The sequence below is a fragment of the Salvelinus namaycush genome, unplaced genomic scaffold, assembly GCF_016432855.1.
Source record: "Salvelinus namaycush isolate Seneca unplaced genomic scaffold, SaNama_1.0 Scaffold151, whole genome shotgun sequence".
NCBI classification, from domain to species: Eukaryota; Metazoa; Chordata; class Actinopteri; order Salmoniformes; family Salmonidae; genus Salvelinus; species Salvelinus namaycush.
In genome coordinates, this window is record NW_024058242.1 from 257,765 (window position 1) to 329,853 (window position 72,089).

Consider the following 72,089-nt stretch of genomic DNA (forward strand, 5'->3'; position numbering starts at 1 on the left):
GTCACCCTGAAACCCCTGTCACCCTATAACCCCTGTCACCCTGTAACCCCTGTCACCCTGAAACCCCTGTCACCCTGGAGCACCTGTCACCCTGAAACTCCTCTCACCCCGAAACCCCTGTCACCCTGTAACTCCTGTCACCCTGTAACTCCTGTCACCCTGAAACTCCTGTCACCCTGAAACTCCTCTCACCCTGTAACTCCTGTCACCCTGTAACTCCTGTCACCCTGAAACCCCTGTCACCCTGGAGCTCCTGTCACCCTGGAACTCCTGTCACCCTGGAACTCCTGTCACCCTGGAACTCCTGTCACTCTAGAGCTCCTGTCACCCTGAAACCCCTGTCACCCTGAAACCCCTGTCACCCTGGAACTCCTGTCACCCTGGAACTCCTGTCACCCTGGAACTCCTGTCACCCTGGAACTCCTGTCACCCTGGAGCTCCTGTCACCCTGGAGCTCCTGTCACCCTGGAACTCCTGTCATCCTGAAACCCCTGTCACCCTGTAACTCCTGTCACCCTGTAACTCCTGTCACCCTGAAACTCCTGTCACCCTGAAACTCCTGTCACCCTGAAACTCCTCTCACCCTGTAACTCCTGTCACCCTGTAACTCCTGTCACCCTGAAACCCCTGTCACCCTGGAACTCCTGTCACCCTGTAACTCCTGTCACCCTGAAACTCCTGTCACGCTGAAACTCCTCTCACCCTGTAACTCCTGTCACCCTGTAACTCCTGTCACCCTGAAACCCCTGTCACCCTGGAGCTCCTGTCACCCTGGAACTCCTGTCACCCTGGAACTCCTGTCACTCTAGAGCTCCTGTCACCCTGAAACCCCTGTCACCCTGAAACCCCTGTCACCCTGGAACTCCTGTCACCCTGGAACTCCTGTCACCCTGGAACTCCTGTCACCCTGAAACCCCTGTCACCCTGAAACCCCTGTCACCCTGAAACCCCTGTCACCCTGGAGCTCCTGTCACCCTGAAACTCCTCTCACCCTGTAACTCCTGTCACCCTGTAACTCCTGTCACCCTGAAACCCCTGTCACCCTGGAGCTCCTGTCACCCTGGAACTCCTGTCACCCTGAAACTCCCATCACTGCTGGTTTTCTGATTAAACAAAATTACTACCACTCTGGGAAAGTAAAAAGGTTCCCGGCACCTCAGCTTTTATGAAATCCTTAGCATTCTTTCTGAGATGGCATTGATTCACCTCAGTCAGCTCCTTTTGTGTTTCTGCCTGGTATGGAAGACGAGCAAAGGAAGCTTCCTGCACTTAAAATGCGTGGCTGACACTGGCATTGACTTTGTCTGTGTCTTTCAGGAGCGTCTCTCTGTGTGAACAAAGACTCTTGGGAACATCGAGACACACAGACACAAGACATGACTAACCATCCCTGACAAAAGAATTGGTGTGTGTCCGTGTGTGTTCGTGGGTGAGAGTTAGTGTGTGTGTGTGTGTGTGTGCACTGACAACCTGCACTGACATCACTGACATCCTGAAATGGTCCACCCACACAGACAGTGTGGTGAAGAAGGCACAACAGCACCTCCTCAAACTCAGGAGGCTGAAGAAATTCGTCTTGGGTCCCCGAGCCACGGCCTGTTCACCCCGCTAACATCTACAAGGCGGAGACAGTACAGGTGCATCAAAGCTGGGACCGAGAGACTGAGAAACAGCTATCTACAGGAAATTAGACTGTTAAGCTGCAACCTGGTCTCAGAGAATTTCGTATCATTTGGTATATGTAAACCGGAGACATACTTTTAGTATGATATGTTACGTTTCGTATTAATTAGTGGATGTCCATCATCCATTTCTTATATTACGAAATACAAAAATACAATTCGTATGATTTGTCCCGAATTTCAATTTACACAATATGTAATTTTTTTTGCAAAAGGTATGATATGTTGCAAATTCCAGTTTGTTTTGGCTAATGTTAGCTAGGTGGCTAATACTAACTAGCCCCTAGCTGGCTAACGTTAACTTGGCAGGGGCTAGGGGTTAAGGTTTAAAAAATATATGTATATAGTTAACCTTTATTTAACTAGGCAAGTCAGTTAAGAACAAATTCTTATTTACAACAACAGCCTAAGAACAGGGGGTAAACTGCCTTGTTCAGGGGCAGAATAACAGATTTTTACCTTGTCAGAGTGGATTCAATCTAGCAACCTTTCTGGTTTCTGGCCCAACGCTCGAACAACTAGGCTACCTGGTTAGGGGAAGGGTTAGCTAAAAGGGTTAAGGTTAGGGTTAGCTAACATGGTAAGTAGTTGCATACTAGCTAAAAAGTAGTTTAAAGGTTGCTATTTAGCTAAAATGCTGAAGAGATTGGAATGCGAAACCTTTGGGTTGCTAGACGTTTTAGTTATACACCCGACCAGCCACCCTTTGATTGTTTTTGCCTTAAGTAACCTTCTGTCTTATGTAACCATACCAAACGTAACATTTCATACTAATTTGAGTGTCCCGGATTTACATATAATACAGTAGGTTACGTCTAGTCTATGAGATCAGGCGTAAATAGTCACCACTAGCCAGCCTCCGCCCAGTACCCTGCCCTGAACTCAGTCACTGTTACTAGCGATACCAGCTGGTACTCTGCCCTGCACCTTAGAGACTGCTGCCCTGTACATATATTAATTGAACACTGGTCACTAATCATGTTAACATACTGTTTTACCCACTTCATATGTACACTGCTCAAAAAAATAAAGGGAACACTTAAACAACACAATGTAACTCCAAGTCAATCACACTTCTGTGAAATCAAACTGTCCACTTAGGAAGCAACACTGATTGACAATAAATTTCACATGCTGTTGTGCAAATGGAATAGACAAAAGGTGGAAATTATAGGCAATTAGCAAGACACCCCCAATAAAGGAGTGGTTCTGCAGGTGGTGACCACAGACCACTTCTCAGTTCCTATGCTTCCTGGCTGATGTTTTGGTCACTTTTGAATGCTGGCGGTGCTTTCACTCTAGTGGTAGCATGAGACGGAGTCTACAACCCACACAAGTGGCTCAGGTAGTGCAGCTCATCCAGGATGGCACATCAATGCGAGCTGTGGCAAGAAGGTTTGCTGTGTCTGTTAGCGTAGTGTCCAGAGCATGGAGGCGCTACCAGGAGATAGGCCAGTACATCAGGAGACGTGGAGGAGGCCGTAGGAGGGCAACAACGCAGCAGCAGGACCGCTACCTCCGCCTTTGTGCAAGGAGGAGCACTGCCAGAGCCCTGCAAAATGACCTCCAGCAGGCCACAAATGTGCATGTGTCTGCTCAAACGGTCAGAAACAGACTCCATGAGGGTGGTATGAGGGCCCGACGTCCACAGGTGGGGGTTGTGCTTACAGCCCAACACAAATATTTTATATTTGAGATTCTTCAAAGTAGCCACCCTTTGCCTTGATGACAGCTTTGCACTCATTGCACTCAAATGCATTCCAGGTGACTACCCCAGCTTCATGAGGTAGTCACCTGGAATGCATTTCAATTAGTGTGCCTTGTTGAAAGTGAAACAGTGGAATTTCTTTCCTTCTTAATGCATTTGAGCCAATCAGTTGTGTTGTGACAAGGTAGGGGTGGTATACAGAAGATTGGTAAAATACCAAGTCCGTATTATGGCAAGAACAGCTCAAATAAGCAAAGAGAAACAACAGTCCATCATTACTTTAAGACATGGTCAGTCAATCTGGAACATTTCAAGAACTTTGAAAGTTTCTTCAAGAACAGTTGCAAAAACCATCAAACGCGATGATGATACTGGCTCTCATGAGGACCGCCACAGGAAAGGAAGACCCAGAGTTACCTCTGCTGCAGAGGATACGTTTTTTATAGTTAACTGCACCTCAGATTGCAGCCCAAATAAATGCTTCACATAGTTCAAGTAACAGACACATCTCAACATCAACTGTTCAGAGGAGGCTGCATGAATCAGGCTTTCATGGTCAAATTCCTGCAAAGAAACCACTACTAAAGGACACCAATAATAAGAAGAGACTTGCTTGGTCCAAGAAAAACGAGCAATGGACATTAGACTGGTGGAAATCTGTCCTTTGGTCTGATGAGTCCAAATTAGAGATTTTTGGTTCCAACCACCGTGTCTTTGTGAGACGCGGAGTAGGTGAACCGATGATCTCTGCATGTGTGGTTCCCACCGTGAAGCATAGAGGAGGTGTGATGGTGTGGGGATGCTTTGATGGTGACACCTTTGGTGATTTATTTAGAATTCATGACACACTTAACCAGCATGGCTACCACAGCATTCTGCATCAATACGCCATCCTATCTGGTTTGCGCTTAGTGAGACTATAATTTGTTTTTCAACAGGAAAATGACCCAACACACCTCCAGGCTGTGTGAGAGCTATTTGACCAAGAAGGAGCGTGATCGAGTACTGCATCAGATGACCTTGCCTCCATAACCACCCGACCTCAACCCAATTGAGATGCTTTGCGATGAGTTGGACCTCAGAGTGAAGGAAAAGCAGCCAACAAGTGCTCAGCATATGTGGGAACTCCTTCAAGACTGTTGGAAAATAATTCCATGTGAAGCTGGTTGAAAGAATGCCAAGACTGCACAAATCTGTCATCAAGGCAAAGGGTGGCTACTTTGAAGAATCTCAAATATAAAATATATTTAGATTTGTTTAACACTTTTTTGGTTACTACGTGATTCCATTTGTGTTATTTCATAGTTTGGATGTCTTCACTACTGTTCTACAATATATAAAATAGTAAAAATAAACAAAAACTCTTGAATCAGTAGGTGTGTCCAAACTTTTGACTGGTACTGTATATTCATATTCCGGACTCTGACATTTCTCGTTCTAATATTTCTTAATATCTTAATTTTTATTTGGGGGATTTGTGTGTATTGTTTTGTATTTTTAGTTATTACTGTGCTGTTGGAGCTAGGAACATCAGTTAGAAGCATTACGCTGCACCTGGGATAACATCTGCAAAATATGTGTACGCCACCAATAACATTGTATTTTATTTTATTTGATGAGTGCGTTCATGTGTCTTTCAAATAAAGACACAGACATAAACGGAAAATTCCATTCCAACTATAAAAGGCATTTAACACTCAAGTGGAAAAAAGTCTCCACTCATTAAAACTCAAATGATTCCTATAGGGAGTCAATTCAGAGAGAGGAATGACTCCCGTTTTGGTAAGCACACAATGATTCCTCTAGGAAGCCAACTCAGAGAGAGGAATGACACCCGTTTTGGTAAGCACACAATGATTCCTACATATTGTTTTTACCCCCAAGCCATAAGACTTCTGAACAGGTAACCAATGGTTACCCGAAATATTTACATTGTGTGCCCCCCCCCCCCCCAACCCCTCTTTTTACGCTGCTGCTACTCTCTGTTTATCTTATATGCATAGTCACTTTAACCATACATCCATGTACATACTACCTCAATTGGCCCGACCAACCAGTGCTCCCGCACATTGGCTAACTGGGCTATCTGCATTGTGTCCCACCTCCCGCCAACCCCTCCTTTTACGCGACTGCTACTCTCTGTTCATCATATATGCATAGTCACTTTAAACATACCTACATGTACATACTACCTCAATAAGCCTGACTAACCGGTGTCTGTATATAGCCTTGCTACTCTTATTTTCAAATGTATTTTTACTGTTTTATTTCTTTACTTACCTACATACACACACACACACACACACACACACACACACACACACACACACACACACACACACACACACACACACACACACACCTTTCTTTTCGCACTATTGGTTAGAGCCTGTAAGTAAGCATTTCACTGTAAGGTCTACACCTGTTGTATTCGGCACACGTGACAGATAAACTTTGATTTGATTTGATTTTGATTTGATTTGATTTGAAGCCAACTCAGAAAGAGGAATGACTCCCGTTTTGGTAAGCACACAATGATTCCTCTAGGAAGCCAACTCAGAGAGAGGAATGACTCCCGTTTTGGTAAGCACACAATGATTCCTCTAAGAAGTCAACTCAGAGAGAGGAATGACTCCCGTTTTGGTAAGCACACAATGATTCCTCTAAGAAGTCAACTCAGAGAGAGGAATGACTCCCGTTTTGGTAAGCACACAATGTGAACAACCTCAGATACTGACATCATTCTGGACTTTTCCCTCCATTGATTAGCAGGACCTCTGAGCAGCAGATGCCTTCTCCCTTTGACATTGTAGTAGAGTCATTACGTCCAGACTCTGATGCGTTCAATCCAATCAGTGAAATGTCTCTCAGTCCCACTCAGACCAAATATGTCCCATCTCTGCTCAAATGTCATTTGAAATTAGAGGCCATTTCCCCTTTCACTTTATCTAGCTCGTCAGAGGAGGGAAGTTTTAGAGAAGGAGTTTGACCTCAGATGTTCTAGTTTTAGAGGAGTTTTACCTCAGATGTCCTAGTTTTAGAGGAGTGGTTTTACCTCAGATGTCCTAGTTTTAGAGGAGTGGTTTTACCTCAGATGTCCTAGTTTTAGAGGAGTGGTTTTACCTCAGATGTCCTAGTTTTAGAGGAGTTTTACCTCAGATGTCCTAGTTTTAGAGGAGGAGTTTTACCTCAGATGTCCTAGTTTTAGAGATGAGTTTTACCTCAGATGTCCTAGTTTTAGAGATGAGTTTTACCTCAGATGTCCTAGTTTTAGAGGAGTGGTTTTACCTCAGATGTCCTAGTTTTAGAGGAGGAGTTTTACCTCAGATGTTCTAGTTTTAGAGGAGTTTTACCTGAGATGTCCTAGTTTTAGAGGAGTGGTTTTACCTCAGATGTCCTAGTTTTAGAGGAGTGGTTTTACCTCAGATGTCCTAGTTTTAGAGGAGGAGTTTTACCTCAGATGTTCTAGTTTTAGAGGAGTGGTTTTACCTCAGATGTCCTAGTTTTAGAGGAGGGGTTTTACCTCAGATGTCCTAGTTTTAGAGGAGTTTTACCTCAGATGTCCTAGTTTTAGAGGAGTGGTTTTACCTCAGATGTCCTAGTTTTAGAGGAGTGGTTTTACCTCAGATGTCCTAGTTTTAGAGGAGTGGTTTTACCTCAGATGTCCTAGTTTTAGAGGAGTGGTTTTACCTCAGATGTCCTAGTTTTAGAGGAGTGGTTTTACCTCAGATGTCCTAGTTTTAGAGGAGTGGTTTTACCTCAGATGTCCTAGTTTTAGAGGAGTGGCTTTACCTCAGATGTCCTAGTTTTAGAGGAGTGGTTTTACCTGAGATGTCCTAGTTTTAGAGGAGTGGTTTTACCTGAGATGTCCTAGTTTTAGAGGAGTGGTTTTACCTCAGATGTCCTAGTTTTAGAGGAGTGGTTTTACCTCAGATGTCCTAGTTTTAGAGGAGTGGTTTTACCTCAGATGTCCTAGTTTTAGAGGAGTGGTTTTACCTCAGATGTCCTCGTTTTAGAGGAGTGGTTTTTACCTGAGATGTCCTAGTTTTAGAGGAGTTTTACCTCAGATGTCCTAGTTTTAAAGGAGGGGTTTTACCTCAGATATCCTAGTTTTTTCTGTCGTTCAGGGTCTTGATATTACAGGAGTGTGGAAATTGCTGGGTAGTTTTCAAACCAGGGGAACAATGATGTGGCCTGTTGTACTGAAAGAGGCTATATTACCGCATATTCTCCCTCTGGCATCACATTTTAAAATATTCTCATCCCCCTCTAATCCCAATGGCCATATATCACCCCTTGAATTAATAAATGTTCACATTAAAATTCAGCTTTCTGGCTCAGGCTGCCATATGGCTTTATGAACTGGTTTAAGGTTCAAACATGTTAATGTCATGCCTTGGCTTTGATCAGAGAGAGAGAGAGAGAGAGAGAGAGAGAGAGAGAGAGAGAGAGAGAGAGAGAGAGAGAGAGAGAGAGAGAGAGAGAGAGAGAGAGAGAGAGAGAGAGAGAGAGAGAGAGAGAGAGAGAGAGAGAGAGAGAGAGAGAGAGAGAGAGAGAGAGAGAGAGAGAGAGAGAGAGAGAGAGAGAGAGAGAGAGAGAGAGAGAGAGAGAGAGAGAGAGAGAGAGAGAGAGAGAGAGAGAGAGAGAGAGAGAGAGAGAGAGAGAGAGAGAGAGAGAGAGAGAGAGAGAGAGAGACTGTACTGACTCCAGCTAGCGTTCCGTTGCTTGGCAGTCGCCCCACTTGGAGGTGCGCGGTGCAATCAATACTACTGCTATGAAAATTCATGTTATCTGGCCTGTCAGCGGGTATGCAATATGCTAATGCCCAGAAATAAATAAATATGCTTTGGTAATGCGATGCATATGTGCACGGTAAATAACAGCATGGAGGTCCTGTGCTGCAGCTGACATCAGCCTGTTTGCTTTTCACTGTCCATGTATATTTCTAGGTGTTGTGGGTGGAGAGTTTCATATTAATTGGCAGGTAAGGCACGACCCCATCACTTAGGAGTGAATGGAAGAGGTGATCTCTGAATGTTTACAATATGGAAGCGTATGGACTGTAATGGAGTCATTCGTTGTCCAATGCCTCTGGAACCACATAACATCCACACATAAGTAGGAGTTATGAGGAAGAAACATTTACAATAAACAAAATATGCATTGTTGTAAAACTACATAATTTGTAAAGAGTACTGTATTTATTTCTGATGTTACTGTAATTTGTACCGTACTCCAATCATGTAATATGCATCTGCTTCTATCGCCATCCTCATCTGAATACTGAGACAATTAGGATGAATCTGTTTGGTGATATACAGACATACTCACTTGCATGTGACGGAAAAGCCATTTGTGATGTTCAGAGAAACCATAACTTTGCTTGACACCACCCCTGTTTATTAAAGCAATCATCTCCTTCGACAAGTGATTGATGTCCCGGGGGAAATCAAAAGTAATCAATACCGTTACAGAGGGCTGTGTCCTCTCCATCACACTGTGTCCCCACTGTCACAACAGTTGCTGGGGACCAAAAAGTACAGTGCGTGTGCTCTTGTCCATGCAACATTACCCACCCATTGTGTGTGTGGTGTGTGTGTGCACGTGTGTGAGTGTGCACGTGTGCACACAGTTTTAGATTTCACTGGGCTCTAATGTGTGTGTCTTCTGTCATCTCTAGAGCTGTGCAGTCAGAGAGTGATTGTTCTGTAATGAGAGGGAATGTCAGAGCTGCGCAGTCAGAGAGTGATTGTTCTGTAATGAGAGGGGATGTTTGAGGGTGCGAGATGATTGGCTGTCCCAGAGGACATTCTGAAGGTCTGATAACTTTCCATAATTGGCTGTCACAGAGGATATTCTGAAGGCCTGATCTCTCTGGGTGATTGGCTGTCACAGAGGATATTCTGAAGGCCTGATCTCTCTGGGTGATTGGCTGTCACAGAGGATATTCTGAAGGCCTGATCTCTCTGGGTGATTGGATGTCCCAGAGGATATTCTGAAGGCGTGATCTCTCTGGGTGATTGGCTGTCACAGAGGATATTCTGAAGATCTCTCTGGGTGATTGGATGTCACAGAGGATATTCTGAAAGCCTGATCTCTATGGGTGATTGGCTGTCACAAAGGATATTGTGAAGGCTTGAACTCTCTGGGTGATTGGCTGTCACAGAGTATATCCTGATGCCCTGATCTCTATGGGTGATTGGCTGTCACAAAGGATATTGTGAAGGCTTGAACTCTCTGGGTGATTGGCTGTCACAGAGGATATTCTGAAGGCCTGATCTCTCTGGGTGATTGTCTGTCACAGAGTATTTTCTGAAGGCCTGAGCTCTGGGTGATTGGATGTCACAGAGGATATTCTGAAAGCCTGATCTCTATGGGTGATTGGCTGTCACAGAGGATATTCTGATGCTCTGATCTCTATGGGTGATTGGCTGTCACAAAGGATATTGTTAAGGCTTGAACTCTCTGGTTGATTGGCTGTCACAGAGTATATCCTGATGCCCTGATCTCTATGGGTGATTGGCTGTCACAAAGGATATTGTGAAGGCTTGAACTCTCTGGGTGATTGGCTGTCACAGAGGATTTTCTGAAGGCCTGAGCTCTCTGGGTGATTGGCTGTCACAGAGTATTTTCTGAAGGCCTGAGCTCTGGGTGATTGCCTGTCACATGGATATTGTGCTGTCCTGATATCTCTGTACTCTACAGGCTCACCACCAAGTCAGCCAGAGTAGACCTTCCTGCGACAACTTCAACAGAACCCATCACACAACATACTGTATGTTACTTCACATCACCAGGACCATTAGATCAGGCCTGGGCAAAGGCCGACCTAGGGCCCACGCCCTGATTCAGGGTATGCGGCCCACGCCCTGATTCAATATCATGCTTAGATCTCATAAAGAATTTGCGATAGTAAACAATAGTAATAATGGATTTGCTATTCAAATTAAAAGCCCAATGAATACTCGCCTTTGTGTAATGACTTAAGTCCCCCATGTTGAGGGACATTTATTTTGAAGGCACATATAAATAACAACTGCACGAGGACAGACAATGACTGACAGGTTGACACACGTCACAATTACAAATATTAGCTAGCTAGAAATTGCGCAAAAATCGTTTTTCAAAACATTTCTAAGAAAAGGAAAGTAGACAATGAATGTAGGGTGATCCAGCAAGAGTGGACAAAGCTGTGTGCTTAGTTGCAAAGAGAGCATTGCTGTCTTGAAAGACTACAACTTGTCCTGACACTTCCAGACAAAGTATGCAGAGAAAAATAGGAATATGTCTTCTGAGCAGAGGGCAAGTGCATAGAAAGAGTTGCTTTCTCAGTTGCAAAAACAGCAAGGACTTTTCGGAAAACTGCATTCAGCAAATTATGGAATTGCGAGAGCTAGCTATGTACTGTCCCACAAAATTGCTAAATATAGCAAGCCATTCGCTGAGGGCAAATCCATTAAAGAATGTTTAATTGACTCTGCAGCAATACATTTCCCGACAAGAAAGAGCTATTTGAAAATGTTTCACTGTCAAGACGAACAGTGATACGGCGTGTTGAGGACATCGCAGAGAATATGGAACAACAGTTGAAAGACAAGGTAAAGGATTTCACCTATTTCTCCTTGGCCCTGGATGAGAGCAGTGAGGCACGTGACAAGGTGCAGTTGTTGATATTCTTACAAGGCATAACCCCAGACTTTGAAATTACAGAGGAGCTTGCTTCTGTGCAGTCAATGAAGAGCACAACCTCAGGGAAATAATTATTGGAGGTTAATAAGTGTGTTGCAAAGTTGGGACTGAGTTTTGGAAAGTTATCCAGTGTGACCACTGATGGGTGTCCAAACTTGACAGGAAAAAACGTTGACCTTTTGAAAAGAAGCTGAGCTGAACCCAGATCGGAAAATAATTGTCCTGCATTGCATTATTCATCAGGAGGTAAATGTGTTCTGAAAATGAGCCATGTTGTAGATACTGTCACTAAAATGGAAAACTTCATAAGAGCAAAATGTTTAAACCACAGGCAGTTTGTCTCGCTGTTGGAAGAGACAGGGCCATTCATGCAGATCTCCCTGAGTTTGGGGAAGATGCTTAAAAGTGTGTGGGACCTGAAGTTGGAGATTGCTGAGTTTGGGGAAGATGCTTAAAAGTGTGTGGGACCTGAAGTTGGAGATTGCTGAGTTTGGGGAAGATGCTTAAAAGTGTGTGGGACCTGAAGTTGGAGATTGCTGAGTTTGGGGAAGATGCTTAAAAGTGTGTGGGACCTGAAGTTGGAGATTGCTGAGTTTGGGGAAGATGCTTAAAAGTGTGTGGGACCTGAAGTTGGAGATTGCTGAGTTTTTGCAAATGAAAGGAAAATATGTGGATTTCCCTCAACTGTAAGATAAAGATTGGTTGGCTGATTTTGCCTTCACCGTGGACATCATGGCCCTCATGAATGAACTGAATTCCAAACTCCAAGGGAAGTGCCTTTTGGCACATCAGATGTACAGCCTTGTCAATGCCTTCAAGGGAAAATTACTCCTCCTGACCCGCCAAGTGGCTCAATTCAACAGCATCCTCCCGGATACCCTAGAACTACTCCAATTCGCATACCGTCCCAAAAGATCCACAGATGACGCAATCTCAATCACACTCCACACTGCCCTTTCCCACCTGGACAAAAGGAACACCTATGTGAGCATGCTGTTCATTGACTACAGCTCAGCGTTCGACACCATAGTGCCCACGAAGCTCATCACTAAGCTAAGGACCCTGGGACTAAACACCTCCCTCTGCAATTGGATCCTGGACTTCCTGACGGGCCGCCCCCAGGTGGTAAGGGTAGGCAACAACACGTCTGCTATGCTGATCCTCAACACTGGGGCCCCTCAGGGGTGTGTACTTAGTCCCCTCCTGTACTCCCTGTTCACCCACGACTGCGTGGCCAAACACGACTCCAACACCATCATTAAGTTTGCTGATGACACAACAGTGGTAGGCCTGATCACCGACAACGATGAGACAGCCTATACTGGTAATGTGATGCCAGGACAACAACCTCTCCATCAATGTGAGCAAGACAACGGAGCTGATCATGAACTACAGGAAAAGGCGAGCCGAACAGGCCCCCATTAACATTGCCGGAGCTGTAGTGGAGCGGGTCAAGAGTTTCAAGTTCCTTGGTGTCCACAATGACATGCTGTTGGTTTCCTCTCCCTTCACCTTTAACGTTCCCACTGACCTGCAACTTGAGCTTATTGATCTTCAGTCTGATGCAGTGATTGGAGAACTATTCAAAACAATGTCACTGACGAGGTTCTATGCATCTCTCGATGAACAAAACTTTCAAAAGATTAGGAGTCATGCTCAGAAGACGTTCGTACATTTCATTGATGAAATATAACAAGTCAAGGCACAGATCATCTCTTACTGACTCTCACCTCTCAGCAATCCTGCTCATAGCGACGTCAGAAACTATACCTGACTTCAGCGCTCTAGTCAATGTCCATCAGAGACTTCACTCCACACACTGATTGAGTATTTTAAATGTAATGTTGAGCTCTCTATCTTTCTTGTGTTTTTGTGCATACCCGTTAACAAGAGTTCTGTCCGTGTTGTTGAATGCACAGTGTACTTTTCCTTCCGTGTAGTTCATTGCATGTTTAATATTGAAAATACCTACCAAAAGGAGAACATGGATGTGGTTTATTTCTGTGCATGTTAAAAAAGTAAAAAAAGGTAGCATATCTGGACGTGATTAACAGTAGATATATCTGTCAACACAGTGACAGTCATGGGGCGGCAGGTAGCCTAGTGGTTAGAGTGTTGGACTAGTAACTGAAAGGTTACAAGATAGAATCCCCGAGCTAACAAGGTAAAAAATCTGTTGTTCTGCCCCTGAACAAGGCAGCTAACCCACTGTTCCTAGGCTGTCATTGAAAATAAGAATTTGTTCTTAATTAACTGACTTGCCTAGTTAAATAAAGGTGAAAAAAATATATATAAATATATGCACATGATGTATATTCTTGTATTATGATTCAGGCCTAGAATGGCAAAAATATATTTTAATATGGCCCTCCCATGGAAAATAATTGCCCAGGCCTGCATTAGAGTCGAGAGCAACCATTTTAGAAGTAAACATCTGTGGACTAATGTGCTTTTAACATTATAATTTCCCCAGAGATCTGATACAAAGAGACATTCTTGACGTTTGAAAATGTAGTTTCAGTCTGTGTGTGTGTGTGTGTGTGTGTGTGTGTGTGTGTGTGTGTGTGTGTGTGTGTGTGTGTGTGTGTGTGTGTGTGTGTGTGTGTGTGTGTGTGTGTGTGTGTGTGTGTGTGTGTGTGTCAGTGGCGGTCAGTGCAGTTTGAGATGAGGTAGGATGATTTTTTTTTCATGAGCCTTATTTCTATTACAGTATATTGGATGAGTCTCATTCATATTCCATTCAACCAGTTCACTGTAACATTGATAGGTTTAGACTACTACATGATACTCAATTTCTTCCTATACCCATCATGAGGTTGCTACAACCCAGCCTATGAATGAAAGTTTACAACAGGTCGAGAGAAAAGCTTAAGGTGACAGACAGTGACACATTCAATACACTGTTGCCTGTAATCATTAGCCTAACAGATGCAAACAGGAGTTTCTTTTGGACAAATCCAGGTATGCTTATTCCCGTTTTGTTTCGTTTGCTTCTGTTTAAGAAACATTTTACAACAGAATCAGCGGAATGAATACACCCATGATCACACGTTCACTTTCATAACAGCCACGTTGTATTCCTTCTCGCCTTTTCCCTTCTCTTCTGGACTTCAATGCACAACACATTAGCTGTATGTGACCAGGCGAAAAAACCTTTCCAAGCCAAACCATATCATAACCTGTACACACAGCCTACATCGTTGTCCCCATATTAGCTAAACCAACAACATAGTCAACATAGCTAATAGAACTAACACATTAGTAAAACCGCTACAATCATACAGTAACGTTCCAGTGTACAGTCAGTAGGCAGTTTAGCACTAACACCGGCGGGCCCCAGGGCAATAAATTAGTAAAACCAAAAGCTTACCTTGACTCTGAAGAGTTCCAGTGTTGTGTTGGATAGTCATAGCCAGCTAGCTAACATAGCATCCCTCTGTTTGAGCCGGGTGTTTCAGTAGGTTAAACTAGCTAGCTAGCTGCTTTTGCTAGCTAAGTAGCTAAGTGAAAGTGAAACCCCCCCTGAAATATAGCAATCTCTCGCTCTCTCTTTCTCTCACTCTATCTAGCTATCTCTCTCATACTTCTCCTTCATTTTTGAAGAAATCAATTATTGTCTTTCTCTCTCTTTCAGTCAACTACTCATCACATTTTATGCACTGAAGTGCTAGCTAGCTGTAGGTAATGCTTTCAGTACTAGATTAATTCTCTGATTGGCTGGACAACATGTCAGTTCATGCTGCAAGAGCTCTGATAGGTTGGAGGATGTCCTCCGGAAGTTGTAATAATGTCTGTGTAAGTCTATGGAAGGAGGAGGGAACCATGAGCCTCCAAGTTTTTGTATTGAAGTCAATGTACCCAGAGGAGGACGGAAGCTAGCTCTCCTCTGGTTACACCTGTTGACGCTAATGAAGACCTTCATTGCAAAATAGTGAATTATAATCAATTATTTGGTGACGTGAATATATTTAGTATAGATTTATGTAAAAAGGATGACTTTTTAAATGTTTCACTATTTTTATTAAATTCACTGAGCATGATCCTCCCCTTTCTCCCCTGAGGAGCCTCCACTGCTATCAGGTAGAAACTCTGTATCAAAGCTCAACAAGACAGACAGGGCTTGTTATTTCTTTCTTCCTCACTGGTGTTTTTATGGCTTGTAGAAAACTAAAAGGTAGTGCAACACCGCCACCAACTGGACGGGGTGGAAAAAATTAAATATCACCATTGAAAATACCAAGTATGGGTAGCTGTAGTGGTGTAAAGTACTTGAGTAAAAAATACTTGAAAGTACTACTTAAGTAGTTGGGATAATTTTTATAATGTTTTACTCTTTTATTTTTATGAAATTCACTGAGGATGATGGTCCTCCTCTTCCTCTGAGGAGCCTCCACTGGTGTGTGTGTGTGTGTGTGTGTGTGTGTGTGTGTGTGTGTGTGTGTGTGTGTGTGTGTGTGTGTGTGTGTGTGTGTGTGTGTGTGTGTGTGTGTGTGTGTGTGTGTGTGTGTGTGTGTGTGTGTGTGGGTGGGTGCAAGCATCTGTGTGTGTTTGTGTACACTCAAGTTTTTTATTTCACCTTTATTTAACTAAGTTGACGTGAGAGTTGATCACCATTCTAACATTGTGGTCTAACATCACATCCACTCCCTCCTAGTCAAACAGCAGTACCATGATACTAGGCTAGCGTATGATTTAGAGAGTTAACTGGCAGTATGAAGTACGCTATTTGTCCCACTACTCAAAGTACCGCTAGACGAAAACAAAGTCAAATGAATCAACATGCAGCCACATCTCCAGGGGGAAATTAGACAGGGGCCAGCTCGGATGGCAGCTAGCCAACCAACGTCTGCCGAAGGACAACCGGTAGCATTTTCACAAATACTCATCATTCATTGACCGTAAACCCCAATCAAAGTGAATTAGGCACCTCCATCCACCCAGCACACATGCAAACAAATAAAAACATGATTGCGTGGCAAAATAGAGGTCCACATTCCATATTTGTTTCCCCAGGATTTATTCAGAGCACAAACACAGATGTGCATCCGAATCATCCACTTTTACCTGAACTTTAGTCACAGCCACTACACGGCTACCACCTGGTTACTCTACCATGTTCTTTAGAGGTTGCTGACCTGTGTACATAGTCATGGAACACTGATCAATTAATAATGGAACACTGGTCACTTTAATAATGTTTACATACAAAGATTTATGATCAAGGGTTGAAATTACCTGCATGTCCACCAATGTTATTTACATGTTGAAATGTCCTTGTGGTCTGTCTTACAGAGGGAAAAACCTTAGAAGCCTTAAGACACGGATCAGTGAGCACCGCAGCAATATACAGACAGGTGAGACAAAAATAATCCGGTTGCTGCTCATTTTGTACAAGCTGGACAACCTATTAGTTGTCTGAGATACATTGGAATAGAAATGGACAAGATGTCATGCAGGGGAGGTGACAATGAGAGGAAACTTCTTCAAAGGGAATCTTTCTGGATCCACAGGCACAACACATTGTCTGTTCTTGGCCTTAACTAGGAGTTTGACTTCAAACCGTTATTATAGTTTAACAGTAAAACTTTTTTTTTGTATATCCTACTTGAATATTGAATATGTGTATATTATGTATATTACTGTAAATATTGATCACATTCTCTATGTGTGATCATTTATTTTGATACATTGAATGTTACATATTGTGAAACTATGTTATACATTTTTCTTACCTAATGTTTCAGGAAGTGATGTCACTGAGTAACACCCTTATATATAGGACCTTCCACCCCCACCTGGGATATAGATGCCTGATGAACATCCTAAGGGTCGAAACGTTGTAAATAAATATCCCCTGGGAGCATGAGCTGCAGTGTGTGGCATTCTTCTTCCTGTTTTACATGCTGTTTTACCCATTTCATATGTTTATACTGTATTCTAGTGAAGGCCGTCCTGTTTTACATGCTGTTTTACCCATTTCATATGTTTATACTGTATTCTAGTGAAGGCCATCCTGTTTTACATGCTGTTTTACCCATTTCATATGTATATACTGTATTCTAGTGAAGGCCATCCTGTTTTACATGCTGTTTTACCCATTTCATATGTTTATACTGTATTCTAGTGAAGGCCGTCCTGTTTTACATACTGTTTTACCCATTTCATATGTTTATACTGTATTCTAGTGAAGGCTATCCTGTTTTACATGCTGTTTTACCCATTTCATATGTTTATACTGTATTCTAGTGAAGGCCATCCTGTTTTACATGCTGTTTTACCCATTTCATATGTTTATACTGTATTCTAGTGAAGGCCATCCTGTTTACATGCTGTTTTACCCATTTCATATGTTTATACTGTATTCTAGTGGCTATCCTGTTTTACATGCTGTTTTACCCATTTCATATGTTTATACTGTATTCTAGTGAAAGCCATCCTGTTTTACCCATTTCATATGTATATACTGTATTCTAGTGAAGGCCGTCCTGTTTTACATGCTGTTTTACCCATTTCATATGTTTATACTGTATTCTAGTGAAGGCCATCCTGTTCTACATGCTGTTTTACCCATTTCATATGTTTATACTGTATTCTAGTGAAGGCCGTCCTGTTTTACATGCTGTTTTACCCATTTCATATGTTTATACTGTATTCTAGTGAAGGCCGTCCTGTTTTACATGCTGTTTTACCCATTTCATATGTTTATACTGTATTCTAGTGAAGGCCATCCTGTTTTACATGCTGTTTTACCCATTTCATATGTTTATACTGTATTCTAGTGAAGGCCGTCCTGTTTTACATGCTGTTTTACCCATTTCATATGTTTATACTGTATTCTAGTGAAGGCCGTCCTGTTTACATGCTGTTTTACCCATTTCATATGTATATACTGTATTCTAGTGAAGGCCGTCCTGTTTTACATGCTGTTTTACCCATTTCATATGTTTATACTGTATTCTAGTGAAGGCCATCCTGTTTTACATGCTGTTTTACCCATTTCATATGTTTATACTGTATTCTAGTGAAGGCCGTCCTGTTTACATGCTGTTTTACCCATTTCATATGTATATACTGTATTCTAGTGAAGGCCGTCCTGTTTTACATGCTGTTTTACCCATTTCATATGTTTATACTGTATTCTAGTGAAGGCCGTCCTGTTTTACATGCTGTTCTACCCATTTCATATGTTTATACTGTATTCTAGTGAAGGCCATCCTGTTTTACATGCTGTTTTACCCATTTCATATGTTTATACTGTATTCTAGTGGCCATCCTGTTTTACATGCTGTTTTACCCATTTCATATGTTTATACTGTATTCTAGTGAAGGCCGTCCTGTTTTACATGCTGTTTTACCCATTTCATATGTATATACTGTATTCTAGTGAAGGCCATCCTGTTTTACATGCTGTTTTACCCATTTCATATGTATATACTGTATTCTAGTGAAGGCCGTCCTGTTTTACATGCTGTTTTACCCATTTCATATGTATATACTGTATTCTAGTGAAGGCCATCCTGTTTTACATGCTGTTTTACCCATTTCATATGTTTATACTGTATTCTAGTGAAGGCCATCCTGTTTTACATGCTGTTTTACCCATTTCATATGTTTATACTGTATTCTAGTGAAGGCCGTCCTGTTTTACATGCTGTTCTACCCATTTCATATGTTTATACTGTATTCTAGTGAAGGCCATCCTGTTTTACATGCTGTTTTACCCATTTCATATGTTTATACTGTATTCTAGTGAAGGCCGTCCTGTTTTACATGCTGTTTTACCCATTTCATATGTTTATACTGTATTCTAGTGAAGGCCGTCCTGTTTTACATGCTGTTTTACCCATTTCATATGTATATACTGTATTCTAGTGAAGACCATCCTGTTTTACATGCTGTTTTACCCATTTCATATGTTTATACTGTATTCTAGTGAAGGCCATCCTGTTTTACATGCTGTTTTACCCATTTCATATGTTTATACTGTATTCTAGTGAAGGCCGTCCTGTTTTACATGCTGTTTTACCCATTTCATATGTTTATACTGTATTCTAGTGAAGGCCGTCCTGTTTTAAATGCTGTTTTACCCATTTCATATGTATATACTGTATTCTAGTGAAGGCCGTCCTGTTTTACATGCTGTTTTACCCATTTCATATGTTTATACTGTATTCTAGTGAAGGCCGTCCTGTTTTACATGCTGTTCTACCCATTTCATATGTTTATACTGTATTCTAGTGAAGGCCATCCTGTTTTACATGCTGTTTTACCCATTTCATATGTATATACTGTATTCTAGTGAAGGCCGTCCTGTTTTACATGCTGTTTTACCCATTTCATATGTATATACTGTATTCTAGTGAAGGCCGTCCTGTTTTACATGCTGTTTTACCCATTTCATATGTTTATACTGTATTCTAGTGAAGGCCATCCTGTTTTACATGCTGTTTTACCCATTTCATATGTTTATACTGTATTCTAGTGAAGGCCATCCTGTTTTACATGCTGTTTTACCCATTTCATATGTTTATACTGTATTCTAGTGAAGGCCATCCTGTTTTACATGCTGTTTTACCCATTTCATATGTTTATACTGTATTCTAGTGAAGGCCGTCCTGTTTTACATGCTGTTTTACCCATTTCATATGTTTATACTGTATTCTAGTGAAGGCCGTCCTGTTTTACATGCTGTTTTACCCATTTCATATGTATATACTGTATTCTAGTGAAGGCCATCCTGTTTTACATGCTGTTTTACCCATTTCATATGTATATACTGTATTCTAGTGAAGGCCATCCTGTTTTACATGCTGTTTTACCCATTTCATATGTTTATACTGTATTCTAGTGAAGGCTATCCTGTTTTACATGCTGTTTTACCCATTTCATATGTTTATACTGTATTCTAGTGAAGGCCATCCTGTTTTACATGCTGTTTTACCCATTTCATATGTTTATACTGTATTCTAGTGAAGGCCGTCCTGTTTTACATGCTGTTTTACCCATTTCATATGTTTATACTGTATTCTAGTGAAGGCCGTCCTGTTTTACATGCTGTTTTACCCATTTCATATGTATATACTGTATTCTAGTGAAGGCCATCCTGTTTTACATGCTGTTTTACCCATTTCATATGTATATACTGTATTCTAGTGAAGGCCATCCTGTTTTACATGCTGTTTTACCCATTTCATATGTTTATACTGTATTCTAGTGAAGGCCATCCTGTTTTACATGCTGTTTTACCCATTTCATATGTTTATACTGTATTCTAGTGAAGGCTATCCTGTTTTACATGCTGTTTTACCCATTTCATATGTTTATACTGTATTCTAGTGAAGGCTATCCTGTTTTACATGCTGTTTTACCCATTTCATATGTTTATACTGTATTCTAGTGAAGGCCATCCTGTTTTACATGCTGTTTTACCCATTTCATATGTTTATACTGTATTCTAGTGAAGGCCATCCTGTTTTACATGCTGTTTTACCCATTTCATATGTTTATACTGTATTCTAGTGAAGGCTATCCTGTTTTACATGCTGTTTTACCCATTTCATATGTTTATACTGTATTCTAGTGAAGGCCATCCTGTTTTACATGCTGTTTTACCCATTTCATATGTATATACTGTATTCTAGTGAAGGCCATCCTGTTTTACATGCTGTTTTACCCATTTCATATGTTTATACTGTATTCTAGTGAAGGCTATCCTGTTTTACATGCTGTTTTACCCATTTCATATGTTTATACTGTATTCTAGTGAAGGCTATCCTGTTTTACATGCTGTTTTACCCATTTCATATGTTTATACTGTATTCTAGTGAAGGCCATCCTGTTTTACATGCTGTTTTACCCATTTCATATGTATATACTGTATTCTAGTGAAGGCCATCCTGTTTTACATACTGTTTTACACACGTCATATGTATATACTGTATTCTAGTGAAGACCATACTATTTGTACTATTACTGTACATACACTACCATTCAAAAGTTTGGGGTCACTTAGAAATATCCTTGTTTTTGAAAGAAAAGCACATTTTTTGTCCATTGAAATGATACAAAATGTATAAGAATTCCAGGGTAGACATTGTTAATAATGTTGTAAATTACTATTGTAGCTGGAAACGGCAGATTTTTTATGGAATATCTACATGGATGTACAGAGGCCCATTATCAGTAACCACCCGCAAAACACCAGTCTCAACGTCAACAGTGAAAAGGCGACTCCGGGATGGTGGCCTTCTCTAGGCAGAGTTCCTCTGTCCAGTATATGTGTTCTTTTGCCCATCTTAATCTTTTCTTTTTATTGGCCAGTCTGAGATATGGATTTTTCTTTGCAACTCTGCCTAAAAGGTCAGCATCCCGGAGTCGCCTTTTCACTGTTGACGTTGAGACTGGTGTTTTGCAGGTACTATTTAATGAAGCTGCCACTTGAGGACTTGTGAGCTGTCTGTTTCTCAAACTAGACACTCTAATGTACTTGTCCTCTTGCTCAGTTGTGCACCGGGGCCTCCAACTCCTCTTTCTATTCTGGTTAGAGCCAGTTTGTGCTGTTCTGTGAAGGGAGTAGTACACAGCGTTGTACGAGATCTTCAGTTTCTTGGCAATTTCTCGCATGGAATAGCCTTAATTTCTCAGAACAAAAATAGACTGACGAGTTTCAGAAGAAATTTCTTTGTTTCTGGCCATTTTGAGCCTGTAATCGAACCCACAAATGCTGATGCTCCAGACACTCAACTAGTCTAAAGAATGCCAGTTGCTTCTTTAATCAGAACAACCGTTTTCAGCTGTGCTAACATAATTGCAAAAAGGTTTTCTAATGATCAATTGGCCTTTCAAAATGATAAACTTGGATTAGCTAACACAACATGCCATTGGAACACAGGAGTGATGGTTGCTGATAATGGGCCTCTGTACGCCTATGTAGATATTCCAATAATAATCAGCCTTTTCCAGCTACAATAGTATTTTACAACATTAACTATGTCTACCCTGTATTCTTGATCAATATTATGTTATTTTAATGGACCACAAATGTGCTTTTCTTTCAAAACACTCCATTTGCCTACAATATGACATCATCATGAAAAATATACACTACCGTTCAAAAGTTTGGGGTCACTTAGAAATGTTTGTTTTGTTATTTCGGTATAACAATAAAATCGACGACGTGGTTGACTCTTTTACAACGGGGGTTAAAGGGAAAGAATATTTGTTTTCCCCAATATGTGGGCCTGGTTGATGGGAATTCCTTTTTATTACGTGAATATCAACTTGCAGTATGCTGATGATGTCATATTGTAGGCATGTGGAGTGTTGTACTGTAATTCAAAGTTATTCAATCCACATAAATCCATCACATATAAAATCCAGCAGGCCTATAAATCCTATCCATACATCATCACACAACGTATAGATCTTCCACAGAGCCTGTAAGCACGTGGGTTTGAATTGTTTTTCTATGTAAGAACCAAAGAAGAAGGTAACAATAATTTGGATTGAACACGTCAAGAACACATCCATATATCAGTTAAAAGTTTGAGGCAAGTAAAACAGGTTTGTCCACATATGAACCCCAAAGAAAAAATATAGACTCGCTCATTTTGGACAGGTACAGAATAGGTGGTAACACTTTATATTACAGTGTACTAACTACAGTGTACTAATTACTGTGTACTAATTACAGTGTACTAATTACAGTGTAATTGTCAAATTGGAAAATTATAGGTTATTCCTAGATGGGTTATTCTACTGTCACTATAGCTACTCTGGTCTATGGCCAATGCATTGCACTGTAAAGCATGGCCCCATAACCCAGACCTTGGATGATCGCAATACGTCCCTCCCTGTCATCTGACCTGCTCTCATCAGACAGTAAGCAGGCACCACAGGAGAGCCCTGAAGTCCCCGTTAAAGTGTCACCCTGTCACTTAGCATGATGGATGACTGTATTGATGCAATGTCGTTAGATTCAGAAGCCCCCCCCCCCCCCCTCGCCCAGCGGGCACGACTGTGCTGTGCTGTCCAGGGGCTAACAGTACCTGAGGGGAGCAGTGTGATGACCCTGGTTGGATGACCCTGCTGTCAGTCATGTGACTCCCGGGGGAGGAGGGGGGTCCATGTGTCACTTTATTCTGACAGCACAGTTAATATCACGTGCAGGAGTGGGGTTGAAACCTCAGTTTGCGAGGGCGTCAAGTGTTCCTTCCGACAATGGATAGCCTAATGCTTCAGAATACGGAGAGCTGTCTAGGCCGTCTCTATGCCGCTAGCAGCAGGCTTACAGTGCTGTATGTAATAAGGAGTGCAACAGTGGTTATTGGCCTTGTCTAATATGACGCCGACTAGCCTCTGTATAGAACTCTTCAGTGTTAATGAGTTACGACCTGACATGACCTGCACAGTCTCAGACGTGTTCAGAGCATGGCTTCCTTCCCATCGCCATGGTCGTGGTTGATTCAGACAGTTCATCATCTCATTTCCTCTACTCTCTCTACAGACGAGGGAGGGCGGTGTGACAAAAGTATCTCTGGGGTGGAAGGTACTGTATCTACCCCCCCTGATGGCGATGAAAGTGATACTTAGACCCCCTCCTATCGTGCATCACCATGGTGACAGCATCTCCAACAGGGTGAGATGAAGGCTTCAGTCAGAGGATTGTCAAGTCAGGAAATAGAGTTATTATCATGACTCAGCCAGAGAGCAGAATGCATGGTCCAATATATATACAGTACCAGTCAAATGTTTGGACACACCAACTCATTCCAGGGTTTTTCTTTATTTTTACTATTTTCTACATTGTAGAATAATAGTGAACACATCAAAACTATAAAATAACACATAAGGAATCATGTATTAACCAAAAAAGTGTTAAACAAATCAAACATATTTCAAAGTAACTACCCTTAGCCTTGATGACAGCTCTCAACCAGCTTCTCTCAACCAGCTTCATGAGGTAGTCACCTGGAATGCATTTCAATTAACAGATGTGCCTTGTTAAAAGTACATTAAAGGTAACGTAAAGGTAATGGCGGACTGAACGAAGTTATGTAGAGCACCTCAAGATAAAACATAATATTCGAAATATCTGCTAAATTAGACTAAAATATTAGCACTAAATAATCTGGTGGGTGACAACCTTCAATCTGGATAATAACACAAAACAAATCCTAAGACTAGAGACATTTATCGACAAATATTACAAAAACAAGCAACACCCAAACATGACGGAGAGTAAGACAGGGGAACCGATTCAAAAACGAAAACGTGACTCTTCAACAGACACTGATGATTTAATATTCTCACCACCGGGAATGGTAAAGGTCGAAACCGATCTGTTAAAATCAATAAATGACAAACTGGGTATACTTGAATTAGTTAGTAAAGATATAAAAGAGTTGAAGGCAAGCCTAGAGATGAGTGATGAAAAAGCTGCGGCATTGGAGAAGGAAACACACAAGCTAAAAGGGACAGTCAATAAGATTGAAACCGAAATGAATGAAATTAAAAAGGAGAACACCGTTCTGAAGGAAGCCTTACTGGACATACAAACTAGATCCATGAGAGAGAATTTGGTACTTACAAATATCCAAGAGAAAGAAGGAGAAGTTCCTGAATCTGTAGTTAGAGAGTTCCTTCTTACAGCGCTTCAGATTCCACGCGAAGTTATCGACAAGATCCAACTTGAACGTGTACACCGCTTCGGACAGAGAGGGCAGAGGTACGAATGCCCAATCGTTGCCAAATTTGCTTCATTTAAAGATAAAATAATGGTTAAAAGCCTGGGTAAAAGACTTGCTGGGACCAAAATTGGCATGAATGATCAGTTTCCGAAGGAAATTGCAGAACGGCGCAAAGTTCTGTATCCAATTTTCAAAGAAAATAGATTAAAAGCGAAACGAGTAGCTCTCGTCGTTGATAAACTATATATTGATAACCAGTTGTTCAGAGACACAAAGACTACTCCATGGTTATTTTAAAAATTACAAAGTTCTCATAGATGAGGAAAATAAACACAATTCAAGCCCGGTTATTGATTGTAACAATACAATAAAAAAAATATGGTTTTCTATAAATCTTCACATAAAACTAATTGAACACACAAGCACTATTTCTACATAGTGAAGATAAAAACTAAGTAAACAGAAGGCACAGTATGTGTGGATGGTGTGGTGTGTGTTTATTTTATTTGTTATGTTTGGAAAGTTGAGTGAGTGAGTAATGAAATGGTTGCATATCCCAGAGCCAATGTATTGCTGTGAGACAGGTATGAGAGGGCTTTCAATGTTGTTCAGATGATGGATATACTTTTATAATGAATTATACGTCTTATTTATTTATTGTCCTATCATGGGGAACTACATTTTTAAAATATATTATATCTAATTATTTAATATCCTATTTTTAATGGTACGGTCCATGGCCCTATAACCTAGACACCCACATGAATGGCCCAGATACTAAGGAGAAGTCCCTAACTGTTTTATGTGCATGCTGTAAGCGGTCTGTATGCAGCCAAAATGAGGTCAGAGACCAAGAGCAGCACTGCCCCCTCAAGATTCTGAGCCTGCTTGGCAGGGTTGGTCCTGCAAAGCCAAAGCCCCCTAAAGGGAGAGCATAATAAACAAGGAAATTCTCAAAGCTGCTAATGAGAACCTTGATGACCTTGTACCTAGCCGGTGGGGATTCCGGTGGGGTGCCCCCACCCAGGCAGTGGCAGTGCTGGCAACACTAGCTGCAGTAACCCATGGGGAGGGGGTCACACTCGGACATTCAGAGAGGGGGTATATTATTGTGGCCCTGGTGGCACGAAATCAAAGTCGGACTGCATGGAGATGCTTGGGAACATGGTCATGACGGATGACCGTATTGTGGGTGTTTCAGGAAGAAGGTGTACATTTGACCTCCATCATCTAGGATGTGACAATGGTAAATAAATCTCTACATTTATGCTCATTTTTTGCGCGGTCTTGCAGGCCTTCTCATGCAGCTGCAACTGCAAGTACATTTGTAAATCATGACCTATCTTGAGTTGGGCTCTGGGATGGTGCAATTGTTGAGAAAGTGAGCTTATGGTTGTGTGGGGGTAAGGGCTGAATGTGTGTGGGTGTATGTGTGTATCCCACAACTGTTGCGAAGGAAGAAGTAAAAGATGTTAGGGACAATAGAGGATGATCCACAGCTATATATAATACAAATCGAGGTGAGGGCGATGGAAATGCATTTGGCAATGGATCTGCTTCGGTTCGGTGGATGGCGCTGTGTGCTCTTTTCAAAGGATGGATCCCAGTCGGTTCAGGGCTATGGGATACAGGGGGTCGAGGGTGGTCTGCCGGGCATTGGGATGACAAGCCATCTCGAGATGAGGGCTTTTATTGGAGGTTTACTTAGTAGCAATGCAAATATCATGGTACAACTATATAGACACTCAATCATTATGTTACTTTTTAATAGGACGTTTACAAACATATATTTTGATAAAAATAATTGAAAGGTGTGTCTCATTATGGTAAGTGGTAAAATAAGTATAGCCAGTTACAATTGTAATGGCTTAGCAGACAATAAGAAAAGACGATCAGTATTTACCTGGCTAAAAGAGAAGGATTATAATATCTATTGTTTACAGGAAACCCATTCAACAGTTTTAGATGAAGTTTTGTGGAAAAAGAACTGGGGGGGCGAAATATATTTCTCCCATGGGCAAAGAAATTCAAAAGGGGTGATGGTTTTAATTAACAGTAATTTTGATCCAAATGTGCAACTTGTCCAAACAGATCCTCAAGGTAGATGGATTATTTTAAATATGTTATTGGACAATAAACAGATATGGCTTATTAACCTATACGGTCCGAATAATGATGATCCAAGCTTCTTTGACAATATATATAAGAATGTATCAACTCTACAAGCAACACTAGACTCTATTATTATAGTGGGAGATTTTAATACGGTCTTAAATACCTCTATGGACCGGAAAGGAAATCACACTACAAACTATCACCCTCAGGCACTTAAGGAAATCAGGAATGTCATGGATATATTGGAATTAGTGGATATATGGAGACTTAAATACCCTGACCTAGTGAGATATACATGGCGGAGGCTGAATCAAGCTAGTCGCCTTGACTACTTTCTTATATCATTCTCTCTGGCACCAAAAGTTAAAAAGTGTTTGATAGGACACAGAATGCGGTCGGACCATCACATAATTGGCATATATATTACTCTTACAGAATTTCCACGTGGGCGAGGATATTGGAAATTTAATCAAAGCCTACTAGATGATAAATTGTTTAGAACTACGACAGAAGAATTTATAACTGACTTTTTTAGACATAACATAGGTACAGCAGATCCCCATATTGTATGGGACACTTTTAAGTGTGCCTTTAGAGGCCATGCAATTCAGTACTCATCTATAAAACAAAAGCAATTTAGATCAAAAGAGTCCATATTAACAAAGGAAATTGAAGGACTAACAGTACAGTTAGATAACAATAAAAACGGTACCATAGAGGCACAGAATAAGTTAGAGGAAAAACAAAAAGAAATGGAGGAACTTATTCAAGAAAGATCCAGTGTAATATATTATAAAAATAAAGCGAACTGGATGGAATATGGGGAAAAATGCACCAAATTCTTTTTCAATCTTCAATATAGAAATGCTACCAAAAAAAACGTATTAAAACTTGTTACAAATGATGGAGTCACGCATGATTCACCAAATGATATTTTGAAAGAGGAAGTAAAGTACTTTAAGAATATGTTTTCGTTTCAGGCTCCTCCATCTCCACTAACTGAAACTAATTGTATGGATTTTTTCCCTAATAATAATGTAAAATTAACATCTGTACAGAAAGACTCATGTGAAGGCCTAATTACAGAGGAGGAACTACTTGATGCAATTGGGGCCTTTAAGGATGGGAAAACTCCAGGGCTGGATGGCATACCAGTGGAAGTATACAATATTTTTTTGATATACTCAAAGGACCATTATTAGCTTGTTTTAACCACTCCTATATAAATGATAGATTATCAGACACGCAACAAGAAGGTGTGATATCATTATTACTGAAACAGGACCCAAGTGGTATACATAAAGATCCAGTCCATTTAAAAAATTGGAGACCTCTTACACTTCAGTGTTGTGATGCAAAAATCCTAGCAAAATGCTTGGCGCATAGAATTAAAAAAGTTTTGTCAGATATTATTCATCCTAATCAGACAGGTTTTTTACATGGACGATACATTGGAGATAATATAAGGCAAGTACTGGAAACAATAGAACACTATGAAATATCGGGGACACCAGGCCTGGTTTTCATAGCTGATTTTGAAAAGGCTTTTGATAAAGTACGACTGGAGTTTATATATAAATGCCTAGAATATTTCAATTTTGGGGAATCTCTTATAAAATGGGTTAAAATTATATATAGTAACCCTAGGTGTAAAATAGTAAATAATGGCTACATCTCAGAAAGTTTTAAACTATCTAGAGGAGTAAAACAAGGTTGTCCACTATCGGCATATCTATTTATTATTGCCATCGAAATGTTACCTGTTAAAATTAGATCAAACATTAATATTAAGGGATTAGAAATCCAGGGCCTAAAAACTAAGGTGTCATTGTACGCTGATGATTCATGTTTTCTTTTAAAACCACAACTAGAGTCTCTCCACGGCCTCTTAGAGGATCTAGATACATTTGCTATCCTCTCTGGATTAAAACCAAATTATGATAAATGTACCATATTACGTATTGGATCACTAAAAAATACACATTTTACATTGCCATGTAGTTTACCAATTAAATGGTCTGACGGAGATGTGGACATACTCGGTATACAAATCCCAAAAGAAAGAAATGATCTCACTCCAATAAATTTTTATAGAAAGTTAGCAAAAATAGATAAGATCTTGCTACCATGGAAAGGAAAATACCTGTCTATTTGTGGGAAAATCACCCTGATTAACTCTTTAATCATATCACAGTTTACCTATTTGCTTATGGTTTTGCCTACACCTAGTGACCTGCTTTTTAAATTATATGAACAAAAAATATTCCATTTTATTTGGAACGGCAAGCCAGATAAAATTAAAAGGGCCTATTTATATAACGAATATGAATTCGGAGGGCAGAAATTATTAAATATTAAAGCGTTAGACCTCTCACTAAAGGCATCAGTCATACAAAAGTTATACTTAAATCCAAACTGGTTCTCTAGTAAATTGATAAGAATGTCTCATCCTATGTTCAAGAAGGGCCTTTTTCCCTTTATTCAGATTACACCTGCTCACTTTCGGTTGTTTGAAAAGGAAATAATCTCCAAAATATCTTTATTTTTTAAACAAGCCTTAGAAAGTTGGTTGCAATTTCAGTTTAATCCACCTGAAAGGACGGAACAAATAGTACAACAAATATTGTGGTTAAATTCAAATATAGTAATTGATAAAAAAACTGTATTTATCGAAGAAATGTTTAAAAAAGGTATAATTTTTGTGAATGATATCATAAATAGGACTGGTGGAGTAATGTCACACATGCAGCTAACACAGACATATGGAAATGTCTGCTCTACCCAAAATTACAACCAATTAATTGCAGCATTACCACAAAAATGGAAGAGGCAAGTAGAAGGGGAAAAAAGTAAGGAACTTGTATGTCGGCCCTATATTAAAGAACATAAATGGTTAAAGAAAAGTGTGATAAATAAAAACATATACCAATTTAATTTAAGGACCAAAAAACTGACAGCTGTGCCATATAAATTGCAAAATAGTTGGGAAGAGATTTTTGATGTACCCATTCCATGGCACATGGTTTATGAATTGATACGCAAAACAACGCCGGATTCAAAACTTCGAATTTTTCAATTTAAATTACTGTACAAAATTCTTGCAACTAATAGAATGTTATATATATGGGGGATACAATCTTCCCAGCTCTGCAGATTCTGCTGTGAGGAGGCAGAGTCACTAGATCATTTATTTTGGTATTGTCCGTATGTAGCTCGTTTTTGGTCACAGGTCCAGGAATGGCTGAAGAATTGCAACATTTGCGTAGAACTAACGCTACAGATAGCAATACTGGGGGATTTGAAAAGCCATAGTCAATCAATCAATAATATAATAATTATTTTAGCAAAAAAATGTATTTTTAATTTACAATCCGTGGAAGCTATGAGAATAGGAAGATTCAAATCTTTTGTGAAGCATCACAGCACAGTTGAAAAATATATGGCAAATAAAAATCCGAAATGGATGATGTTGGAAGATAGATGGGAAGGGTTGAGTGGAGCTGAAGGGTGGGACTAATAACAAGATAAACAATGTAGGGCATACGGGATCTGTGAAATGTGTATAGGGGCGGAGCTTTTGTGAAATAGCACAGTTACAAGTGGAAATCAAACTGGATGGACAACAGAAATAGAGGAAGGACTAAGAACAAACAAGAGAGAACTATTATAAAGTAGACTGTGTCTGTAAAATGTGTATAAGATGTATAAATTGAAGGTAAAAACAGAAATGTTTATCAGTTTACTCCAATTGGGGGATCGGTGGTAGGGTTTGCGGGGAATAATAATAAAGGTATATTCTTTAAAAAAGTATGTATGTCTATATAGGTATGTGTATGTATATATGTGTATATGTATGCATACGTGTATGGATATATATATTTACCCCAAAAAATATGGGGGATTGGAAATGATGCAGACGATTACATTGGAAGCAACATTCTTTCCGCAATATTAAGCTGATCCACCCCCAAAAAAATAAAATAAAATATAAAAAAAATAAAAATAATAATAAATAATAAAAAATAAAAATAAAAAAAAAGTACATTTTTGGAATTTCTTCCCTTCTTAATGCTTTTGAGCCAATCAGTTGTGTTGTGACAAGGTATGGTTGGTATACATAAGATAGCTGTCACGACTTCCGCCGAAGTCGGTCCCTCTCCTTGTTCGGGTGGCGTTCGGCGGTCGACGTCACCGGTCTTTTAGCCATCGCGATCCACTTTTAATTTTCCATTTGTTTTGTCTTTGTTTTCCACACATCTGGTTTCTATTCCCCAATTACATGTTCATGTATTTAACCCTCTGTTTCCCACATGTTTTTTGTGCGTGATTGTTTCTATGTTCATTTCGGTTCATGATGGCTGGTTTTTCGACGGGTGCTGTTTTCACCCGTGCGTAATATTTACTGTTTGTATTTGGTCAAGTGTATTTGTTTACATTGTGCCTTTAATTTTGAGTAAAGTACGTTGCTCACTCATTTTGCTCTCCTGCGCCTGACTTCATGCACCAGCTACACTCACCATCTGACAATAGCCCTGTTTGGTAAAAGACCAAGTCCATATTATGGCAAGAACAGCTCAAATAAGCAAAGAGAAACAATAGTCAATCATTACTTTAAGACATGAAGGTCAGTCAAGCAGGAACATTTCAAGAACTTCAAGAAAGTTTCTTTAAGTGCAGTCGCAAAAACAATCAAGCGCTAGGATGAAACTGGCTCTCATGAGGACCGCCACAGGAAAGGAAGACCCGGAAGACCCAGAGTTACCGCCTCTGCAGAGGATAAGTTCATTAGAGTTACCAGCCTCAGATATCGGCAATTAACTGCAATTCACAGAGTAAAAATAAAAAAAATATCTCGACATCAACTGTTCATAGGAGACTGTATGAATCAGGCCTTCATGGTTGAAGGACACTACTAAAGGACACCAATAAGAAGAAGAGACTTGCTTTGGCAAAGAATCATGAGCAATGGACATTAGACCGGTGGAAATCTGTCCTTTGGATTGATGTGTCCAAATTTGAGATTTTTGGCTCCAACCACTGTGTCTTTGTGAGACACAGAGTAGGTGAACAGATAACCTTTGCATGTGTGGTTCCCACCGTGAAGCACGAAGGAGGAGGTGTGATGGTGTGGGGGTGCTTTGCTGGTGAAGCTGTCTGTGATTTATTAGAATTCAAGGCACACTTAACCAGCATGTCTACCACACCACTCTGCAACGATATGCCATTCCATCTGTTTTGCGCTTAGTGGGACTATAATTTGTTTTTCAACATAACAATGACCCAAAACACACCTCTAGGCTGTGTAAAGGCTATTTGACCAAGAAGGAGAGTGATGGAGTGCTGCATCAGATGACCTGGCCTCCACAATCACCCGACCTCAACCCAATTGAGATGGTTTGGGATGAGTTGAACCGCAGATTGGAGGAAAAGCAGCCAACAAGTGCTCAGCATACGTGGGAACTCCTTCAAGACTGTTGGTAAAGCATTCCAGGTGACTACCTCTTGAAGCTGGTTGAGAGAATGCCAAGAGGGCTGAAAGGACAGCATGTTTGGTGTGTAGGAATATTGAAGGGCTGAGAGGACAGCATGTTTGGTGTGTAGGAGTATTGAAGGGCTGAGAGGACAGCATGTTTGGTATGTAGGAGTATTGAAGGGCTGAGAGGACAGCATGTTTGGTATGTAGGAGTATTGAAGGGATGAGAGGACAGCATGTTTGGTATGTAGGAGTATTGAAGGGCTGAGAGGACAGCATGTTTGGTATGTAGGAGTATTGAAGGGCTGAGAGGACAGCATGTTTGGTATGTAGGAGTATTGAAGGGCTGAGAGGACAGCATGTTTGGTATGTAGGAGTATTGAAGGGCTGAGAGGACAGCATGTTTGGTATGTAGGAGTATTGAAGGGCTGAGAGGACAGCATGTTTGACACCTTGGGAGAATATCGCAATGTGAGGATGGAAAGTGTCTTTTTTTGATCGTTTTTCTTTTTTGTTGGTGAACATTTTATGGCTCATATTATCGAACTGGTCGAATGGTATGAATCCAGTAATGGTTGTCATTTCACTTGAACAGTTATAGAGGTAACATCATAGCCTGGCCCCAGATCTCTGAGTGCTCTCCTGTTTGGCATAACTATCAGAGTAGGCAAGACAGCACAAACAAATCCAGAACCAGGATAGTGATATCTTTCAGATAGTTCAAATGTAGCACGTCTCTAATTCATCTTTAGTTGAGAATACATTGAAATATAGTAAAGATATCAATGAGGGATATTTTCTTCCATTACATGACACAATCTGGTTCATGTGAAGAGCTTACTGGTGTTGAGTACGGCCTCAACACTCCTCAGTCTGTTCAGCGGAAAAGAAGAGGATTCAGGATGACAGAAAGGCACACAAAGAAGACCTAAAGATTTAGGACAATGAGGATTTCTGGGAGGATTATCTGCTTTGAAGTGTGAATCAAAATGTAATTCAAAGCCAATCTTAGGAACTGACAGCAAGATATATTTTTGGAACATTATATATAGTATCTATCATCTTTCAGCTACTTGAGATGAGAAGATACTGACACTGGGCAGAGTAAGATGTTGAGATGAGAAGATACTGACACTGAGCAGAGTAAGATGTTGAGATGAGAAGATACTGACACTGGGCAGAGTAAGATGTTGAGATGAGAAGATACTGACACTGAGCAGAGTAAGATGTTGAGATGACAGGCTACTGACACTGGGCAGAGTAAGATGTTGAGATGAGAAGATACTGACACTGGGCAGAGTAAGATGTTGAGATGAGAAGATACTGACACTGGGCAGAGTAAGATGTTGATATGAGAAGATACTGACACTGGGCAGAGTAAGATGTTGATATGAGAAGATACTGACACTGAGCAGAGTAAGATGTTGAGATGAGAAGATACTGACACTGGGCAGAGTAAGATGTTGATATGAGAAGATACTGACAATGGGCAGAGTAAGATGTTGAGATGAGAAGATACTGACACTGGGCAGAGTAAGATGTTGAGATGAGAAGATACTGACACTGGGCAGAGTAAGATATTGAGATGAGAAGATACTGACACTGGGCAGAATAAGATGTTGATATGAGAAGATACTGACACTGGGCAGAGTAAGATGTTGAGATGAGAAGATACTGACACTGGGCAGAATAAGATGTTGAGATGACAGGCTACTGACACTGGGCAGAATAAGATGTTGACAGTTAGATCTTGTTGTCTCCCCATGGATGGGGAATTGAAAGTACAGTGGCTTGCGAAAGTATTCACCCCCCTTTGCATTTTTCCTATTTTGTTGCTTTACAACTTGGAATTAAAATAGATTTTTTGGGGGGGGGGGGGTTGTGTTATTTGATATACACAACATGCCAACCATTTTGAAGATGCAAATTTTTTTTTATTGTGAAACAAACAATAAATAAGACAAAAACACTGAAAATTTGAGCATGCATAACTTTTCAACCCCCCAAAGTCAGTACTTTGTAGAGCCACCTTTTGCAGCAATTACAGCTGCAAGTCTCTTGGGGTATGTCTCTATAAGCTTGGCACATCTAGCCACTGGGATTTTTGCCCATTCTTCAAGGCAAAACTGCTCCAGCTCCTTCAAACTGCTGGTGTACAGCAATCTTTAAGTCATACCACAGATTCTCATTTGGATTGAGGTATGTGCTTTGACTAGGCCATTTCAAGACATTTAAATGTTTTCCCTTAAACCACCCGAGTGTTGCATTAGCAGTATGCTTAGGGTCATTGTCCTGCTGGAATGGGAACCCTGTTCCAGTCTCAAATCTCTGGAAGACTGAAACAGGTTTCCCTCAAGGATTTCCCTGTATTTAGCGCCATCCATAATTTCTTAAATTCTAACCAGTTTCCCAGTTCCTGCCGATGAAAAACATCCCCACAGCATGATGTAGCCACCACCATGCTTCACTGTGGGGATGGTGTTCTCGGGGTGATGAGAGATGTTGGGTTTGCGCCAGACATAGCATTTCCCTTGATGGCCAAAAAGCTACATTTTAGTCTCATCTGACCAGAGTACCTTCTCCCATATGTTTGGGGAGTCTCCCACATGCCTTTGGTTGAACACCAAATGTGTTTACTTATTTTCTCTTTAATTAAGCAATGGCTTTTTTTCTGGCCACTCTTCCACAAATCCCAGCTCTGTGGGGTGTACGGCTTAAAGTGGTCCTATGGACAGATACTCCAATCTCCGCTGTGGAGCTTTGCAGCTCCCTCAGGGTTATCTTGATCTTTTTGTTGCCTCTCTGATTAATGCCCTCGTTGCCTGGTCTGTGAATTTTGGTGTGCGGCCCTCTTGGCATGTTTGTTGTTGTGCCATATTCTTTGCATTTTTTACTAATGAATTTAATGGTGCTCCGTGGGATGTTCAAAGTTTCAGATTTTTTTTATACCCCTGATCTGTATTTCTCCACAACTTTGTCCCTGACCTGTTTGGAGAGCTCCTTGGTCTTCATGGTGCCACTTGCTTGGCGGTGCCACTTGCTTAATGGTGTTGCAGACTCTGGGGCCTTTCAGAACAGGTATGAGATCATGTGACACTTAGATTGCACACAGGTGGACTTTATTTAACTAATTATGTGACTTCTGAAGGTAATTGGTTGCACCAGATCTTATTTAGGGGCTTCATAGCAAAGGGGGTGAATACATATGCACGTACCACTTTTCCGTTAATTTTCTTTTAGAATTTTCGAAAAAAGTTATTTTTTTCATTTCACTTCACCAATTTGGACTATTTTGTGTATGTCCATTACATGAAATCCAAATAAAATCCATTTAAATTACAGGTTGTAATGTTACAAAATAGGAAACAACGCAAAGGGAGATGAATACTTTTGCAAGGCACTGTATCACCCTGCTATATAATATCTTCCTTTCTACATGCTACTTGTATTAGTCTCCAACCCAACTCTGGCCTTTTGCCATGTTCAACGAGACCACATCACATAACACACTTCAAACCTATTTCAAAATGTTTCTCACCACAGCAGCCGAGCTGACACCACTCTAGCGCCTTCCATCCACTTTCTTCCATTAGAGAAAAGCGACACTACCTCTTTCATTCTTTTCCTTTCATCAGAGCTCCCCTCCTTCTATCTCTCATTCCCTCCCAGCTACACTTTGAGCACAGCATCACTGTGGGCCCCCGGTCCCACAACAGGGCTTCTGCTGGCTGCTGTCATCCATCTTAAAGGCTCTTTCCATGCAGGTACAGTAGATGTTCAAACTCTGATCCAGCGGCTGCCTGCCTACACCATTAAGTGGCTCCATGACTCCAGCTTCTGTCAACAATCATTTCCAATTAGGGCGGCAATTTTGTGCTGAGCATCATGAGGGTTCCGGGGAGGACTGTGCTAGTGTAGCTCATATTCCAGAAACTTTGAGGTTGGGAGACAGGTTGTGAGACACTCCCCTATTGCTGACTACAAATGATCTTTAACTGGGCTAATATCTCATTAACTAGCAACAGATATGAACAAAATGTGCACATGTGGCTACATGCAGCTCTGGCTTTAATCTCAAAACAATGCATCTACTCACGACTGCTAATGCTGTAAACACAGTCCAGTTCAAAGTAAATGGCATAGATCCATATATGGCAAGGGTCTATTTGCATATATGCCTACTGCAGCTCTGGTTACGCTGCACCGGTATGTGTAGAGTACGGGCTGAGTTGTGCATGTCAATGCAATAGAATCCTACTCCAATGCTACAACAAAATCTCTTGCATAGTTAATTTGTTTCGGTATGTTACATTGAAAGTGGTTAATAGTGTATTGATTCGATGACAATTGCCACAGTAAAGGGACATGTTGATAGTGTTAACAGGGAAAGCTCTAGAACAATGGTCACCAACCTTTTCCGAGTCAAGATCACTTTCTGAGTCAAAATGCAAGCTGAGATTTACTGCTCAGATTTTCTTTTAACACGACTTACAAAGCCTATGCACATGAACTAATTGAAAACAGTACTGAAGCAATGAGGTTTGTGCAGTAAGTTATTATCTTATATTGTTGTTCAGGCCATTTTTACATTTGAGGTAGGCTATATGATCAGACCGGTAATAGATCCGTTTGTTGTATTACTTGATCACAGCTGAGTGATCATACATTTAAATCATTTGCTTTTAAAAAAGAAATGTCACTGGGCTGATGGTGCCTGCATCCGATGGTCAGTCTCAGTGGAGGGAGAGAGCAGCAGACTGAGGGTCGCCTCTCAACATCCCTCCGCTCTCCCTTCCCTCCACTGACACTGACCAAAAAGAGACACCATGTTACTGCTGATGGCGGAACTCAAGTCGCACCGCATTATTTCTGCCTCATGCATAAATTCATGTCGTTCCTTCTCTCCTGAACAGAGAAAGTGAAATATTCCTTGACGTAAAAACATACCCAAACTGCTAAAAATAACAAGAAGGCAAGCCTATAGACTTTGCTACTCATTCATTACTGCTGCAGTGCTTGTTGTAGCACTCAGTGGAAATAGGAAGAACGCCCGTGTTATGGCTTATAAAAGTGTTGAATACAAAGTATTGACAGTGCTGAGTAGCTCTTTGCTGTATTCGTTGACAGTTCTCTCTAGTCATGGTTTTCAACGTTTTGAAATCTCACAGTATCAACTTCGCTATTACGTTCTTGTATGCCTGCTACGTTACTACAGAGACGGTAATCTGAGCTATAGTGCACTTGATTTGCTCTCTGGGCCCACTGGGAAGACAGAGTTTATACCTTCAGACACATGAAATGTTTCAAAATGGCAAAAGTTGGCCTACCTTGCGCGAAGGGCAGCTGAATCAGGTGCACATACCGCCAACCGAGACTAATAAAAACAATAGGAACACAAAGCTTTATCGTTGAGTTTTTTACAGAAATGTTTGGGGATCGACGATCACGATCGACCGGTTGGTGACCACTGCTCTAGAAAGTTGATGGTTCAATCACATGTTTTTCTCCATGGGGGCTATTTATTCTGCGCTACAGTCCCCTGGGAGCTGCGCGGCAGTCTCGGAGCAATCGTCTGCACACACCAACACAGTCGTGAAGAAGGGACGACCACGCCTGTTCCTACATCACCACTTGGTTTGGCAACTGCTTGGCATCTGACCGCAAGGCACTACAGAGGGTAATGCATACAGCCCAGTATATCACTGGGGCCAAGCTCCCTGCCATACAGGACCTCTATACCAGGCGATGTCAGAGGAAGGCCCTAAACATGTTCAAAGACTCAAGCCACCCAAGTCATAGACTGTTCACTCTGCTACTGCACGGCAAGCAGTACCGATGTAGCAAGTCTGCCACCAACAGGACCCTAAAGAGCTTCTACCCCCAAGCCATAGACTGCTAAATAGTTAGTTATTAGTAGCTATTGGTTAATTATTTAACTCGCTGCATTGATCCTTTTTGCACTAACTCTTTTGACTCATCACATACGCTGCTGGTACTGTTTATTATCTATCCTGTTGCCTAGTTACTTTATCCCCGTCCCTTATCCCCTGCTCATCGACTCTGTACTCTGTACGGTTGGACGGTTGGACCATCTTTCATGAAAATAAAAATGGTAAAACATTAAAAAAGTTTACATTTTTAGCTAAAACTATACTAAATATGTTCACGTCACCAAATAATTGATTAGATCTACGATAGCATCAACAGAACTCTGTAGCACCATGGTGTAGCCGGAGGACAGCTAGCTGGTACATTGACTTCAATACAAAACCTAGAAGGCTCATGGTTCTCACCCCCTTCCATAGACTTACACAGTAATTATGACAACTTCCGGAGGACGTCCTCCAACCTGTGAGAGCTCTTGCAGCATGAACTGACATGTTGTCCACCCAATCAAAGTATCAGAGAATCAATCTAGTACTGAAAGCATAAGCTACAGCTAGCTAGCACAGCAGTGTATAAAATGTGATGAGTAGTTGACTCAAAGAGAGAGAAAGAGAATAGATTAACAATTTTGAACAATTGAATTTCTTCCAAAATAAAGGAGAAGCAAGAAAGAGATAGAGAGAGAGATTTTGTCCCCAAATTTTTTTTTACTTTCAGTTTCACTTACTTAGTTAGCAAATGCAGCTAGCTAGTTTAGCTTACTCAAACACTCCGGGGCCCACCGGTGTTAGTGCCAAACTTCTTACTGACTGTATACTGTAACTTTACTGCATGATTGTAGCGTGTTTACTAACGTGTTAGTTATATATAGCTATGTTGACTATGACATTACTTTAGCTAATATGGGGACAATGATGTAGGCTGTGTGTCGTGGTTATGATATGGTTTGGCTTGGAAAGTTTTTTTTCCCCTGGTCACATTACAGCTGATGTGTTGTCCACAAGCAAAGGGAAAGGTGACAGGAGGAGAGACCATAGATGTAAGAAGGACTACAACATGGCTGCTATGAAAGTGAACTCTGTTGACGTGTGATCAGGGGTGTTTTCATTCCACCGTTTCTTAAACGGAAGCAAACAAAACGGTGATAAACATACCTGAATTTGTCCAATAGAAACTCTTGTTTACAACTGCTGGACTAATGATAACACCCTAGATCAGCGAGATGCAGGCAAGAGTGTGCAAGGCGGTATTGAATGTGTTACTGTGTGTCTGTCACCTCAAATATCTCTCTCGACATGTGTGCACCTACGTTGTAAACTTTCTTTCATAGGCCAGGTTGTGGCAGCCTCATGATGGGTATAGGACAAATGTAAGTATTATGTAGTAGCTTAACCCTTTCGCTGTTACATTGAACTGGGTGAATGGAATAGAAATATAAATAAGTCCATGCTCATAATTTTTTTTAATCCTCCCTCGTCTTAAATGGAACCGACCGCCACTGCCGTGTATATAGCCAAGTTATCGTTACTCTTTGTGTATTTTATTTCTTGTGTTAATATTTTTCTATTTTTCTATGTTTTTTCTCTCCGCATTGATGGGAAGGGCAGGTAAGTAAGCATTTCACCGTTAGTCTATTGTGTAGACGTGTTTACGAAGAATGTGAAAAATAAAATTTGATTTGATTTGACACATTTCCGAAGGTAATGAATTCAGAAGTTATTCATTATTAAAGGGGGACTGCGCTGGGATTGGGATTTCAATCAAGGTCTAAGTGTGTATGAGAGCTGGTGCCTCTTTTGCATCACTTGAACAGGCCAAATAACTAATCAGGCCTTGGCCCACCTTGGTTATAGCCAAGTGACTCGCAGGCCTTGGCCCACCTTGGTTATAGCCAAGTGACTCGCAGGCCTTGGCCCACCTTGGTTATAGCCAAGTGACTCGTCAGGCCTTGGCCCACCTTGGTTATAGCCAAGTGACTCGCAGGCCTTGGCCCACCTTGGTTATAGCCAAGTGACTCGTCAGGCCTTGGCCCACCTTGGTTATAGCCAAGTGACTCGTCAATCCTTGGCCCACCTTGGTTATAGCCAAGTGACTCGTCAGGCCTTGGCCCACCTTGGTTATAGCCAAGTGACTCGTCAGGCCTTGGCCCACCTTGGTTATAGCCAAGTGAATCATCATGCCTTGGCCCACCTTGGTTATAGCCAAGTGACTCGTCAGGCCTTGGCCCACCTTGGTTATAGCCAAGTGAATCATCATGCCTTGGCCCACCTTGGTTATAGCCAAGTGAATCATCATGCCTTGGCCCAACCTTGGTTATAGCCAAGTGACCACAATGGGGTTCTTGGTTGAGAGAATGCATGTGCAAAACTGTCATCAAGACAAAGGGTGGCTATTTTGAAGAATCTCAAATATATGTCAGCGTCTAGGTGATGTGGGCAAGGCGGAGTCAGGCGCAGGACACAGGGATGAGTAATAATAGTAACTTTACTCAAAAATAATCTTCCAACAAGGAGAACAAAAATCCAGAATCACATAAACGAGACAACTGACAACAATAAACACACAAAACCATGATGGCTCCAGAGGGTTAAATAGGGAAACAATTCAAATGTAATGGGAACCAGGTGTGTACAATCAAGACAAAACAAATGGAAAAATAAATGTAGATCGGTGGAGGCTAGAAAGCCGGTGACGTCGACCGCCGAACGCCGCCCGAACAAGGAGAGGCACCAACTTCGGCGGAAGTCGTGACAATATAACATATATTTTGATTTGTTTAACCCTCTTTTGGTTACTATGTGATTCCATATGTGTTATTTCACAGTTTTGATGTCTTCACTGTTATTCTACAATTTTAAAAATAGTAAAAATAAAGAAAAACCCTGGAATGAGTAGGTGTGTCCAAACTGTTGACCTGGTAGTGTACGTCTTCAGTTTTTTTATTCAAGACTTTATGCATAGACCTATTAATAGACCTAGACTACCTTGACGTTTGTTTATTGGGTGGGTAAGCCTATTCTGTAGACTTGGCCATTCCAGACTGTCTCCCCACCTCATACATACTCACACTTGTTTGTATTTGTTATTAACATGCATCATGGTTTAAATGTCGAACAGGACGTGGATGTGATGTTGTGATAATGTGGGGGTAATGTCTGTAATGGTAATGCCTCTCTTTATCTCCCTCTGTCTCTTGCATCTCTCCCCCACGACTCTCGACAGTTGCCACCCTCTCTCTTCCCCAACTATCTCTCCCCATCCCCTCCACACACACCTCTCTCCATCTCTGTCAGTTAAGATACTCACAGCAGGAACTCTGAGATCTAATCTTGCTGTTGTGATTAGAATCACTGTGTGAAGCCTAAAGTGTTGGATCAGTCTGTTACAGCTGTCGGCATGGATACTTCGCCAGCAGGACATTACCTAAATCATATTTTCTATCAAGCCATTTTATTTCCCTAAACCAGCATGAACTTGTATAATTTAGCTAGAATGAAATCTTGACATGGTATATTATTGTTAATATACAGGAATTACCACCATGGCGAAACAATTTAATTTTAAACAGTAAGTGCATAACACTGAGAAACGTACTCGATATGTGAATTTAATGTTTGCAATAACAGACGTATCCCCACATAAGTCAATGCAGCTCATTGTGAATGTAAGACATTTCAGCTTGTTCCACTTAATCTTAACACCCTTTGAAATGAGGCTGCTCACTTGGTGCTCATGTGATTACTTCATTATAATTCATTAAATAAAAGAGTCCTCCTCATATTGTATGGAGAATGCTATAGTGGATATTACCATACTTAGCTGGCCTGACCCTCAACATTCTGACTGTAACCTTTGATAGTAACCTTTACAGGTCACGTTTCCTGTCAGCAATCCAGGAAAGCCCCCACTTTACCATTAAATGACGTCCTCAAAGTGACCTCTTTGTTATCTACAAGCCAGTGGTTTTCCAACCTCTCCTCAGGAACGCCCAGATGTTTCACAAGTGTGTTGTAGCCTTGAACTATCTCACCTGATTGATGATGAGTCAAGGGCTTGATGATTGATTCACCGAGTCAAGGGCTTGATGATTGATTCACCTAGTCAAGGGCTTGATGATTGATTCACCTAGTCAAGGGCTTGATGATTGATTTACCTAGTCAAGGGCTTGATGATTGATTCACCTAGTCAAGGGCTTGATGATTGATTCACCTAGTCAAGGGCTTGATTATTGGTTGACAAGATGAATCAGGTGTGCTAGTTCTAGAATAGATCAAATACATTAACCGGCTGGGGGTCCCTGAGGAGATGTTTGGACCGGCTGGGGGTCCCTGAGGAGATGTTTGGACCGGCTGAGGGTCCCTGAGGAGATGTTTGGACCGGCTGGGGGTCCCTGAGGAGATGTTTGGACTGGCTGGGGGTCTCTGAGGAGATGTTTGGACCGGCTGGGGGTCCCTGAGGAGATGTTTGGACCGGCTGGGGGTCCCTGAGGAGATGTTTGGACCGGCTGGGGGTCCCTGAGGAGATGTTTGGACCGGCTGAGGGTCCCTGAGGAGATGTTTGGACCGGCTGGGGGTCCCTGAGGAGATGTTTCGACCGGCTGAGGGTCCCTGAGGAGATGTTTGGACCGGCTGGGGGTCCCTGAGGAGATGTTTGGACCGGCTGGGGGTCCCTGAGGAGATGTTTGGACCTGCTGGGGGTCCCTGAGGAGAGATTTGGACCTGCTGGGGGTCCCTGAGGAGAGATTTGGACCGGCTGGGGTTCCCTGCGGAGAGATTTGGACCGGTTGGGGGTCCCTGAGGAGAGATTTGGACCGGCTGGGGGTCCCTGAGGAGATGTTTGGACCGGTTGGGGGTCCCCGAGGAGATGTTTGGACCGGCTGGGGGTCCCAGAGGAGATGTTTGGACCGGCTGGGGGTCCCTGAGGAGAGATTTGGACCTGCTGGGGGTCCCTGAGGAGAGATTTGGACCTGCTGGGGGTCCCTGAGGAGAGATTTGGACCGGCTGGGGGTACCCGGGGAGAGGTATAAGAACCACTGTAGTAAGCTTCTAGCCTGATTAAATAATGGCGGGCATAGCATTAAGTCTGGTTTAGTCAGGCTATGTAGAACCAAGTACATAGAACAGGCCTGCTGAACGGCTATGGAGATGTATTCCCAGTATATCATCAATACTTTACATTTTATTTAACCAGGCAAGTCAGTTATGAAAAAAATCATATTTACAATGACAGCCTACCCCGGGCCAATTGTGCACCGCCCTATGGGACTCCCAATCACAGCTGGTTGTGATATAGCCTGGAATTGAACCAGTGTCTATATTGACACCTTGGAACACTGAGATGCAGTGCCTTAGACCACTGCGCCACTCAGGAGCCCATTACTTGAATGGACTATGGTGCTATCAAATGAACAACAGGGGGCAAGGTAGGCAACGTGAAAATACTGTGTGTAATAAAACTATTACAATGGTTTGAATGAGGAGAAACAAATTTACAGAAAAGCAATGAGATGATTCTTAGCCTTAGCTGATAATCAAATTGAAATGCATATGATTGACTATACATGGTAATAATGGGATAGAAATGGTGTTTCCCACAATCTAATATGACCTTTGTACCTTCAAGTTAAGAAGCATCACAACTTAAACCAACGTTCAATTTCTTTGAGGTCTTTAACTTCTCCACATAGATGTGTATAACTAGTCCCCGTATTGTCTTCACTCTCTTTCTCCAAAGGCCTGAGTATTCAACCTATACTTTATTGCAGACAGGAGTTGGCTGAAAACTTTGAAAGTAGTCAGCCAGTGTCCTGCTAGATCTGTGTGCTGTAGTTATCTTGTGGATACTTCTACACCTCCTCTATTTAAAGTCAGCACAAGTCAAGTGCCCCCTGCTTTCCTTCCACCAAGCCCAAAACCTTCCTCACACCAAGCCCAAAGCCTCCCTTCCACCAAGCCCAAAGCCTCCCTTCCACCAAGCCCAAAACCTTCCTCACACCAATCCCAAAGCCTTCCTCACACCAATCCCAAAGCCTCCCTTCCACCAATCCCAAAGCCTCCCTTCCACCAAGCCCAAAGCCTTCCTCACACCAAGCCCAAAGCCTCCCTTCCACCAAGCCCAAAGCCTCCCTTCCACCAAGCCCAAAACCTTCCTCACACCAATCCCAAAGCCTTCCTCACACCAATCCCAAAGCCTCCCTTCCACCAAGCCCAAAGCCTCCCTTCCACCAATCCCAAAGCTTCCCTTCCACCAATCCCAAAGCCTACCTTCCACCAAGCCCAAAGCCTTCCTCACACCAAGCCCAAAGCCTCCCTTCCACCAAGCCCAAAGCCTCCCTTCCACCAAGCCCAAAGCCTCCCTTCCACCAAGCCCAAAGCCTTCCTCACACCAAGCCCAAAGCCTTCCTCACACCAAGCCCAAAGCCTCCCTTCCACCAAGCCCAAAGCCTCCCTTCCACCAAGCCCAAAGCCTCCCTTCCACCAATCCCAAAGCCTCCCTTCCACCAATCCCAAAGCCTACTTTCCACCAAGCCCAAAGCCTTCCTCACACCAAGCCCAAAGCCTTCCTTCCACCAAGCCCAAAGCCTCCCTTCCACCAAGCCCAAAGCCTCCCTTCCACCAAGCCCAAAGCCTCCCTTACACCAAGCCCAAAGCCTTCCTCACACCAAGCCCAAAGCCTTCCTCACACCAAGCCCAAAGCCTCCCTTCCACCAAGCCCAGAGCCTCCCTTCCACCAAGCCCAAAGCCTCCCTTCCACCAAGCCCAGAGCCTCCCTTCCACCAAGCCCAAAGCCTTCCTCACACCAAGCCCAAAGCCTCCCTTCCACCAAGGCCAAAGCCTCCCTTCCACCAAGCCCAAAGCCTTCCTCACACCAAGCCCAAAGCCTCCCTTCCACCAAGCCCAAAGCCTCCCTTCCACCAAGCCCAAAGCCTTCCTCACACCAAGCCCAAAGCCTCCCTTCCACCAAGCCCAAAGCCTCCCTTCCACCAAGCCCAAAGCCTTCCTCACACCAAGCCCAAAGCCTTCCTTCCACCAAGCCCAAAGCCTCCCTTCCACCAAGCCCAAAGCCTTCCTCACACCAATCCCAAAGCCTACCTTCCACCAAGCCCAAAGCCTTCCTTCCACCAAGCCCAAAGCCTTCCTCACACCAATCCCAAAGCCTCCCTTCCACCAAGCCCAAAGCCTCCCTTCCACCAAGCCCAAAGCCTCCCTTCCACCAAGCCCAAAGCCTTCCTTCCACCAAGCCCAAAGCCTCCCTCACACCAAGCCCAAAGCCTTCCTCACACCAAGCCCAAAGCCTTCCTCACACCAAGCCCAAAGCCTTCCTTCCACCAAGCCCAAAGCCTCCCTTCCACCAAGCCCAAAGCCTTCCTCACACCAAGCCCAAAGCCTTCCTCACACCAAGCCCAAAGCCTTCCTCACACCAAGCCCAAAGCCTTCCTCACACCAAGCCCAAAGCCTTCCTCACACCAAGCCCAAAGCCTCCCTTCCACCAAGCCCAAAGCCTTCCTCACACCAAGCCCAAAGCCTCCCTTCCACCAAGCCCAAAGCCTCCCTTCCACCAAGCCCAAAGCCTTCCTCACACCAAGCCCAAAGCCTTCCTCACACCAAGCCCAAAGCCTTCCTCACACCAAGCCCAAAGCCTCCCTTCCACCAAGCCCAAAGCCTTCCTCCCACCAAGCCCAAAGCCTCCCTTCCACCAAGCCCAAAGCCTTCCTCACACCAAGCCCAAAGCCTTCCTCACACAAAGCCGAAAGCCTTCCTCACACCCTTGAGAAATGAACGCAAAATGGACTCACAGAAATCACATTGCACTGAACAAAATCCAGCTCAATAACACTTTGGTCTGCAATAATTTGATTTCCCAGATGGTTGTGAGAAAGAAGACATGGTGTTGGTATAGTATAATAAAGAATGGGCTGATGATAACGGGTAAAGAACGCTCACTCAGCATTCCATTACTAACACATTAGTACAGATCGGGAGAAAAGTAAGGTATACAAAATGATGGAAGAAGAGAATTAATCAGGAAATAATTCAACTCTTTGGCACATGAGAGGATGAAAAAGAAGAGAGATGACATGGAAAGACAGGAGTACAAAGACAGGTTGGGACCGTGATCTTAATGGTGTAGGCATGCAGCCGCTGGATCAGACCTGCACCTGCGTGGGAAGAGCCTTTAGGATGGATGACAGCAGCCATCAGAAGCCCTGTTGTGGGACCGGGGGCCCTCAGTGATGCTGTGTTCAAAGTGAGAGGGATGGAGGGATGGAAAGAAAAGGGTGTGATGAAAACTGTGTTGAAAGGAAAATTAGGAAAAGTGTCTATTTGCAGGATAACATGTAAAAAAAAAAAAATCCACAAATATCAATTTCACATGAGGAATTACAGATTCACATGTGGGGTTGAAATAACGTTATTCTCCTCACATGTGAAAAGCATGGTGGTGGCTTCATCATGGTAGGGGTATGCTTAACATTGGCAAAGACTGGGGAGTTTTTCAGGATGAAAAGAAACGGGATGGAGCTAAGCACAGGCAAAATAGAGGAAAACCTGCTTCAGTCTGCTTTACACCAGACACTGAGAGAGGAATTCACCTTTCAGCAGAACAATAACCTACAACACAAGGCCAAGTCTACACTGGAGTTGCTTACCAATAAGACAGTGAATGTTCCTGAGTGGCCAGGTTACAGTTTAGACTTAAATCTGCTTGGAAATCTATTGCAAGACTTGAAAATTGCTCTCTAGCCATGATCCCTAACACCTTGACAGAGCTTGAAGAATTTTGAAAAGAATAATTGGCAAATATTGCACAATACAGGTATGCAAAGCTCTTATGAGACCTTCCCAAGAACACTCACAGCTGTAATCGCTGCTAAAGGTGTTTCTAACGTGTATTGACTCATGGGGGTGAATATTTATCCTATCAAGTTATATTAGTGTTTTATTCTATCTTTAATCTTTTAAAAATATTCAAAATTTTCTTCCATTTTTACATTACATAGTATTTTGTGTAGACTATTGACCACAATGACAATGAAATCCATTTCAATCCCACTTTTGTAACATAATAAATTGTGAAAAGATCCAAGGGGGTGTAGACTTTCTTTAACACTGTACAGTATGTGTTGCTATGATCCCCTGGGATTAGTTCAGATTGTATTATGTCAGATTAGATTACAGCCTGACCTGGGTTTTTTTTACATATTTTTAAACTATTTTTAGGGTTGGTTTACTTAATGTCCTCTTATCTGACTGATGTCCTTCTCTTCTCTGCTATACCGTCCAGGTCGAACATTGATTCACAAATTAGAGAAGCACGAGGTGGCATTCTCATCTTCATTAAACAGCTACTTGACAGCAGAGCCTGTTTCATCAAAACGTTTTCCACTCTCAAAACTCGAACAAATCACCTTTAACTGAAAACAGCAGCTGTTTCAGCCGTCTCAGTGGGAGCTAATTCTTGGGATGCCCGTAGTAATTCATTCTTTGTAGGTCAGAGTGAGCACAGAATGTGCAGTGCCAAAAAACGAAAGGTTATGGTCCTGTCCATCTGTGTTTTAGGCTAAAGTACTTACCCTCTGTGATTACTCCAATAGGAGGCCAGTGGTTGGTAGTGGGGGTAGTGTTGGTTTTGCTAACAGCGTCCCTACATGGTGCTAACGTCAGCTAGTGTGCTCAGTTGGCTGGCCAAGTCCACCACTACAAGGCCTCTGTCATCTTGACCTGCGAATCCAGCAGTTTTCAGGTCCGACTTCCTCTGACTTCAATCCAGTATACCAGTGACCATCAACTCTACCCATTCTTCCCCCCCCATCTTGTTGTTTGTCCCACATTAATTCCTCTTCCCACTCTTTTTAATTGCTCTGTGGCTTTATCATAACATTTAGAGGTTACAGTTAACAAGATGGCCAATTAATCCCAAATACTAATTAGGTGGTAATGGGTTGTCACGGAGACAGCGATAGCTCCCGTTGAAAAGGGCAACACGCCTGCCTGATCCACAAACAATGACTAAGCGCTAAAATTGACACAGAGCCAAATTAGCTCGCTCATTTGAGTGGGTTAGAGACGGCTGCTTCATGGGAAATGACAGGAGCAGAATAAATGTCAAGGACATCGTCGCTAGACAACATGCAGCTTAACATCCCTGTCATTCTCTCCCTTCCTGTGGCTCATCTACTCTCACACGGGGGTATGTTGGGGACACAGAGATATGTAGCTGTTCAAATAACTGTTTTTATCAACTAAAAAGAGGCGTTATTCTGACCGGAGGTTCTTGGTCTTAACTAGTATTTTTGTACAAGTCTCCCAATGACAAAAGTCTGAATGCAAATGTTTTTATTGCAAATTAAAAGTGCAACATTTACCATACACGACTTCAAATGAAACAATGTGAAACAATGTGTGTTATAAAGAGCCAACTATTTATGCATTGTTCAGTTTACTAAACTCTAGTTAAGTAATCTCCTCATAACTAACACAGATTGTTGAAGAAAGATTTCAAATGAAATCACACTGCCAGATTATTAGGTTTATGGTACTTTTTTGCACTTGGCACAGTGCTGATCTCAACTCAGAAGGCAGCTCAAACTATTACTGTAAACTGTTGAGGTGATAATAGTCTTGCTAATATAGCCCCTTTGAGAAGTCAATGAACCAGGAAGTGCTTGAAGCATGGTGAAATAATACTAGTGTCCAATTGGAAGCACACCAGCAGCTGAAGGCTGGAAGGCTGGAAGGACGACTAGGAGACTGAGGTCCTCTAAAGTGGCTGTTCTCCTCCCTGCAGCCAGCCAGCCAGCCAGCTGTCTCTGTGTAAACCTCAGCGAGCACACTGAACGCAAAGCATGTGTGCATCCTTATCTCCTGGCCTCTGATGAGCTGCCAACAGACTGAGAGATGGGAACCAGGAGAGAGCCATACTCCCCCTGTCCTCCCTGTCCCTCCCGTCTCTCCCGTCCTCCCCATCCCTCCTGTACTCTCCCGTCCTCCCCATCCCTCCTGCACCCCCTCCTGTACTCCCCTTTCCTCCCCATCCCTCCTGTACTCTCCTTTCCCCCCAGCCCTCCTGCGCTCCCTCCTGTACTCTCCAGTCCTCCCTCACCCAGCTATTCCGGGAGTTTCTGATATGCGTTGCAATTTCCTGCTTAAATATCATCCCAAAAAAACTTTGTATAAACACATACTGTAAAAACACACACACACACACTTCCTCAGTTTTATCTCCCAGCCTCCCGCAGGCTACAGCGTGGCCTGAAGCTATCTCTAGCAGCAGAGGCACAGTCTTCCTCAGGGGATCCACATCTAGAAAGACCTTTAGTACCATGCAGTACACAGGTCAGATCAGAGGAAAGCTCTCTCTCTCCTTCCCTCTCGATTTCTCTGCCCTCCCCTCTCCCTCTTTTTTCTCTCTCTGGCTTCAAAAAACTTTTTCTCCCTACATCTTCCTTCCTTCTTCTCTTCTCTTCTCTTCTCTTCTCTTCTCTTCTCTTCTCTTCTCTTCTCTTCTCTTCTCTTCTCTTCTCTTCTCTTCTCTTCTCTTCTCTTTCTCTTTCTCTTTCTCTCTCTCTCTCTTTCTCTCTCTCTCTCTCTCTCTCTCTCTCTCTCTCTCTCTCTCTCTCTCTCTCTCTCTCTCTCTCTCTCTCTCTCTCTCTCTCTCTCTCTCTCTCTCTCTCTCTCTCTCTCTCTCTCTCTCTCTCTCTCAGCTTTACCTCAGTTGAGGGACTGTGTGAAGTGAGGCACAGAGTCTTCCACTGTGACAGCTGAGTGAACAGCTCTAGCACAGAGGAGACAGGGCTGGGTGGCCTGCCACCAGACAACACAGTGTAGTCTGCATTTCATACTGGTATAGGACATTCTAAGGGAAGCATTCCAGTCTCCCCCCACTGCTGTAGACAGAATGCTCTATACCAGACATATTGGATCTATCTAAAGCAGTGGAGGGAGACTGGAATGCTTCCCTTAGATCCAATATGTCTGGTATAGGTCATTATAAGGGAAGCATTCCAGTCTCCCCCCACTGCTGTAGATATATCTAATATGTCTGGTATAGGGCATTCTGTCTACAGCAGTGGGGGAAGACTGGATTGCTTCCCTTAGAATGTTTTGTAGCCTTTATCCTGGAAATCCACTATTTACATGCTCGATTTCACACCAACTCAGCATCAATTATTAGACGTTAGTTAGTATGGCGGCATGATTAAGGGCAAGTTACTTGAAAAACTGAAAAGCAAATCATAGTTTACACTGAAAGACAAGCCTCTTTCTGTACCAAACCTCTCTCTCTCTCTCTCTCTCTCTCTCTCTCTCTCTCTCTCTCTCTCTCTCTCTCTCTCTTTCTCTCTCTCTCTCTTTTTCTCTCACTCTCTCTTTTTCTCTCACTCTCTCTCTCTTTTTCTCTCACTCTCCCTCTCTTTTTCTCTCGCTCTCTCTCTCTTTATTTTTTTCTTTCACTCTCTCTCGGCTCAGAGTGAATCTCCGATAAGAGTCTGATGCGATCTCCCATCTGCCTGCCCCATCTGGGGGACTGCATGCTGGAGAGCTAACACTGCAAAGTCAAGATGACAACTCACACATTAAAAGATGAGATGGATTATAGACACACACACACACACACACACACACACACACACACACACACACACACACACACACACACACACACACACACACACACACACACACACACACACACACACACACACACACACACACACACACACACACACAATACCAATCAAAAGTTTAGACACACCTACTCATTCAAAGGTTTTTGTTAATTTTTTACTATTTTCTACATTGTAGAATAATAGTGGACATCAAAACTATGAAATGACATATGGAATCATGTAGTAAGCAAAAAAGTGTTAAAGTAATCAAAATATATTATATTTTTCAGATTCTTCAAAGTAGCCACCTTTGCATTCATGTCAGCTTTGTACACACTTGGAATTCTCTCAACCAGCTTCATGAGGTAGTCACCTGGAATGCATTTCAATTAACAGGTGTGCCTTGTTAAAAGTTAATTTGTAGAATTTCTTTCCTTCTTAATTCCCTTGAGCCAGTCAGTTGTGTTGTGACAAGGGAGAGTTGGAATACAGAAGATAGCCCTATTCGGTAAAAGACCAAGTCCTTATTATGGCAAGAACAGCTCAAAAAAGAGAAAGAGAAAACACAGTCTAACACTACTTTAAGACATGAAGTTTAGTCAATCCTGAAAGTTTCAAGAACTTTGAAAGTTTCTTCAAGTGCAGTCACAAAAACCATCAAGCGCTATGATAAAACTGGCTCTCATGAGGACCGCCACAGGAAAGGAAGACCCAGAGGTACCTCTGCTACAGAGGAAAAGTTCAGTAGAGTTAACTGCACCTCAGATTGCTGCCCAAATAAATGCTTCATGTAGTTCAAGTAACAGACACATGTCAACATCAACTGTTCAGAGGAGACTGCGTGAATCAGGCCTTCATGGTTGAATTGCTGCAAAGAAACCTCTACTAAAGGACACCAATAAGAAGAAGAGACTTGCTTAGGCCAAAAAACACGAGCAATGGACATAGACCGGTGGAAATCTGTCCTTTGATCTGATGATTTTGGTTCCAACTGCTGTGTCTTTGTGAGACACGGAGTAGGTGAACAGATGATCTCCGCACGTGCGGTTCCCACCATGAAGCATGGAGGAGGAGGTGTGATGGTGTGGGGGTGCTTTCCTGGTGATACTGTCGGTGATTTATTTAGAATTCAAGGCACACTTATCAGCATGGCTATCACAGCATTCTGGAGAATGATGGAGTGCTGCATCTGTAAGGTTCTGCTTTTCTTTTCTTAGTCAACCTTGTGTTCTTTTTCTTTGTGTTCTGGAACGTAGCCCTGTCTTTCATTTTTGTTCATTGATTTCACCTGTGTTAATTTCTCACCTGGTCTCATCAGCTCCCTATTTAGTTCAGTTCTTTCTGTTAGTATGGTTGTGAGGTATTCTTTGTTTTTGACTGTCTACCTGTGTTTGACCATTGCCTGCCTGTGACCACGATTCCTGCCTTCTACGAAGTCTTAATAAACATCTTCCGCGCTCTGCGTGTGAATCTACAGCTTTTTCTCCCTGAGTATTAATTACGGTATCAGATGACCTGGCCTCCACAATCACGATCTCAACCCAATTGAGATGGTTTTGGATGAGTTGGATTGCAGAGTGAAAGAAAAGCAGCCAACATGTTATCAGCATATGTGGGAACTCCTTCAAGACTGTTAGAAAAGCATTCCAGGTGAAGCTGGTTGAGAGAATGCCAAGAATGTGCAAAGCTGTCATCAAGACAAAGGGTGGCTACTTTGACGAATCTAATATATAAAATATCTTTTGATTTGTTTAACACTTTTTTGGTTAGTACATGACTCCATATGGGTTTTTCATAGTTTTAATGTCTTAACTATTTTTCTACAATGTAGAAAATAGTACAAATAAAGAAAAACCCTGGAATACCTTGAATGAGTAGGTGTGTCTAAACTTTTGACTGGTACTGTACATACAAAAAAAAGAACATACACAAGCATACACACACACACAGTGAGATGTCGCATTCATTTCAGAAAGGGTTTTTCCCATGAGGTCTATGAGGTTTCTTGTTAAATGGTGAAAGAAGTTGACCTCTGTAAGGTCGTTGGCTGACATACCCCATTAGTGTCAAGATACAATGAGTTTTGTATTCTTTTATGGGTCTTTGGGCACCAATGTTGTACTGGACTGTCAGTTGACTAACTGTAGCCTGTCAACCTGTCAGTTGACTAACCATAGCCTGTCAGTTGACTAACTGTAGCCCGTCAGTTGACTAACTATAACCTGTCAGTTGACTAACTATAACCTGTCAGTTGACTAACTGTAGCCCGTCAGTTGACTAACTATAACCTGTCAGTTGACTAACTATAACCTGTCAGTTGACTAACTATAACCTGTCAGTTGACTAACTATAGCCTGTCAGTTGACTAACTATAACCTGTCAGTTGACTAACTATAACCTGTCAGTTGACTAACTATAACCTGTCAGTTGACTAACTGTAACCTGTCAGTTGACTAACTATAACCTGTCAGTTGACTAACTATAGCCTGTCAGTTGACTAACTATAACCTGTCAGTTGACTAACTATAACCTGTCAGTTGACTAACTATAACCTGTCAGTTGACTAACTGTAGCCTGTCAGTTGACTAACCATAGCCTGTCAGTTGACTAACTGTAGCCCGTCAGTTGACTAACTATAACCTGTCAGTTGACTAACTATAACCTGTCAGTTGACTAACTGTAGCCCGTCTGTTGCTCTGCACAATTCACGTCAGCCTCCTTTGTCCTATTTCATCAATGGCCTGTTTTTGACCACTGGCCTGCCGTTGGCTAGATGTTCTTTGGATGATGGACCATTCTTGATACACACAGGAAACTGTTGAGCGTGAAAAACCCAGCAGCCTTGCAGTTCTTGACACACTCAAACCGGTGCACCTGTCACCTACTACTATACCCTGTTGAAAGGCACTTAAATCTTTTGTCTTGCTCATTCACCCTCTGAATGGCACACAAAACCAATCCATGTGTCAATTGTCTCAAGGCTTAAAAATCTCCTTTAGCCTGTCTTCTCCATTTCATCTACACTGATTGAAGTGGATTTAACAAGTGACATAAATACAGGATCATAACAGGATCATCACCAGGAATCAGCTGGTCAGTCTACAGAATGTCATGGAAAGAGCAGGCGTTCCTAATGTTTTCTACACTCAGTGTATATCGTCACTATATATTTTCACTATATATCTTCTCCTCCTCCACAGTTTGTATTTTTAGCATTGGTGGAAATTAGTAGAGGACTTTCCATAATGGTTGTAAAATGGTTCTGTTGGTATTTGTTTGGTATTCACTATGAAATTGTATTGCATCAGTTGTATACTGGTTTGGGGTATTCACAAACTAAGAAGTTTCTTGTATAGGGAGGTGAGCTATAACATGATGCTATAATTTAATTGTTAGATCCATATATGTGGTCAAGAGCTCGCTTATGAACAAAATGTTGGGTTATGGAGACAAAACAGTTGAGAATGATTCATTGCCATCTTAAAAAGCTGTGAACCGGGATGTAACGTGACCTCTGACAGCTAACTCATCTTCCAGGGTTTCGAGGTCTCTCCTGATACATATGTATATGTTGCAGCTTTCTGAATTACATTTTCATCTTAATGAAGTAGGCCATACAATACTTCAGTGCTAGGGAATAATAATTCAGAAAAGTAGAAGAAAGTGGAAAACAAGGGGGTTTTCTCGGTTGGGTTGGTGCTCCCCCGTTGCAATCTTAACTTTTCAAGGCAATGTGTCTCAAGGATTTACTCTCTGTAACTGTTGTCTCGAGTTTTAATGAGATCAACTGCTTACCTTAGCATAGTCTCCATGGCGATACAGTAAAATAAAGGTTATGAGAGAGCCGTTATAGAATACGTGCCCTAATTAAACCACTGATCTGGAACTCAAAGTGTTACAATCGAAAGGCCCCATATTTCCCCCTTCCCTCGCACCGGCACATGCAACCCGGGCTCTTTTCTATGCTAATCAACAGAAATAAATCTGCAACGTTGACACTTAAAGCTCCCATTCGCCCTTGCCACATGGATTTACGCCCTGTCTTGTTGATTTGTGGCGCCTTAAAAAAAAAAAAAAGATTTGCAGAAATGTGATAATGAAAGTGAAGGGTTGTCTTTAAAAAGTTAAATACGTTGGAGGTTTGTGCTAGAGATGTAATGTATTAACTACACTCAGCACTATCCATTATTTCTCAGTACCTGTATGCTCTGAGTTGGTCTGAAAAGGCTACAATATCAGGTAGGAGGATTGGGTGGCTATGTACACATTAATGGAGTCAATGAAGGGAAAGGGTCTGCAACTGTGTGTGTGTGTGTGTGTGCGTGCGCGTGCGTTTGTGTGTGTGTGCGTGCGCGTGTGTGTGTGTCACTCTCCAACACAGGAGTTTGGTGGCACCTTAATTGGGGAGGACGGGCTCTTGCTAATGGCTGGAGCGGAATCAATGGAATGTTATCAAATATGTCAAACATGGTTTCCATGTGTTTGATGCATTCCATTTGCTCCATTCCAGCCATTATTATGAGCTGTCCTCCCCTCAGCAGGAAACAAAATAATCTGAACAGGACAAGAGAGAAATCCACCAAACAGTCCTGGAGAGAGATGGAGATCGTCAGCTCCCAGAGATAGTCAAACACCATTACACTAGTCCTTATTTCCAGAGTGCATCCAGAACACAAACTCAACTAGAGAAATAACTCCAGTCATTACCTTGAGTGCCACTCAGTCTGGGGAGTGAAACACACCTTCTGCATTTGCCTGCGTAACAAACTGAGCCCCCAATACAAACAATTTCTCAGGGAAAAGGGAAACGGAAATTCAGTCCTTCAGTGGAATATCGTCCCAGTTTCACACGTGTGCTTTGTCTCGATTAGGGTTCCTGCACTGAGGCCAGTTCTAGTAGATTAGTGTTGCCATGACTTCCGCCGAAGTCGGTCCCTCTCCTTGTTCGTTCGGCGGACGACGTCACCGGCCTTCTAGCCACCGCCGATCCACTTTTCATTTTCCATTTGTTTTGTCTTTGTTTTACACACCTGGTTTCAATCCCCCAATTACATGTTCTTTATTTAACCCTTTGTTCCCCCATGGTTGTTTGTGAGTAATTGTTAGTCTTGTATACGGTCCGTTATTGTGGGCTCGGTATATTGTGTTGTATTTGTGATTTATTTGAGAAAATACGTTGATTACTCATATCTGCTGTCCTGACTCTCTACACCAGCTACACACAGACCTTTTACAGAATTACTCACCAGCCAATGGAGTCAGCAGGAGCAGACGCCCTCCCTCTGGAGGTAGAGGAGCGCGTCCAGCAGCACGCGACCATGTTGCAACGTCTGGGCACCGCCATGGATCGCGTGCTGCAGACGATGGATCTTTGGGAGAGAGGAGGAGGATTTCCAGCGCCTCCACCAGCCCCACTACCGCCTACCCCACTGTCCACCCCTCCTTCACCCGGTCCCAGCGGGAATCGGCTCGCGCTCCCGAGGGAGTATGATGGGACGGCCCACCGGATGCCAGGGGTTCCTACTACAGCTGGCGCTCTACCTGGCGACAGTCCACCCGGCTCCTTCGGTACGTGAGAGCGTGTCCGCCATCGTCTCCTGCCTCTCAGGCAAAGCCCTGGAGTGGGCCAACGCCGTATGGAGTGAAGGAGATGTGGCGTTGGACCATTACGCAGAGTTCACAGTGAACGACTGTTCCATCTGAGGCAGGGGACGAGGAGCGCGCTGGATTTTGCATTGGATTTCCGGACCCTGGCCGCCAGCGCGGGATGAAACGACAGGGCCCTGATCGATCACTACCGGTGCAGTCTGCGTGAGGACGTCCGTCGGGAGTTGGCCTGTCGAGACACCACCCTCACGATGGACCAGCTGGTGGACCTGTCCATCCGGCTGGACAACCTGCTGACTACCCGCGGACATCCGGATCGGGGCCTGTCAGTTCATTCCCCCAGCACCTCCGCTCCGACGCCCATGGAGCTGGGAGGTGCTGCACTTAGGGCGACCGGAGGAGGGGCCATTCCCTGCACCATCTGTGGCCACAGAGGGCACACTGCTGGTCGGTGCTGGGGGGGTTCCTCAGGGAGTCGAGGCAGCAGGCAGGGCACTATCGTGTCACCCCAGGTGAGTCGGCACCAGGCTCACCCAGAGCCCCCTGATGCTCACATGTATGTGTTTATCAAATTTCCTGAGTTTTCCCCGCATTCCCAGCATAAGGCGCTCGTAGATTCAGGCGCAGCTGGGAATTTTATTGACCGTTCTTTTGCCCATAGTTTAGGGATTCCCCTTGTTCCTGTGGATATGCCCTTCGCTGTGCACGCCCTAGATAGTCAACCATTAGGGTCAGGGCTGATTAGGGAGGCCACCGCTCCACTAGACATGGTTACGCAGGAGGGTCACAAGGAGATAATCAGTCTCTTCCTTATTGATTCTCCTGCGTTTCCCGTGGTGCTGGGCCTACCCTGGTTGGCCTGTCATGACCCCACTATTTCGTGGCAACAGAGGGCTCTCAAGGGGTGGTCAGGAGAGTGCTCAGGGAGGTGTGTAGGGGTTTCCATCGGTGCGACTACGGTGGAATGTCCAGACCAGGTCTTCACCATGCGCATCCCCTCAGAATATGCCAATTTGGCTCTCGCCTTCTTTAAGAAGAAGGCGACTCAATTACCACCCCATCGACGGGAGGATTGTGCGATAAATGTCATGCTATGCGCAGCACTTCCCAGGAGTCACGTGTATCCTCTGCCACAGGAGATGACGGCGGCTATGGAAACATATGTCTCCAAATCCCTGGGGAAGGGATACATTCGGCCCTCCACTTCACCTGCCTCTTCAAGTTTCTTTTTTGTGAAGAAGAAGAATGGAGGTCTGCGTCCACTGTCAGGGTATCAATCAGATCTCTGTGAGGTACAGCTACCCGCTGCCTCTTATCGCCAGTGCGATCGAGTCAATGCACGGGGTGCGCTTCTTCACAAAATTGGATCTCAGGAGCGCTTACAACCTGGTGCGTATCCGGGAGGGGGACGAGTGGAAGACGGCATTTAGTACCACCTCAGGGCACTATGAGTACCTCGTCATGCCGTACGGGTTGATGACTGCTCCATCATTATTCCAGGTCTTTGTTGATGAGATTTTCCGGGACCTGCACGGGCAGGGTGTAGTGGTGTATATTGACGACATTCTGATATACTCCGCTACACGCGCCGAGCATGTGTTCCTGGTGCGCAGGGTGCTTGGTAGACTGTTGGAGCATGACCTGTACGTCAAGGCTGATAATGTCTGTTCTTCCAACAGTCCGTCTCCTTCCTAGGGTACCGCATTTCAACCTCAGGGTTGGAGATGGAGAGTTACCGCATTTCAGCCGTGCGTAATTGGCCAACTCCCATCCCGGTAAAGGAAGTGTAGCGGTTTCTAGGGTTTGCCAACTACTACCGGAGTTATCCGGGGTTTTGGTTAGGTAGCGGCTCCCATTACCTCACTGCTGAAGGGGGGACCGGTGCGACTGCAGTCGTCGGCTGAGGCGGACAGGGCTTTTGGTCACCTGAAGGCTCTGTTATCCTCGGCTCCCGTGCTGGCTCATCCGGATCCCAATTTGGCGTTCATAGTGGAGGTGGACGCGTCCGAGGCTGGGATAAGAGCCGTGCTCTCTCAGCGCTCGGGCACGCCACCGAAGCTCCGCCCCTGTGCTTTCTTTTCGAAGATGCTCAGCCCAGTGGAGCGAAACTATGATGTGGGGGACCGGGAGCTGTTGGCTGTTGTCAAGGCTCTGAAGGCGTGGAGACTTTGGCTTGAGGGGGCTAAACACCCTTTTCTCATCTGGACTGACCACCGCAATCTGGAGTACATCCGGGCGGTGAGGAGACTGAACCATCGACAGGCAAGGTGGGCCATGTTCTTTACCCGTTTTGTTTTCACTCTGTCCTACAGACCAGGTTCCCAGAACGCTAAGGCAGACGCACTGTCCCGGATGTATGACACAGAGGAGCGGTCCATGGATCACACTCCCATACTTCTGGCCCCTTGCCTGGTGGCACCGGTGGTGTGGGAGTTGGACGCGGACATCGAGCGTGCGTTACGCACAGAGCCCACTCCTCAGTGTCCAGCTGGGCGTCTGTATGTTCCGTCTTCTGTCCGCGACCGTTTGATCTATTGGGCCCACACGTCACCCTCCTCTGGTCATCCTGACATCGGTCGGACGGTGCGTTGCCTTAGTGGGAAGTACTGGTGGTCCTCCTTGGCCAAGGACGTGAGGGTTTATGTTTCCTTGCGCCCAGTGCAAGGCTCCCAGGCACCTGCCCAGAGGGAAGTTACAACCCCTACCCATTCCACAACGGCCGTGGGTTCCTGCCCTGAGGCCAATCCCAGTAGATTAGCGTCTGGAATATTGAGTTCCTGCCCTGAAGCCAGTTCCAGTAGATTAGTGTCTGGAATATTGAGTTCCTGCCCTGAGGCCAGTTCCAGTAGATTTGTGTCTGGAATATTGAGTTCCTGCCCTGAGGCCAATCCCAGTAGATTAGTGTCTGGAATATTGAGTTCCTGCCCTGAGGCCAATCCCAGTAGATTAGTGTCTGGAATATTGAGTTCCTGCCCTGAGGCCAGTTCCAGTAGATTAGTGTCTGGAATATTGAGTTCCTGCCCTGAGGCCAATCTCAGTAGATTAGTGTCTGGAATATTGAGTTCCTGCCCTGAGGCCAGTTCCAGTAGATTAGTGTCTGGAATATTGAGTTCCTGCCCTGAGGCCAGTTCCAGGAGATTAGTGTCTGGAATATTGAGTTCCTGCCCTGAGGCCAGTTCCAGTAGATTAGTGTCTGGAATATTGAGTTCCTGCCCTGAGGCCAGTTCCAGTAGATTAGTGTCTGGAATATTGAGTTCCTGCCCTGAGGCCAGTTCCAGTAGATTCGTTTGGGAATAACTAATCAATAATGAAATGTAAAGCTCATTAACATGAGGTGCCCTTTGACTCACTTTCTCCTTTCCTCCATTGTCTTCCTGTGTAGTGATATAATAGGGATTTGAGTTACACAGGATGTCTCCACATTCAGAATTTAGAGTTTATGGACACCAAAGGCTGGGATTAAATGTCTGTGAAAGTCAAAAGGAAAATGACCCATTGTGCTGAGACATGGTTATGTGGTTATGGGCCATATTGTCTATAGGGGATGGAGAGTGATTAAGCTGTGGTTATGGGCTGTATTGACTATAGAGGATGGAGAGTGATTAAGCTGTGGTTATGGGCTGTATTGTCTATAGGGGATGGAGAGTGATGAAGCTGTGGTTATGGGCTGTATTGTCTATAGGGGATGGAGAGTGATGAAGCTGTGGTTATGGGCTGTATTGTCTATAGGGGATGGAGAGTGATGAAGCTGTGGTTATGGGCTGTATTGTCTATAGGGGATGGAGAGTGATGAAGCTGTGGTTATGGGCTGTATTGACTATAGAGGATGGAGAGTGATGGAGCTGTCGTTATGGGCTGTATTGTCTATAGGGGATGGAGAGTGATGAAGCTGTGGTTATGGGCTGTATAGTCTATAGGGGATGGAGAGTGATGAAGCTGTGGTTATGGGCTGTATTGACTATAGGGGATGGAGAGTGATTAATCTGCCTCAAAGACCATTTATATTCCCTTGCGCTGTTTACACACCGATGAGACTTGAATATAAAATGTAATCAGACCAAAGTGTTTCAAAGCCTCAGGTGTTGATCTGTTCCTGGTTGTATCCTACTGTACCTGGATCATCACATGGTCTACTACCAACTGTGTTGTGTGTTTCTCTCTCCATTATACTGAACTACATTTCGTTATTAAAACACTCAAGGTACAACAGCATTAACACAATGATTCAATATATTGTTTTGACCATATCAACATGCCTTCTGTCTTCTGTTCATTTTATGTAGAAATCAATTCCTCCAGCCTTCCCATTTGTGCAATATTCCCTTATGCAGTGGAGGGTTAGGCTTGCCAGGGCAAGACATAACTCATGGCCTCTGTTATTAACTCATGGGCTCTGTTATTAACTCATGGTGGATATCTTATAGTCGATTCATTACAGATTATGGAGCCGATAGAGATGATACAGAAACCAGAGATGACCGGAAAACCAGAGTTTGATAGGAAAACCAGATATGATAGAGATACCAGAGATGTTAGAGAAACCAGAGTTTGATAGGGAAACCAGAGATGTTAGAGAAACCAGAGTTTGATAGGGAAACCAGAGATGTTAGAGAAACCAGAGTTTGATAGGGAAACCAGAGATAATAGAGAAACCAGAGATAATAGAGAAACCAGAGTTTGATAGGGAAACCAGAGATGATAGAGAAACCAGAGTTTGATAGGGAAACCAGAGATGATAGAGAAACCAGAGTTTGATAGGGAAACCAGAGATGATAGAGAAACCAGAGTTTGATAGGGAAACCAGAGATAATAGAGAAACCAGAGTTTGATAGGGAAACCAGAGATGATAGAGAAACCAGAGTTTGATAGGGAAACCAGAGATAATAGAGAAACCAGAGTTTGATAGGGAAACCAGAGATGATAGAGAAACCAGAGTTTGATAGGGAAACCAGAGATGATAGAGAAACCAGAGTTTGATAGGGAAACCAGAGATGTTAGGGAAACCTTAGATGATAGAGAAACCAGAGATGATAGAGAAACCAGAGATGATAGGGAAACCAGAGATGATAGGGAAACCAGAGATGTTAGAGAAACCAGAGTTTGATAGGGAAACCAGAGATGATAGAGAAACCAGAGTTTGATAGGGAAACCAGAGATAATAGAGAAACCAGAGTTTGATAGGGAAACCAGAGATGATAGAGAAACCAGAGTTTGATAGGAAAACCAGAGATGTTAGAGAAACCAGAGTTTGATAGGGAAACCAGAGATAATAGAGAAACCAGAGATAATAGAGAAACCAGAGTTTGATAGGGAAACCAGAGATGATAGAGAAACCAGAGATGATAGAGAAACCAGAGTTTGATAGGGAAACCAGAGATGATAGAGAAACCAGAGTTTGATAGGGAAACCAGAGATGATAGAGAAACCAGAGTTTGATAGGGAAACCAGAGATGAAAGGGAAACCAGAGTTTGATAGGGAAACCAGAGATGATAGAGAAACCAGAGATGATAGAGAAACCAGAGATGATAGAGATACCAGAGTTTGATAGGGAAACCAGAGATGATAGAGAAACCAGAGTTTGATAGGGAAACCAGAGATAATAGAGAAACCAGAGTTTGATAGGGAAACCAGAGATAATAGAGAAACCAGAGATGATAGAGAAACCAGAGATGATAGGGAAACCAGAGATAATAGAGGAACCAGAGATGATAGAGAAACCAGAGTTTGATAGGGAAACCAGAGATAATAGAGGAACCAGAGATGATAGAGAAACCAGAGTTTGATAGGGAAACCAGAGATAATAGAGAAACCAGAGTTTGATAGGGAAACCAGAGATGATAGAGAAACCAGAGTTTGATAGGGAAACCAGAGATAATAGAGAAACCAGAGATAATAGAGAAACCAGAGTTTGATAGGGAAACCAGAGATGATAGAGAAACCAGAGATGATAGAGAAACCAGAGTTTGATAGGGAAATCAGAGATGATAGAGAAACCAGAGTTTGATAGGGAAACCAGAGATGATAGAGAAACCAGAGTTTGATAGGGAAACCAGAGATTATAGGGAAACCAGAGTTTGATAGGGAAACCAGAGATGATAGGGAAACCAGAGATGATAGGGAAACCAGAGTTTGATAGGGAAACCAGAGATGATAGGGAAACCAGAGTTTGATAGGGAAACCAGAGATGATAGAGAAACCAGAGATGATAGAGAAACCAGAGTTTGATAGGGAAACCAGAGATGATAGAGAAACCAGAGATGATAGAGAAACCAGAGATGATAGAGATACCAGAGTTTGATAGGGAAACCAGAGATGATAGAGAAACCAGAGTTTGATAGGAAATCAGAGATGGGTGAATAGATACCTACACTGATTTCCATGGACCATGGATCTCATAACGTACTCCTTTCAGGTGGACTCACGTCAGTTGAAAGGTTTACTAACTCTAACCATTCACGAATATGAGTGGTTTTGGGGAATGAGCGTTTCTCAGGATGTTATAATTTGGACCATGTAAGCATTTGTTTGCGAGGTCAAGTTACAGCCTAACTTACAGAATACTGCCAATTCTCTGCCATTTTACCACAGTTGTCTTTGTTTACCAGTTTAAGACTGAGCTGTTCCGAAAAGCTTTCGAGGGCCTATGTTAAGTCTGTCCTCCTGTCCACTGGATCTGACAACACCTGTACATTCTATAGCTTTGATTGTTGCCTGCTTACAAAGTTCTGTGTTTTGGATGGTTTTTGTTGTTATTATACACTGCTCAAAAAAATAAAGGGAACACTTAAACAACACAATGTAACTCCAAGTCAATCACACTTCTGTGAAATCAAACTGTCCACTTAGGAAGCAACACTGATTGACAATAAATTTCACATGCTGTTGTGCAAATGGAATAGACAAAAGGTGGAAATTATAGGCAATTAGCAAGACACCCCCAAAAAAGGAGTGATTCTGCAGGTGGTGACCACAGACCACTTCTCAGTTCCTATGCTTCCTGGCTGATGTTTTGGTCACTTTTGAATGCTGGCGGTGCTCTCACTCTAGTGGTAGCATGAGACGGAGTCTACAACCCACACAAGTGGCTCAGGTAGTGCAGTTCATCCAGGATGGCACATCAATGCGAGCTGTGGCAAAAAGGTTTGCTGCATGCACATTTGTGGCCTGCTGGAGGTCATTTTGCAGGGCGCTGGCAGTGCACCTCCTTGCACAAAGGCGGAGGTAGCGGTCCTGCTGCTGGGTTGTTGCCCTCCTACGGCCTCCTCCACGTCTCCTGATGTACTGGCCTGTCTCCTGGTAGCGCCTCCATGCTCTGGACACTACGCTGACAGACACAGCAAACCTTTTTGCCACAGCTCGCATTGATGTGCCATCCTGGATGAACTGCACTACCTGAGCCACTTGTGTGGGTTGTAGACTCCGTCTCATGCTACCACTAGAGTGAGAGCACCGCCAGCATTCAAAAGTGACCAAAACATCAGCCAGGAAGCATAGGAACTGAGAAGTGGTCTGTGGTCACCACCTGCAGAATCACTCCTTTTTTGGGGGTGTCTTGCTAATTGCCTATAATTTCCACCTTTTGTCTATTCCATTTGCACAACAGCATGTGAAATTTATTGTCAATCAGTGTTGCTTCCTAAGTGGACAGTTTGATTTCACAGAAATGTGATTGACTTGGAGTTACATTGTGTTGTTTAAGTGTTCCCTTTATTTTTTTGAGCAGTGTAATTATTGTTATAATGTTTTTAAAAAATGGGGGTAATTTTACCCCCCTTTTCTCCCAAATTTCATGATATTACGATCTTGTCTCATCGCTGCAACTCCCCAGCGGGCTCGGGAGAGGCGAAGGTCGAGTCATTCGTCATCCGGCCAAACCGCACTTCTTAACACCCGCCAGCTTAACCCGGAAGCCAGCCGCACAAATGTGACGGCACCCGGCCAGCCACAAGGAGTCACTAGAGCGTGATGAGCCAAGTAAAGCACCCCCGGCCAAACCCTCACGACGCTGGGCCAATTCTGCACCGCCCTGTGGGACCCCAGGCTGTAGTGACGCCGCAACATTGCAATGCAGTGCCTTAGACTGCTGCGCCTCTCGGGTGGCTGTATATTTAATCGTTTCTGTTTAATTATTTCCTTCAGTGCATTATTATTATTATTACCAGTCCTGAAACACAAAGTAATCTTCATACAATATACCGGACTACACCTGGAGGTTCAGACAGCCTTCGGAGAGGTGAACTGCAGTGCCACAACATCCAGCACAGTGTGCTTGGCAGTGCCTGCCTCTTCGTCTCTCTCTCTCATTAGCAAACAGGTTTGGCCAGTAATGAGCCGAGGGTTCACAGAGGTGAGCAACAGAAGCATCCGAACAAAGGACACCTGGAATAGTAAGAAACTCTGTAGATGTAGAATAGTGTGACCTGGCACCTGTTGAGACTCCACCCCTCTGTTTGAATACTGATCTGAGAGAGAGAGGGTGGAGCCAGAGATGTAGAATAGTGTGACCTGGCGCCTGCTGAGACTCCACCCCTCTGTTTCAATACTGATCTGAGAGAGAGGGTGGAGCCAGAGGTGTAGAATAGTGTGACCCGGTGCCTGCTGAGACTCCACCCCTCTGTGTGAATACTGATCTGAGAGGGAGAGGGTGGAGCCAGAGATGTAGAATAGTGTGACCCGGCCTCTGCTGAGACTCCACCCCTCTGTTTCAATACTGATCTGAGAGAGAGAGGGTGGAGCCAGAGATGCAGAATAGTGTGACCCGGCCTCTGCTGAGACTCCACCCCTCTGTTTCAATACTGATCTGAGAGAGAGAGGGTGGAGCCAGAGATGCAGAATAGTGTGACCCGGCCTCTGCTGAGACTCCACCCCTCTGTTTCAATACTGATCTGAGAGAGAGAGGGTGGAGCCAGAAATGTAGAATAGTGTGACCCGGCCTCTGCTGAGACTCCACCCCTCTGTTTCAATACTGATCTGAGAGGGAGAGGGTGGAGCCAGAGATGTAGAATAGTGTGACCCGGCCTCTGCTGAGACTCCACCCCTCTGTTTCAATACTGATCTGAGAGAGAGAGGGTGGAGCCAGAGATGCAGAATAGTGTGACCCGGCCTCTGCTGAGACTCCACCCCTGTGTTTCAATACTGATCTGAGAGAGAGAGGGGGGAGCCAGAGATGCAGAACAGTGTGACCCGGCCTCTGCTGAGACTCCACCCCTCTGTGTGAATACTGATCTGAGAGAAAGGGTGGAGGGGTTTTATATTGCTGTTTTTTCTCCCATCGCGCGTTAGATAGAGAGTTTTTGGGACAGTTTACTGGACTCGATGGCACCTGGTAACCCAAGGTTTCTCTTGGCTTTCCTCCATAGCTCAGTGGAAACATGAGAAGCTGTTATTGGAGAAAAATGAGATATTGTAGTATGAACATTAATATCTTTTAGGGTCCTCCCATTTGCTTCTTCATGTGTTACAATACACAAAGCAGCAAAGCTCTTAAATAAATACACGCCTCACTTGGCTAAACAACAAACTGAAACCAACAGACTGTACCCAAAATAATGTAATCATCAGACTGTACCCAATAGAATGTAATCAACAGACTGTAACCAATAGACTGTAACCAACAGACTGTACCCAATAGAATGTAATCAACAGACTGTACCCAATAGACTGTAACCAACAGACTGTACCCAATAGAATGTAATCAACAGACTGTACCCAATAGAATGTAATCAACAGACTGTACCCAATAGAATGTAATCAACAGACTGTACCCAATAGAATGTAATCAACAGACTGTACCCAACAGACTGTAACCAACAGACTGTAACCAATAGACTAACCAACAGACTGTAACCAATAGACTAACCAACAGACTGTAACCAACAGACTGTAACCAACAGACTGTAACCAATAGACCAACCAACAGACTGTAACCAATAGACTGTAACCAACAGACTGTAACCAACAGACTGTAACCAACAGACTGTAACCAACAGACTGTAACCAATAGACTGTAACCAATAGACTATAACCAATAGACTGTAACCAACAGACTGTAACCAATAGACTAACCAACAGACTGTAACCAATAGACTAACCAACAGACTGTAACCAACAGACTGTAACCAACAGACTGTAACCAACAGACTGTAACCAACAGACTGTAACCAACAGACTGTAACCAATAGACTACCTTCTGATATGACTTGTTCATGGTCAGTCACCTCTAACGGAACAATATGGACACACATCTCTGTACTCACAAAACACCCTTTCTTACCATTGCAAAATGAAGGCTGAACATAATACTCGCTTTGCTGGGAATCATCAAGTGTTAAACGGAATTGTTTGAAGGGAAGAAGATCCAGTCATTCTCCCTCCTTCCTATGCTTTAGAAAGACTGTGGTTCTTTCTTCTTTGGTACAGAATCAACACTGGCTTACATTGTCCTCTGGTCTTTGTATCAAATAACAGCAGAAGGTAATGGCAGGAGGATTGAAAGAGAGGTGGCTTTGGACTCTGTAAGAGGAGTGTTTTTGTATTTTCATCTTAATCTCATTCCTCGAGTCGTGCCCCACCCTTCTAGACTTTCTTCATTAGTGATGCAGACAGGCGGTGCAGGAGAAAGGAGAACCCTTTCCCAATCTGTCCTGCTAAACACACACATAGCTCTCCTGAGTACAGTAAAGCCAATGTGCCTGCAATTCTAGCTTCCACCTGCTTCTCTTTTACAAAATGGAGATCTGGTGGTCATCTCAGAACTATTGAGAAGTGTCCCTAGCAATGCACCCTGATTCGATTGTGTTCCACTGATGAATAGCCTGTGTTGGCACAGTGTGTTTTGTGTTCTGGTCGGCACTTTTGAGGACACGATGGACACCCAGATAAAGCTATATTATTTTCTATGGGTTGGCCAGGAAAGTCGTTTTTTTAATAAGTTAAAGTGACTGACCGTAGCTTTGAGTGGCTATGTGACAACTTAAGTTGCAGTCAGTGGTCAGAATTGTACTGCTGGCTGAGCGGTGGCTCTGGCCCCTGTAAATACCCCAGAGTGACAGGAGCAGAGTGATGGGGCTGACCTTTTAGGCCCTACCAGAGACTGTCACGCCCCCTGAGGTTAGGAGAGGGGGGATAAGGCCAAACTGTCATTACGGCTTGAGTCAAAGTGCTGCCAGAGACAAGAAAACAAAATGTCCGCCCTTTCTCTTCAGGCTTTCAACTCACTTTGAGCCGCAAGGGTCAAGAATGGCATGTGGTAGGGATGAGCTGTTAACTACAGCTGTATCTGAATGTCTATTTCCTTGATGATAATAAACAGGGTTAGATATTTGAGATGGTTTTAAAAGGACACTGACTTTGAGTTGACCTTGATTAGTTGACTTGCCATCATTGGGAGGGGATGTGAGTGTTTGGCAAACTTGGCTTGAAAATGTGCCCATGTTTAGTCAAGTATTACTTTACACAGATGAAAATATTACACGGATAACATGAAAGAATGTACTTAAACAGCTTAGCATTGGTTTTACTCTCAGAAGCATAGAGATGGGCTCTTATGAAAAAGCACTCGTCTCATCTCCTGCTCCTCCTGTGCTTCCATATGACAAGATCCTCCACTCCTTGAGGCACCTCTCAGAATATCTCTGTCTGCTTGTGGGTGGCCCCCTGCTGTGAGCTGGGAGACTACTCCTGCATCCACAAGCATCACATGTCAAGCTTGCTCTGAAGCAGGGCCAACATGACTTTGTGTATAGGTCTGATACAAATTCACCTTAAGACTGTCAACATGTTTGCTGTTGACAACCTGGTTCATGTTGCCTGAAAACAAGGCCTCCATTCAATCTGTATCACTGAAGCATTACAGATAGCACTAGAAAACAAGGCCTCTAGATCAGGGCTGTCAAACTCATTCCACTGAGGACTGGGTGTCTGAAACCCTCTAGAACAGGGCTGTCAAACTCATTCCACTGAGGACTGGGTGTCTCCAGGTTTTTGTTTTTTAAGACCCAGACAACCAGGTGAGGTGAGTTCCTTAGTAATTAGGGACCTTAATTAATCAATCAAGTTCAATGAAGGAGAGAACCCGCAGACGCTCGGCCCTCCATGGAATGAGAATGACATGATCCCTGGAGTCTAAGCCGTGGGGAGAACCCCTTTAGGTATAAACAAATATTTTATCAAACATAACATTTTGGCCTTGCTGCTGTTAGCCCATTGAGAAGTATTGAATGACAGATAGTCAACAAATAAATCAAAAGGACGTTTGTTTTGATGTGTCTGTTCTATATCTGAGAGATTTGAAAGATTTGTTAAGTATTTATTTTACCCATACTTAACCCGCTTTTTATAGGCCGGCTTGGTCCTCCCCTTGGTCCTCCCCTCCTGCTCCGTGGCTCGACGACTCACTGCGAGCTCTCAGATCAGGGCTCCGGGCAGCCGAGCGGAAATGGAGGAAAACTCGCCTCCCTGCGGACCTGGCATCCTTTCACTCCCTCCTCTCTACATTCTCCTCTTCTGTCTCTGCTGCTAAAGCCACTTTCTACCACTCTAAATTCCAAGCATCTGCCTCTAACCCTAGGAAGCTCTTTGCCACCTTCTCCTCCCTCCTGAATCCTCCTCCCCCTCCTCCCCCCTCCTCCCTCTCTGCGGATGACTTCGTCAACCATTTTGAAAAGAAGGTCGACGACATCCGATCCTCGTTTGCTAAGTCAAACGACATCGCTGGTTCTGCTCACACTGCCCTACCCTGTGCTTTGACCTCTTTCTCCCCTCTCTCTCCAGATGAAATCTCGCGTCTTGTGACGGCCGGCCGCCCAACAACCTGCCCGCTTGACCCTATCCCCTCCTCTCTTCTCCAGACCATTTCCGGAGACCTTCTCCCTTACCTCACCTCGCTCATCAACTCATCCTTGACCGCTGGCTACGTCCCTTCCGTCTTCAAGAGAGCGAGAGTTGCACCCCTTCTGAAAAAACCTACACTCGATCCCTCCGATGTCAACAACTACAGACCAGTATCCCTTCTTTCTTTTCTCTCCAAAACTCTTGAACGGGCCGTCCTTGGCCAGCTCTCCTGCTATCTCTCTCAGAATGACCTTCTTGATCCAAATCAGTCCGGTTTCAAGACTAGTCATTCAACTGAGACTGCTCTTCTCTGTGTCACGGAGGCGCTCCGCACTGCTAAAGCTAACTCTCTCTCCTCTGCTCTCATCCTTCTAGACCTATCGGCTGCCTTTGATACTGTGAACCATCAGATCCTCCTCTCCACCCTCTCCGAGCTGGGCATCTCCGGCGCGGCCCACGCTTGGATTGCGTCCTACCTGACAGGTCGCTCCTACCAGGTGGCGTGGCGAGAATCTGTCTCCGCACCACGCGCTCTCACCACTGGTGTCCCCCAGGGCTCTGTTCTAGGCCCTCTCCTATTCTCGCTATACACCAAGTCACTTGGCTCTGTCATATCCTCACATGGTCTCTCCTATCATTGCTATGCAGACGACACACAATTAATCTTCTCCTTTCCCCCCTCTGATAACCAGGTGGCGAATCGCATCTCTGCATGTCTGGCAGACATATCAGTGTGGATGACGGATCACCACCTCAAGCTGAACCTCGGCAAGACGGAGCTGCTCTTCCTCCCGGGGAAGGACTGCCCGTTCCATGATCTCGCCATCACGGTTGACAACTCCATTGTGTCCTCCTCCCAGAGTGCTAAGAACCTTGGCGTGATCCTGGACAACACCCTGTCGTTCTCAACTCACATCAAGGCGGTGACCCGTTCCTGTAGGTTCATGCTCTACAACATTCGCAGAGTACGACCCTGCCTCACACAGGAAGCGGCGCAGGTCCTAATCCAGGCACTTGTCATCTCCCGTCTGGATTACTGCAACTCGCTGTTGGCTGGGCTCCCTGCCTGTGCTATTAAACCCCTACAACTCATCCAGAACGCCGCAGCCCGTCTGGTGTTCAACCTTCCCAAGTTCTCTCACGTCACCCCGCTCCTCCGCTCTCTCCACTGGCTTCCAGTTGAAGCTCGCATCCGCTACAAGACCATGGTGCTTGCCTACGGAGCTGTGAGGCTCTGATCAGGCCCTACACCCAAACAAGGGCACTGCGTTCATCCACCTCTGGCCTGCTCGCCTCCCTACCTCTGAGGAAGTACAGCTCCCGCTCAGCCCAGTCAAAACTGTTCGCTGCTCTGGCACCCCAATGGTGGAACAAACTCCCTCACGACGCCAGGTCAGCGGAGTCAATCACCACCTTCCGGAGACACCTGAAACCCCACCTCTTTAAGGAATACCTAGGATAGGATAAAGTAATCCTTCTACCCCCCCCCTCCCCCTTAAAAGAGTTAGATGCACTATTGTAAAGTGGTTGTTCCACTGGATATCATAAGGTGAATGCACCAATTTGTAAGTCGCTCTGGATAAGAGCGTCTGCTAAATGACTTAAATGTAAATGTAATGTTATAGGCACTAAACTATTTCCGTATATACTTCCATTCATTTTTCTAACTGGTACCGGGCTACCTACAAATACGTCTTGTGAGGCTTGTGGGTTTCCTAGAGCAAAACGTAACATGATCCCTCTAACTTTCAATGGAAGGGTCATATTAGTGTGTAGCCCAAACTGTTCGGACTCTACAGACGTTTTCACGAGAAGACCGATTTTCTGGGTGTCTACTGGTCTGACAAACACTGCTGTAGCTCTGCCACCTTTCACCGTAGATGTGGAAGACCGACATAGGCGGATGCGGTGCGGTGAATTGAGACGCAGCCCATGCAAAAAATGGACAGATATGTATGAGGATGTCTTTATTATGCAAATGAGATGTCCACTGTGGCGCGGACATCGACTCTAATGGGTTAAAGGTCATTTCCGATTGAGCCGACATATGTAGTATTTACTGAGAATGGAGTCTCCTCTAACGAGGGAACATTGCCTTTTAATTTCAATCACGCTGTAATGCTGAATTTCTGCTAAATGGATTGAATAGAACCCAAAGTCTCAAAGTTTATATGTTTTTTAACTTTTTCTCTTTGAAATTAGCATTGAATATTTATTAAATCTTTATCATAAAAATGACAGATTTGTTATTACAATGTCTTGATAGGTTGGCGATAGAAGTATGGATTTTCATGAATTCCTTGACCTCTGACACAGCACTGTGCATTCTTCTCACTTAAGTTGATGCCTTTCAACACGTTTAATGGCCTGAGTAGTTGTGCTTCTGAGAGGGTGTCTGCTCTTTGTGTTGAAACGTGACTCTGTTGGTGCTGTAGACGCTGGGCTCTCTAGACTTGCAGGAGGAGCCCTCTGGGTTGGTTTGGTAGCTAATAACAAACCTTGTGTCTGAGGTTGCACTGGTAACACTTGCCCTTGAGGTAAACTCTAAATGAGGAAAACAGGGCCTGATAAGGTCCTCTCTGGAGGGGTGATAACAGGGCCTGGTACGGTCTTCTCTGGAGGGGTGATAACAGGGCCTGATACAGTCCTCTCTGGAGGGGTGTGTTGGCTTCATGTGCCAGTTTAGCCCATAGTAACAAATTATGAAGAGGGTGATTGATGTACGACCCTGTCAATCAAATCCAGTAATCCAAATAACATCCTGTGTACTCTTACAGACTGTGGCTTTAAAGTGGATGCGTC